General features: G+C 36.2%; 1 pseudogene; it reads right to left on the bottom strand.

Moving 5' to 3' along the window:
• Nucleotides 1-39,225: 39,225 nt before the first annotated feature.
• LOC136379013 (eukaryotic translation initiation factor 3 subunit J-like) lies at nucleotides 39,226-71,784 on the bottom strand (annotated as a pseudogene).
• Between the last annotated feature and the right edge of the window lie 305 nt (nucleotides 71,785-72,089).

Below are 72,089 nucleotides of genomic sequence, written 5' to 3'. Positions count from 1 at the left end.
CATTAACTGTGGTTCTTTTATTTTTAAAAAATTGCAAAAAAAAAATGCTTTGCCTATTAACTATTTGCATCGTCTAAAATATAGTTCACAAAAAGATGTTTGAGTCTTTTTCTTATCAATATTTCAAAATATGAATTAGGGTCATAGGAAGTTCTAGAAATGTTCAAGTTTTTAAACATCAATATTAACTTATAATTTTTTTAAGTATCTGATATGCTATGATTAATTCACTCATGATTCTTCCTGATGTTCAAATGTCTTATACTTGGACAGTCAGAGTCTCTTCATTCTGACATGACCCTGCTAATATTTGAAAGCTTTCTTACATTCAATAAAACAGTATCCTAGGCTTAAGTTGCCCTGAAACATTAGTCAGTGTTTCCTGCCCTAGATCTGTAATCAGCCTTTTTCCCAAATAACTCTGATTTGTTTTAGCAGAAAATAGTATTTAGAAATCACAATCTAAAAGTTAGTGTTTCTTTGCATTTTTTATATTAGCCTTTAGTTTGTATTTTAGCGATAAGTAGGGTGGGTTTGCAAAAATAATAAAATAAGTAAATATATATATTGTGTGTATCAACTGTACTATCAAATTTACTCTAAATCTTATGAAAATAAACTTTAAATATTTAACTTGGGAAAGAGCATTGTATTTATTTTAGTTGGTTGATAACACAGAAGCCCAAGGCTCCCATTTTTTCTGTGACATAGTTGCTCCAGCCGTTGCTTACATTACACAGTTGTCCTTAGGATTTTCCATTCTCTATAACACAACATGAAGCCACACATTTCCAACAGTCCCATTGTTCATGGCTCCCAAGTGAATGTAAAAACCTCCTGCAAATAGCGTGACCTAGCACATTGCAAACACATGGATGAAACAACTAAGGAACTAATATATCCTGACTCACTCTCTTTTAATAATTTATTGTCATTGTCAAATGTGGATCAGCACATGCATAAAAAATAATTGAATTTAAAGGAAAATATATTATTGAAATAAAGAGAAGAGAGTGAATATTTCTGAATATAATAAAATGTGATATGTGATCTAGATTTAAATAGTTGAAGAAAATTAATTAGTAACCTTTCAGAAGTTGCATACTAATATCTTCATTATTTATTCTTAATTGTGAGTGAACAAGTGAGCATCCAAATTGACAATATTACCTGACTGTTTCTGCTATTACTAATATCCCAATAGTTTCTAAATTTTCACATATTTTTTTTACTTAATGGCAGTTTTTACAATATTATATAGCAGAGATGTCTCAGATCTAACACAGTATATGCAATTTTGAAAAATCTTGCATTGCATAATATTAAACCCCATATATAAATGAGCTTATGAGAAAGTAGACTTGTGCAAAACTCAGAACCTATTAAAATTTGTATTCATAACACAAACAAAAATGAGCTTTCCTATTTAAAATACTAGCACAGTTTTAAAGATTTTTAAATTACTAATTGTAAATATCAAGTTTTGCCTTTTAAAAAAGATAATTGTGGATAGATAAAAGATGGTATTAGAAAGGCTTAAGTGGCCCTGGCTGGTTGGCTCAGTGGTAGGGCATCAGCCTGGCATGCAGGAGTCCCAGGGCACACAGGAGAAGTGCCCATGTGCTTCTCCACCCCTCCCCCTCTCCTTCCTCTCTGTCTCTTTCTTCCCCTCCCACAGCCAAGGCTTCATTGGAGCAAAGTTGGCCCTGGGCGCTGAGGATGGCTCTGTGGCATCTGCCTCAGGTGCTAGAATGGCTCTGGTTGCAACAGGGCAATGCCCCAGATGGGCAGAGCATTGCTCCCTGGTGGGCGTGCCGGGTGGACCCCAGTCAGGTGCATGCGGGAGTCTGTCTGACTGCCTTCCCGTTTCCAACTTCAGAAAAATACAAAAAAAAAAAGAAAAAAGAAAAAAAGAAGAAAGGCTTAAGCTTACTGAGGTGTGAAGTTAAGGACAGAAAATATAAATAATCAGAAAGAACTGCATGGTAAGCTGTTCAGAGCCTGAGCACATGGTCAAACTGAGACAAAAGAATGAGGAATGAATGCTCTTCTTGAACAGCATTGTTTTTCTGTGGTCTGGTGCATTTAACTGCTATAGTGTACTTGCATTCCACTGTGATGTTGTGTTGGCATACAAATTAATGTGCTATAAAGAATCTCATAAAGACTTACATGAATTTGTATTATACTGACATCACCCTCCTTTACCATTTGCACATGTTCCCATTCATCTCACAAAAGCATGTGCTGCGAAAGAACACACCGAGTTTAATTATCCATATGTATTAACCATATGGGCTTGTTACTGCTTGAGCTCACCTTTTCCTTTAGCAAATTTTATACTCATATGATGGAAATAAATAGGTATGCATACAAGTTTTCATCTATGAGGAAATAATTTCCAAGTTAATATGTTCCTATTATGAGGTGTGAGTGTGATGTTATCCTTTGGGTAGTAATTGTAGGATGACATTTTATATGAAAGACAGCTAGAATGTCTCTCTAGTTAACCCAGTAATGAAAGTCCTTCAGCATTCCCCTGCCATATAATGAATTGCTTACTTTGTATTAAATACACTTTTGTTGAATGGATAAATTAAAAAATAAAACTCATTAGTTATAAAATCTATTATGAGCTTCTAGTATATTACTCTATTTAGTCCATCTTAAATTATGTTCAAGGTGACATTTCAAGATGGTTTTTATAAAATACAGTGATCAGCCTGACCAGAAGGTGGCACAGTGGATAGAGCATTGGACTGGGATGCAGAGGACCCAGGTTCAAGACCCTGAGGTCGTCAGCTTGTGTGAGGGCTCATCTGGTTTGAGGAATAGCCCACCAGCTTGAACCCAAGGTCGCTGGCTCCAGCAAGGGGTTACTCGGTCTGCTGAAAGCCCGCGGTCAAGGCACATATGAGAAAGCAATCAATGAACAACTAAGATGTTGCAACGCGCAATGAAAAACTGATTGATGCTTCTCATCTCTCTCCATTCCGGTCTGTCTGTCCCTGTCTATCCCTCTCTCTGACTCACTCTCTGTCTCTGTAAAAAATAAATAAATAAATAAAAATTAAACAAACAAACAAACTATAAAATACAGAGATCAAAGTTCATAGTCATTTCTTATTAAATAAAAGTCTTGTAAAAATTTATTAAAACAATATAATTATGTTTATTTTGTTTTTTTTTAAAGGGACAGAGTGAGAGTCAGAGAGAGGGATAGATAGGGACAGACAGACAGGAATGGAGAGAGATGAGAAGCATCAATCATCAGTTTTTCATTGCAACACCTTAGTTGTTCATTGATTGCTTTCTCATATGTGCCTTGACCGCGGACCTTCAGCAGACCGAGTAACCCCTTGCTCGAGCCAGCGACCTTGAGTCCAACCAAGCTGGTGAGCTTTTTGCTCAAGCCAGATGAGCCTGTGCTCAAGCTGGCGACCTCGGGGTCTTGAACCTGGTTCCTCCGCATCTCAGTCCGATGCTCTATCCACTGCGCCACCGCCTGGTAAGTCAATTATGTTCATTTTTATAGTGATGGAGTATTAACTGCTAGTACAATTTGGTAAATTTGAGACCACAATAACTTCCTGGTAAAAGACACTTCTTCAGAATCTTCAGGAGCATTCTACTTTAGTAAAACATAGTAGATGGGCCAGACAAGAACTACATAGGCAGAGAAAGATTAGAAAGACAAAATGAAGTAATTTTGAGTTCCTCAATAAGTTGTTGATGATGCTGTAAAGAAAATTGGAAGGAAATGATGTGGAAGCTAGTGGATACTCTATGACTTTCAAGATCCTATTGACACTAAGTTTCTGCCTGTCTTTTGAAACCAGTTGATTGAAAATACCAATAAACTTTTATAATTTAGCACAAATGATCAGTGTTAAAGCTAAAGAAATTGTGGTAAGGAAGTGCAAAAATTTTGTCTTATGACAGCTAGATTAAAATGCTGTGCTAGATTTTTTTTGTCATTTTATACAATTATTTTTTCCAGTTTTTAATTTAGATAATTAAATTTAACAGGGTAACATTGATCAATAAGAGTACACAGACTTCAGGTAAACATTTCTATAGCATTTGAATTATTGACTATGTTGTATACCCATCAAAGTCAAATCATTTTCTGTCACCATATATTTGTCTCTCTTTACTTCCTTTTCCCCTTCCCTGTCTCACATCTCCTTACCCCTGGTAACCACTTCACTTTTATCTATGTCCATGTGTTTCAGTTTTATATCCCACCTATGTGTGAAATCATATAGTTCTGAGCTTTTTCTGATTTACTGATTTCATTTACTCAATATAATGCTCTCAAGGTCCCTCCATGTTGGCATAAATGGCAATATGTCATCATCTCTTATGGTTGAGTAGTATTCCATTGTAGGTATGTATATGTGTGTGTATATATATACATCTTCTTTATCCATTCCTCTATCAAAGGACACTTTGGTTGTTTCCATGTCTTGACCACTGTGAACAATGCTGTGATGAATATAGGGAGCATGTGTCTTTCGGTACCAATGTTTTTGAGTTGTTGAGGTAGATTCCCAATAGAAGTATTACTGGGTCATATGGTAGTTCTATTTATATTTTCTTTTTTGAGGAACCACCATACCTTTTCCATAATGGTTGTACTAGTTTGTATTGCCAGCAGCAGTGAATGAGGGTTCCTTTTTCTCCATACCTCTCCAACACTTGTTAGTACCTGTCTTATTGACAATATCCAATCTCACAGATGTGAGGTGGTATCTCATAGTTTTGATTTGCATTTCTCAAGTAGCTAGTGAAGATGAGCATCTTTTCATATATTTGTTGGATATTTGTATGTCTTCTTGGGAGAAGTGTCTGATCAGGTCCTTTCCCCATTTTTTGACTATATTGTTTGCTTGCATGTTGCTAAGCTTTGTGAATTCTTTATATATTTTGAATATTAACCACTTTTCAGAGCTGTTGTTTGCAAATATTATCTCCCATTTAGTTGGCTGCCTACTTGTTTGTTGTCAGTTTCTTTTGCTGTGCAGAAGCTTTTTAGTTTTACATAGTCCTAGTCATTTATTTTCATCTTTACTTCCCTTGCCTTTGTGGTCAAGTTCATAAATTATTCTTTATGGCCAAGGTTCATGAGTTCAGTACCTATGTTTTCTTCTATGTAATTTATTGTTTCAGATCTTTGACTTAGGTCTTTGATCCATTTTGAATTAATTTTTTTCAGGAAGACAAACTGCAGTCAAGTTTCATTCTTTTGCATGTGGCTTTCTAATTTTACCAACACCATTTATTGAAGAGGTTTCTTTTCTCCATTGTGTGTTTCTGGCTCCTTTGTTGAAGATGATTTGTCCATGTATATGTGCTTTTATTTCTGGGCTTTAGATTCTGTTCCATTGATCTGCATGGTTTTTTGTTTGTTTGTTTGTTTTGCCAATATCGTGCTGTTTTGATTATTATGGCTCTATAATATTACTTGAAGTCATATAGTGTGATACCTCTGGCTTCACTCTTTTTCCTCAGGGTTACTTGGGGTATTCAGAGTTTTTTATGATTTCATATAAACCTGTTGATTTTTTGTTCGATTTCTTTTAAAAAATGACATTGGGATTTTGATGAGGATTGCATTAAATTTGTATATTGCTTTTGGTAATATGGCCATTTAAACTATGTTGATTCTTCCAATCAATGAGCATGGCAAATTTTTCCATTTTATTGTGTCTTTTTAATCTTTCAATAATGCTTTGTAGTTTTCAGAATACAAGCCCTTCACATCCTTTGTTAAGTTTATTCCTAGGTATTTGTTGGTGTTATTGCTATTGTAAAAGGCATTTTTTTTTAGTTCATTTTCTGAAGTTTCATCATTGACATATAGGAAAGCAATAGACTTTTATATATTGATTTTGTATCCTGCTACCTTACTGTATTGGCTTGTTTTTAATAGTTGTTTTTTTTTTTGTTGTTTTGTTTTGTTTTTTGGTGGAGTTTTTAGGCTTTTCTATATACATGATCATGTCATCTGCAAAAAGTGGTACCTCCTTTACTTCTCCTTTCCTGATATGGATGCCTCTTATTCATTTCTTTGCCTGATTGCTCTGGTTAAAACTTCCAGAACTATGTTAAATAGGAGTGGAGAGAGTGGGTAACTGTGTCTTGTTCCTGATTTTAGAGAAAAAGCCTTTATTTTTTCACCATTTAGTATGATATTAGTTGATGGTGTATCATATATGGCCTTTATTATATTCAGGTAGTTTCCTTCTACACCCATTTTATTGAGCGTTTTAAACATAAAGGGATGTTGTATCTTTGTGGACAAGGCCCACCAGGGGTGAGGTGATAGAGACACAGAGACCTGACTTGGGACCAGGTTCAGTGATGCAGATCCAATTTATTCAGGAAGTAAGCTAGCTTATATACACAGGTTCAGCCTATAGGGCAGGGGTCCCCAAACTACGGCCCACGGGCCGCATGCAGCCCCCTGAGGCCATTTATCCTGCCCCCACCACACTTCTGGAAGGGGCACCTCTTTCATTGGTAGTCAGTAAGTATGGCATCACTCACATACAGTACTACTTCCGGTCACGCAGGACGCACGTGTCACGGCTCCAGAAGCACATCATATCACCTGTGACGGCTAGCAGTGACAAATATGGAACTGGACATTGACCATCTCATTAGCCAAAAGCAGGCCCATAGTTCCCATTGAAATACTGGTCAGGCCCTGGCCGGTTGGCTCAGCGGTAGAGCGTCGGCCTAGCGTGCGGAGGACCCGGGTTCGATTCCCGGCCAGGGCACACAGGAGAAGCGCCCATTTGCTTCTCCACCCCTCCGCCACGCTTTCCTCTCTGTCTCTCTCTTCCCCTCCCGCAGCCAAGGCTCCATTGGAGCAAAGATGGCCCGGGCGCTGGGGATGGCTCTGTGGCCTCTGCCCCAGGCGCTAGAGTGGCTCTGGTCGCAATATGGCGACGCCCAGGATGGGCAGAGCATCGCCCCCTGGTGGGCAGAGCGTCGCCTCATGGTGGGCGTGCCGGGTGGATCCCGGTCGGGCGCATGCGGGAGTCTGTCTGACTGTCTCTCCCTGTTTCCAGCTTCAGAAAAATGAAAAAAAAAAAAAAAAAAGAAATACTGGTCAGTTTGTTGATTTAAATTTACTTGTTCTTTATTTTAAATATTGTATTTGTTCCCATTTTGTTTTTTTATTTTAAAATAAGATATGTGCAGTGTGCACAGGGATTTGTTCATAGTTTTTTTTTTTTATAGTCCGGCCCTCCAATGGTCTGAGGGACAGTGAACTGGCCCCCTGTGTAAAAAGTTTGGGGAACCCTGCTATAGGGTGTTACAGTGTGTTCTTCAAAGCCAATGGCTGAAAAGGTCAGGGAGCTGCCTGATTAGCACTGAGTGACTTCCTTACAGTGGGCGAGCTCCCTTCCTGGGTGTGCCCAGGAAGGTTTCAGGTGCTGGAGTGTTCTCACAGCATTGCATCAGCCACAGCTGCTATGTAAATGCTTTGTGCTCTACCTGTATCTCCCCTTTCTCTTTTAATTAAGGCCAGTTGAACCTACTTGATGACTGATTGTTGCTGCTGTAGCTTCTGAATGCTATGTATTATACAACAGAAGCCTAGTAGAACTAAAACAACTATAAAACCTACTATACTATATGCTAATAGATTAGCTGGATTAAACAATGAGGCAAGCTTCTGTAATGTTTGACTAGTTAGGAAATAGAATGGAGGTCTTAAACAGAGGATTTCTCCTAGGGTTCAGGATGTCATTTCCCTCCCATTGTGTTACAGAGACCTCCCAGGTGCCGTTACATACAGTTCCATTTTGATTGTAAAAGATGGACATAGGTCCATGCATGCCCCCTTCCCACAAAGGTCTCAGCATCCAAACATGGAAGGGATGGCTTGTTGCAGGCTGCGTACTTCATACGGTTGCATTCCATCTCTTAGCTCCTGATGCCAAACTCCGAGGTTGATGGTCTGCACATCCAGACCAGAGGCAATGCAGCAGTCTCTCCAGGGAATTCCTTCTCTCGGGCGTGTTCTTAGATGTTCGTCATACAGGAATGGGCAAAGAGGTAACCCTGGGAAGGCAAGGTTAGCAGGGCAGGCCCAGATGTTGGTATCTAGGGGGAGGAGGGCTTGTAGGCCAAGTACTGAGCCTTGGTTGGTAGTATCGTTTTCAGCAAAGTCCCCCGAGTATGATTTCGAAGGAGGACCCACCCCTCTGAGGAGACGGTGTTATTATTTAGAGTAAACTTAAGTAGCATTGGGTCACTGAGGTTACCCCATATAATGCTGTTCCACTGTTGGGATTCCCGGCCACTATTGTCACAAGGGAAACTAAGGGAGCAGTTACTAAAATATACTGCTGGAAATTGTGGGCTATTAACTTCAACAGGCATAATTATGTCAGGGTGGGGAAAAGCAACTGCCCAGATGTGAGGATCTCCTCACACCTGGGAATTTGCTGTGATAATGTCACACATGAGGAGGAACAGAGTGCCTGGACCTGGGCCATTCTCTGGGCCCACCCCGCCAAAGCCTCCACATCCCCCCAGGTGATAGGGCATGCACACCAGCCAGAGGTCTTCTTCTGGAGTGCTGAGGACCTCCTCCCCTCAGGCATAGTCGGTGTGGAGGAGGCCAAGGCTGTGGCTTTGGACGGGTGAAGACTGAACCATTTAGTGGGTTCCCAAGAAACCCTGTCAAGCAGGTTGGGAGGTTCCTGAAATCCAAATTGGCTGAAAAACACAAGCATAACCTCTCCCTTGTGTTAGAAGAAGGTGTGATCCCAGCCACTATGCCATGGCTGGGTCCTTCCAGCATCATTTCAGAGAGAGGGGCAGGGAGAGAGAGAGTGAGAGATACAGAAAAATAGATAAGACAGACAGACAGAAAGAAAAAAGACACATGGGGGCATATAGGCTGGCCCATGGGTCTGCAGCAGGAACACGTGTTGGAGTTAAAGCTGGGGTAGAAAATGGTGTCTGAGAGGCTGGGGTGGGGCATTGAGCCCCGGCAGGGAATGCAGAAGTAGCAACTTCTGCTTTTTCTGGTGGCAGAGCTGATGGAGCAGTTTCTAATGTATCTAGTTTTGTTTCTGCATGCTAGGCTGCAAGTCCATCAAACTCGGTGGCCCAACCCTTTTCTTCCTCTACAGGGGGAGGCAAATATGTAAGTAGGGGCTCATCTGAAAGAGGAGTAGCCTGTAGGACCTTAGGGACCGGTGGAGGGTCCCCAGCAGGAGCACCAGTCAAGCAAGTGTGTATTGCCAATAAGGCAGGAGTGAGGCCGAGAGGGAAGGTTTGCCCCTCATGCACCTCAGCTGAATGAACACGTTGAAGAGGTTGGGCCCAAGTATCTGGGTCCCAGAGGGGTATGTCCTTAATCCAAGGATTGAGACCAGAGAGAATCTCCCAGTAAGTACAGAGATCCTCTTCACAAACTTCAACTCACCTACTCTGCAATAGGGCATGAAGGGCTTGAGAGTGGGGGAGAAGGTTTCCTATTGCAGAGGGTCACTCACCCATCCCTTGGGTGCCGGCTGGGTCCCTGTTTGGCCACAATGTGAACAAGGCCCACCAGGGGTCAGGATGACAGAGACGCAGAGACCCTACTCTGGGGACCAGGTTCTGTGATGCAGATCCGATTTATTCAGGAAGTAAGCTAGCTTATATACACAGGTTCAGCCTATAGGGTGTTACAGCATGTTTTTCAAAGCCAATGGCTGAAAAGGTCAGGGAGCTGCCTAGTTAGCACTGAATGACTGACTTCCTTACAGCAGGTGAGCTCCCTTCCTGGGTGTGCCCAGGAGGGTTCCAGGTGCTGGAGTGTTCTCACAGCATTGCATCAGCTACAGCTGATAGGTAAATACTCTGCACTCTACCTACATATCTTATCAAATGCTTTTTCTGCATCTATTGATAGGATCTTATAACTTTTGTTGTTGGTTTTGTTGATGCCCTGTATTACATTCATCAATTTACATAGGTTGAACCATCCTTGTGCTCTTGTAATGAATCCCACTTGATTGTGATATAGTATTTTTTAATGTGTTGTTGTAGTAGATTTTCCAGTATTCTGTTAGGATGTTTGCATCTATATTCATTAAAGATATTAGTCTTTCTTTTTTTGTGTAATGTTGCCAGGTTTTGGTATGAGGGTTATGTTGGCCTCAAAAAACGCGTTAGGGAGTCTTGCTTCATCTTTTATTTTTTGGAAGACTATGAGAAGTAAAGAAACCAAATCTTTGAATGTTTGGTAGAATTCACTAGTGTAGCCATCTTGTCCTGGACTTTTATTTTGGAGGAGGTTTCTGATAGTTGTTTCTATTTCCTCCCTGCTTATGGGTTTATTTAGGTTTTCTACTTCTTTGTAATTTAGTCTAGGAAGATTGTATAGTTCTAGGAATTTGTCCATTTCTTCTAGGTTGAGTTTAGTGGCATATAATTTATCATAGTATTCTGCAATAATCCTTTGTGTGTGTGTATATATATATATATATATATATATATATTGTATCTGTATTAATTTCTCCTCTTTCATTTCAGATTTTGTTTATATGAGTTGTTTCTCTTTTTTCCTTAGTGAGTCTAGCCAGGAGTTTGTCAATTTTCAAAGAACCAGCTCTTTGTTGTATTAATTTTTTCTATAGTTTATTTTATTGTTCTCTATTTCATTTAGTTCTGCTCTAATTTTTACTCTTTCCTTTGTTCTGCTGACTTTGGGTTGTCATTGTTCTTTTTCAGTTCTTTTAGATATGGTCTATGTTGTCTACTTAAGATCTTTGTTGTTTCTTGATATAAGCTTGTAGTGATATAAATTTTCCTCTTATTACTGTTTTTGCTGCATCCCAGACATTTTGATATGTCATATTGTCATTTTTGTTTGTCTGTATGTATCTTTTGATCTCTGCTCTTATTTCTTCTTTGACCCATTCATTTTTTAGATGTATCTTATTTAATTTCCCCATTTTTTGCCTGATCAGGTGGTGGCACAGTGAATAAAGCGTCAGACTGGGATGCAGAGGACCCAGGTTCAAGACCCCAAGGTTGCCAGCTTGAGCGCAGGCTCATCTGGCTTCAGCATAAAGCTCACCAGCTTGGACCCAAGGACCCTGGCTCGAGCAAGGGGTTACTCAGTCTACTGAAGGCCCACAGTCAAGGCACATATGAGAAAGCAGTCAATGTACAACCAAGGTGTCGCAATGAAAAACTGATGATTGATGCTTCTCATCTCTCTTCGTTCCTGTCTGTTTGTCCCTATCTATCCCTCTCTCTGACTCTCTCTCGTCTCTGTAAAAATAAAAAAAATTAAAAAATTAATTTCCCCACTTTTGTGGGTTTCTTTACTTCTTTTTTGTGGTTGAATTTCAATTTCAAAGCCTCATGGTCAGAGAATATGCTTGGCATAGTTTCAATTTTCCTGAATTTGTCGATGTTAGCTTTGTGGCATAAAATATAGTCTATTTTTGAGACTGTTCCATGAACAGTGGAAAAAAACGTGTAATCTGCTGTTCTGGAATGAAATGTCCTGTAAATGTCTATTATGTCCATTTGATCTAGTGTGTCATTTAAGGCCAATATTTTATTATTTTCTGTTTGGGTGCTCTATCTAAAGTATGATTATGATTTTGCCTGTTTCTATTTTTATATCAGATAGTAGATGTCTTATATATTTTAGTGCTCCCTGATTCAGTGCATATATATATTAAAATTTTTATACAATTAAAACTTATGCATTACTCATATCCTAAAAGCAAAGATACATGACCATTGTAGAGAATTCTGGAAAGAATAAAATATATTAATGTTTTCTCTAAATTTTCAGATATTCCTTCTCTTATTTATTAGTGTCCCTTTTCATTTTTCCTTTACATTAACATTAAGGAAAAGTTATGCAAAGACTTAATATCTTTGAATTATGTTAAATAGATAATATTTTAAAGAAAATGAAAAACACCAAATTACTTTTTAATTATTTTTACAAAACCAAGATAACAATTCTTATGATCATTGAACTAGCACCATATCTAATCTATATCTATCATTACACAATCATGTTGCAATAATTATTTAAGAGCTTTTAAAAATAAAAAATGTAATGTATCTAAAATAAATATATATATAGTCATACATTTATTTTCAAAATCATTTTATAAAATCCAATCTAACTATTCTTAAAAATAAGAGTAATTTTTAAGATAATTAATTAGTTCCAACCCCTAAATGAATATGGCATATATGTCCAATATGGTCCAAAAATATTTTGCTGGGAATCAGAACATCAGTTGTGAGGTTATCCAGCTGACAGAACACAGGGATAGAAGGTAAGTTTCTAAAAATAGCATAATCATCTGTGAACACTGTAGCAACTTCACCTTTAGGCAATATTATATATGATATAAAATAAATGGGGTGTTTTATAGAATGGTAGTGTGTGATTTATGAAACTTATGATGGATCTATGATCTCTGCTATAAAATCTATAATCATTCATTAGGCACTGAACAGAATTTTAGAGATTTTCTTCCTTACTGAGGTATTGAAATTGAAAATATCAAAGTTCATGTTGCCTGTCATCAATTCAGCCAAATAAGTAAAGACAGGACTTGAATCTTTTATGGGCACTTTATTCAGATGGCTGGCGATCTGAGGAGATAAGGGTATATTCCCAAATTGTCCCAACCCCCATCCCTAACCAACCTTTTTGTAAGAGGATCAAAAGGGTAGATAAGGCTTTTGAAATTTCAAGGGAGAGTTAATGTGATCATAGTCAAAGTTAATTGAATCATAGCCAGTGGGGATTCAGTCCTCTGTGCACAAAGGCTTTGTTTGCAGTCCACAGGGGCACAACAGTGGATTGCTGGCAGATATCCTGGGGCACAAAAGTGTATTACTTGCAGATATCTTTGTTGGGCAAACAAGTTTGCTGCTTATATTTTGCCTAATTGTTACATTGGCATGGGGCAGTACTGTATGTGTAGTCTGTGAAAGGCTTGGTGCTTGCCCTGAGGGAAGCAGATTGCTTGCCTCCGTTGGGAGAGGGAATTGTTTACTATTGTTTGTTGGAGAATGGTTTTATTTCCCCCAGCCTGTTTTGCCGGAGAGTCTGGAGAAGGAGTTGGGGCTTTGAGGGCCCTAAGTGAAAGGGAAGTGGTCTTCCCTGCTTTTTTGCTCATCTACCATTATGAGACTCTAATAAATGAAATGGCCCACCATTTTCTGGCTTCACAGTTCCTTTACTCTCTGCCCAAATCCAACGAGACCTACCTGGCCATGGCAGTGGACTCTCCGTCTTACATCTGGCACAGCCAGCAAGATACATATCAGATTGTTAAGAGCCATAGCCACCCTTGAGTGATGGGGTAAAGGAGTGATTATTGTTATTGTTCCCCATGGCACTCCTTTTGGGGACCATGGGCTGACTGTTTTTTTTGTTGTTGTTGTTTGTTTGTATGTTTAGAGTGAAAGCTCCAGAATGGTCTGCAAAGCATGCAGTAGCAATGGCATGAGCTGGAATGGTCATGGGAGAAAGATCTGCAGATCTAAGAACTGCAGGTATGGTGCCTGGAACTGGAAAGGTCTCTGGAGAAAGAGGCTGAATAGGTTTTTGAGTTGCAGTTTGCCCTGAAAGTTGAAAGTTGGCATTGGCAGTTGTTGGAGGAAGAACTGTGGGTTCAGCTTCAGGTCAAGAGTGGGCAGCTGCAGGAGCCAAAGATGGAGCAATGCAGCACTGGGTCAGTGGAAGCAAGTGTTTCTAGCTTCTCTTCTGAGGATGCAGAGGCTTGGGCTGAGGCTGTCATCTGCACACTCAGAGCTTGGCCAGTGGTCATCCAGAAGGTAAAAACCCAGCAGCAGAAAGTACCTACTAAGCACCTGGTATGGTTGCTGTGATTGTGGGATATAAGGCTAAATGGCATCATGCTCTGTGGAGCAGAGAGGGAAAGGTTGGCCACCATTGCCACATGGTCCTCTTTAAGGCAGTGTCTTCAGAGATGAGTGGGGAAGCCTGAGGCCCTATGTGAACCTAGTTGCCTGTAATGGACCTTTACTTAAGTGATTTGTACAGACAGCTGGGCTGTACAAGACAGCTTACTCTTCAAGTGCAGCCAGAAGGGCACCAACTCCCTTGTTGGATGGACATGCTGCTTTTGGACAATATGAGAGACCCTGATTGGGAAGGAGGGCTGCTTTGGTGGAGGCCGTTGGGCACCAGAAAGCTGCTCTCATCCAGGTGGAGAGAGAGAGAGTGCTGAGGGTCTTGGGAGCCCTGCCTGTTTGCTTGTACGCTGTTATGAGACTTTAATAACGGAATGGCTCACTGTAAAGCCAGTAGCCACAGCCACCATCACAGCTGCCTGGCCCATGCTGGTTCAAATTTGATTCAGACAAATGGTAATGAAACAACGGAGCCAAGAACTGGTGGGCCATTATATTAATCCTAGCTCACACTCGGCAGGCAAAAAATACACACAGTGAGAAAACACTTCTCTTTCCATTCAGGGCTCCCAAAGCCACTGACTTATCCGAGTTTCCTAGAATCAAAGGTTTCTACCTCACCATCCTTATTCACCTCTGTTCCCCATCTCCTTTTCTCTGCATAAACTGGCTTCTCCTTCAGCACTCTGCTATCTTGGCTGCTTCTCCTCTCCTCCACGTGGCCATTCTCTGCTCTCCTTTATAGAGTAGAAATCAAAAATTTTAATCCAATATACAAATAAGGAAGTCTCTTATACAAAGTCACTTATCTGAGGCATAAATGGGATCCCTCATAAGAGTGCACCACCCCCTATCATGCAACACTCAAGAGTGTGGGGAATAGCTTAGTGTTGAGAAGATTTTAGGATTAAAAGGGTGGGAAAGGCTTAGTCTTAAAACTAAGCCTTAGGCCAGAGGTCCCCAAACTTTTTACACAGGGGGCCAGTTCACTGTCCCTCAGACCATTGGAGGGCCGCCACATACAGTGCTCCTCTCACTGACCATCAATGAAAGAGGTGCCCCTTCTGGGAGTGCGGCGGAGGGCCGGATAAATGGCCTCAGGGGGCCACATGCGGCCTGCGGGCCATAGTTTGGGGACGCCTGCCTTAGGCTATAAGGACCCTGCCTGCTTAGAGCCTATCCCCCACACCCAATGCAAACTATAAGCGAGCAAACATATACATCATATTTGCAAACTTATTTGACCCACACTCACCATTTTCTGACTCCACAGATCCTTTACCGTCTGCCTAAATCCAATGAGAGTCTGTGTGGCCATGATGGTTGTTGGCTTTACAACTGTTAAGTCATGTAGGTCTTTTAAGGTATTTTTCCCCACCGAGAAGGAAGGAAGAGGCTAGAGCCACAAAGCGTGGAATAGCAGACGGATTTATTGGGTACAGAGTGCACATCCCGCCCGGCAAGGTTCCCTGGCCCTGAAGAAAGAAAGATGGAGGAGAGATGGAGGTCAGGGAAGTTGCACAGATTAACCGCGTGGGAGATATTTAAAGGGTCCCTCTAGGGAAGTGCAGCTACTATGACGTGGTGAAATTTCACTGGCTGGCAGACGATCGCTTCTTTCCAAATGGTTCCTGGGAAGCTTTCTTTGGCAGGCTTGATTGTGGGCGGTCCTAGCCAAAGTGGGCAGGTCTGAGTTCTCCACATGACTATCCCTCTATCCACCGACCTTACAGGCCTGTTCAGGTATTCCAGTTCCTGGAACAAAGTTTTTACTTGCATTAATCATTAAGCCTACTGACTATAACCATAGTCACCATTACTCAAGCTAAAAATTTAACTCTTGAGTACCCTTACCAGTATCCAGGAAGAAAAATGTATGCCCTGAGTATATGCAGGAGAACTCTCAATAGCTCAAGACAATAGAACAAAAATGCATTCCTTTATTTTTTCAAATGTCTTTCAGTATCTACTCTGAGCCAAGTAAATGAATGGTCTTAGAGATTAAAGACAAAACTTCTATCATTAAAGTATTTATTGATCAAATCCAGGTACAGATTGTTAAAAAAAAGACATGCATAAAAGAGGAACTTGACAAATAATTTTGAAGCTACAGGCTATGAAGAAATATGCACCAAGAAGGCAGGGAGAGGTTTGGGACATCTGATGTGCTTCCCCATGCTCTTCCTTTTAATAGCAAACATGAGCGAGCTCTCTGGTCCAGAGTGATGGCTCCAAGTGAGGTGTGGCAGGGTTCTCATATGCTGAGGAGCATTTAAGTTATTTAAGCTCTGAAACATCTTTTTTTCTTTTATTCCCACAGAGTTGTATAGCTTATGTGACATTCTTTAGGGATCTGTGCTTTATAGAGTGTAGGTCTGTTTACTATGAGTAATCCTTTAAATACAGAGGCATTTCGATAAGGGTATTCAAAGATAAGGTTTCTAGTAAATAGTATTAGTTTATTTACTCATAGGTCCAATTTATAAGGCAATAAGACTGTGTAACTTGTCTTCTTTTTACCCCCCAAAAGCATTCCACTCCCTGCAAAGGGGAAGAATAAATTCCAGGTCAGTGGTTTGAACTGCTTAGGCCCAATGATGTATTGTAGTCAGGGAGACAAACAAGGCCAGTCAATGTTGTAACACTCTGTGCTTTGCCAGGGATCATGACAATCATTGCTAATGTTTATTAAGTGCTTACCTTGGGAAAGGCACTGAATCATTAGTTTATTTAGTTGTCACAGCAATCCCATATAGTAGGTACAGATAAAACTAAGGGAAAAAGTGTTTAGAAAACTTGTCAAAAGTACAAAGCAAATGAGTGGTAGAGCTTGAAACTGAAGTTTGGCAAAATACTTGTTTTTGCCAAACTTGTTTATCTAAATGTGCACTGGCTCAGAATGTCATAAAAATTTTCAGTAGAGCTCATAACCCAAACTAATCTATGGAGGAGTATGAGAAAAGGCTTCCATAGCAGATGCTGCAGGAGCCAAGTTTAGAATAATGACAGTTGGGAAAAAGGCAAAGGGAGCAACTATTACTGAAGGGCTATTCACCTTGTATAATTGTTTCTAATTATAGGCCTATTTGCAAAAACAAAGATTTTACATTTTCCTGAGAAATTTTAAAGCACATATTCTTTTTTAATATCCCAAACCAAATACAATTATGGGACTTTTTCTTACTAGTCATAATAGTAAGAATAATAGACATGTTGTAATCTATCCCATATTAAACACTTTGCATTTCATTGAACTCTCCAGCCAACAATCTAATTTAACTTTCTAAAGAACATAGAGAGAAGACAATGAATGACAATGTCTTTATACTCACTGCTGGAAACGTTATCCATGAACAATTCTGTGAAAATGTGCTGTATTTGACATTGTTCTGCGTCAGCTAACTCATTCTTTGCAAACTGCAGTGCAGATATTTCTGAGTTCATTTATCAGATGCATGAGAAGGTTCTATTACATATAGTTTACATATACTCCTATTCCTATTTTTCTTTCAAAAAAGTTATGCAATTATTGTGGAGTATTTTATTTTATTGTTTATACTTCTAAATTGTTACCAGAGTTTCACTTTGATAATATTCATAAACTGTTGCTTCCTTTTTGATAAAAGAGAGTGAGGTTTTCAGAGGGCATAGCTACTTTAAAGGAGAATATTACATTTCAACAGATATTAAAGTAATTTTTAATTAGCCCCAAACAACTTGATTTTCCTGTAAGCTGTTTTCTTAGAAAAGTTTGCATCCTGTCTTTGTAGCAGTAAGCTATACAGCTTTCTAAAATAAACAAGAAAACTTTTCTCCTCATCTTTCATTCTTCATCCTTGTTGTTATGAAATGCATTCTCCATCTGCCCAGCTGTGCTGGCTGTGTGTCAGTAGTGTGAGTCACTGCCCCATGTTCTTTACACATGGAGGAACCAACACACACACACACACACACACACACACACACACACAAGAGAAATTGCTCTTGGAATTTGTTTATAGTGAAACATTAGGGAAGGAAGGCAATCGTGTGATATCCACTGAGGTGTGATTAACTGTAATTTTTTTCCTATATGTCAATGACATATTTTTGGTTACTTGTAGAAGATCAAAGAAATGGAATTGGGACAAGAAATGTTCTTCAGAGATATCTCTTAATTATATTTTGGTTTAGAAATCCCTTGACAGTGTTAACAAATATTTTTATTAAAATGTCTCAAAAGCAAAACATCACTGATTGTAATGCTGGTGGCCGAGGCCAAGCAGGTCCACATTGGATTTGGGCAGACGGTAGAGAAACTGCAGAGCCGAAAAGCATTGGGCCATTCCTGTTTAATTAACTCTTGCAATGGCAGATGAGCAAACCAGCAGGGGAAACTGATTTTCAAGCAAACGAACAGCAAAATGGTCCCTCACAGTTTCAGGCAGGCAATTCACCATCTGCCATCCACGCTGAGTGCAAGCACCCACAGCCTTACATAGACTATACACACATGGCACTAACATGTGTTCACACACTAATCAAGCAAAGTACTTGCAGCCAGTAAACCAGCGTTCAAGCCTAACAGCTGTTTTCCCAACACTGATAAAGTGTTAACTGAATATAGGTTCCTCAAATCCACAAAAATCTTGCAATTACCAATCCATTGGTAATACATGGATATATCTCTTTCTGTCAATCTCTTTCCTATGTGTTGATTAAAATTTGAAGATCTGAGACTAGGAGGGAATTTTATAAATTATATGGTGAAATATTTGGAAAATATTACTCCTAATTATTACAGATAAGAAAACCAAACTTCAGTGATCCTAAGGGATTTACTCAGCCCCATACAGATAACTTTTGTCAGGAACATGACTAGCCTTCAATCTCACGACCAAACCAAGCTACTGTGATTTTCAGTATACTCCCTCTACTACTGCCCGTCATCCCCTCCTCTAATAATAAAACAACTCAGTGAATCATTGGCTGGTGTGTAGTTAATCCTACATTGTCTGGTAATTAAATAAAATTATCAGCTGATCCATGCCACCAACTTTCACTTGAATTAAGATGGGTTAAATACCTGGGTTAAACAGTATGATGGGACTCAGAAGGTTCTAATTAATGAGCAATTGTACTTCTTTCTCACTGCCAATCAGCAAAGAAGCAGATTCACAAACATGTTCTCATGCCTCCTAGATGAGAAAGCTTTCATAAAGCCAGTTGGCTGCAACAGTACTTTTCTTTTCCTTCTTTCGCTCTCTGTCCCTAAGGAGGAGAAGGGTGAGAAAGAGTCCAAGGGCAAAAGTGAATCTGAGAATGATTTGCCACGTAGCTCTTAAGAAAAAATGAAGTCTCAGTCCATATGTTTTAGAAAAGTAAAAAGAATATAAATCCTACATTCTAAAAGTTCAAGAAACTGGGTTATCTCTGCAATGATCTCTAAACAATGTCAGATTTATACACTTTTATTACTTTGCTAATTTCTTTCTTTTAAAAAAAATTAGCTGTAATTCTTTTATAATGTGGACAATGCTACCCAGAGGAAAAGCTAATTCCATGTAAATAATAGAGACACGGGTTCACTAGGAGGACTTAGATATTTACATAATGCATACTTGTGTGTCAATAAGTTTAATTCAATATTCAAAACAGTCTGCCACAAGCTCAATTTTCCTGACAGTATTATGAATAGTTAAATGTCCTTTATCTTGTGGTTACTAACAAGTATTGTATAAATATTGTTGACCAAGTGACTATTGCTATTTTTGTCTCTGACTCTTTTTAGGGCTCAAAAGCTAACTCTCTTTATACTAAAGCCGCCTTGGTTAAGGGTTCTGGAAAGTTTCAAGAGCATACAGTAAAAAACAGTGATGAACCATCATAAGAATGCAATTTTACAAAGTTGCCATGAAAAACAACTAATCTATTAGAGTGGGAAAGGGGGGAAGTTACAAAGTATGGTAAAAATTTCCGTCTTAAAGGAGAAAGGAACAGAAGGGACACTGCAGTCTTCCTTCTCGTTCTCCTCTACCACTTTGCTTCCTTCCCTCTAATTTAAGAGCATGGATTAAGACACTAAAAAAGAGGGGACACCTTCAATGAAAGAAAGGGAAAGAGACAAGAACAAAAGCTAAGAGGATACAGAGAATCAGGAGGTATGGGAGAATTCTGAAGCTTAGAGTAGCTTTTAGCATTTGCAGCTCTTTGACCTGGGGTAGGAGGTATTTATTGCCTTTTGAGCTGAAAATAACTTTGACTTGGAAATGTTTGAAGGTGAGGTTGTCACACAGAGATCAAAACTATTCTTCCACTTTCATGCTTTGGTTTTTTAAAAAAGTCATACTAGAAAAATTATTTGAAGATGATAGCATGTGGAGAAAGCTTACAATATCATGAGATTAACTTTTAAAATACCAATGTTATCTTAGAATTTATCTGTAAAATTATACTTTCAGTTTGCAGAAAAGATATAAAATGTTAAATATTATAGGTTAGTAATAAATATGTAAACTTCACAATCTATAGCATCCTTAGTCCTAATGCTATTTATAACTTTTATGTATCAAACTACAGTCTCTGAATTTCCATGCAACCAGATATCTAGGAGTTTGGCTTAATAAAGAATCAGATAAATTCTTTGATATCACAGAATGATTTGTTAACAGGCAAGAGCCAGAGATGGAAACCAATGGCGGACATTTGGCCAATATTGATGAATTGCATTTAATTTTAAATTCCATATATAAAAGATATGTTTTCTTTTAGGAATAACTAAATTATAAATTTTACTATTACAGTTTGGAATTAAAAGTTTTTCCACATTAGTATGAAGTATTTTTCATCTCGAAGTAAGGCACATTCGTTCCTCAATATAAAAATTACCCACTGTTCTTTTAAAACTTAGAAAAAAATTTCTACATTCTTAATTCTGCCATTCAAGATTTCCCCATGATCTGTCCACAACCTACATTCTGAATCATAGTTCTCTAAAACATTAGTCAACATGAGTATTCTCTGATACTTATGTATATCCCATAGCTTTTCATCTCTTTGCTTGGTGATGATCTCTGATTTCACCCTGAATTCCAAGAGCATTATTACATTTACCCAAGAATACATAGTTTTCAAATGCACTTAGAACAATTTTCAAGACACACCATATGATAGGTCATAATATAAGCCAATACTTAAGAATTTAAATCTGCCAAATTATTTTTTTGTTTTCTGCTTGTTCTCTGATTTTTACTGCTTTGTAATCTTTTTTCTGCCTTTTTATACCCTACTTGAATAATATTTAGAATTCCATTTTGATTTATATTTTCAGTTTCTCTTCATATAGCTTTCTAATGGTTACCCTAGGTATTACATTACGTATATATAATATTTCAGTCTACTGTTGTCATTTTAATAGTTAGATTGAAGTGTAGGTAACTTACACCTTTATGTACTTTAGCCTCTGCCATTTATTATACAATTATTTTAGACATTTTCACTAAATATCTTTAGACCTACATTAGATAGTGTTATAAATTTGGCTTCTAATGTCAAATATAATTTAGGAAACTCAAAGAAGCCAGGAAGTCTTTTATACTGTTATTTTATTTCTTAAAGGACAAGTAGTTCTTTGCTAGAGAAGGTATAGTTTTGCTCCAGAGTTCCAGGGGTTTGTGCTGCAACACTACTTTTTGTCTTTATAGAGAATCCATTCATTGTTTTTATCTACTTCAAGTATATCTAGCACCATGCATGTTGTCCTACCACTCAGGGTATATGATTGTGACAGGCAGACAAGCCAGCTCTATTCTAATCATGTATTTGGTCAGGCTGAAATGTTCTTTTTAAATTAAATTTATTAGAGTGACATCAGTTAATAAAATTATACAGGTTGTAAGTGTACAATTCCATAATAACATCATCTGTGTATTGCATTGTGTGCCTATGAACTGGACCCAAATGCAAGAAAAGTAAAAGTAAATGGATGAGACTATATCAAACTAATAAGCTCTGCACAGCAAAAGACTCTGTGAGCAAAACAAAGGCAATCCACCAAATGTAAAATGTTCTGAAAGGCAGGACTTGCAGAGCTGTGAAGGAATATATGCTCAAGGGGATGGGTTTTGTTTCTTTTTAAATTAAAGGTCAGCTATGTATTTGTGTCTAATTAGGTCTTTTAATTTAGAAAACACTTTCTAAGTAAGAAAATCTACATTTTGTGGTTTAAAATTTTTAAATACTGTTAACAACATTAAATATGCTTGTGTAGAAGATATTTTTCATATATATGATAAAATTTTTCTACAATTATTTTAGATTTTAAATTTCAAAAATTACTCTTGTGAACATTCATAACTTTGGCATTTGGTATTTTCTTATTTTTTTTCATATATATAGACATTACCTGGAGGAGAAACAGAGCCAGCTATCATTCCAAGTTTTGATTCTCCAAGAATGCATAGGTCATACAAGGCTGCCATGAAATTCTATGTACTGAGTGTTTACTTTCAAATTTTTAAAAAAGATGTCAGATGATCAAAGTTAAATACTAATCTATTGTGTGATTCTTCTATTCACTAACAAGAGTGCAGAGGTGGGATTTAATGTAAAATTCATTACGCCAATGGAAACTTCAATATACTGACATAAAATAGCACTTAAAGGATAATTCATTTTCTGCAGACTTTAATGCATGCTAGCAAAAACCTAGTGGACACATCTGTAAACTATCTATTCAGAAGTCTTTCCTCTCTCTTCCTCAGTTCACAGTTCAAAGTCTTCCTCTGCCAAATTTTGTGAAGTAATAGAGAACAGGTTTCTCTTAATGATGTGATTTGATAAAGAACACTTGTTAGAAGCTATTTTTGCCTATCAATAATTAATTTGAAAATAATTATTGCTTCTATATTTATTTTTAAAAACCACATTAAGTATTATTCTGGGTACATTTGTATCAGAAAGACTTCTAAAAGTTGGTGGAAATATTAAGAAAAAGACATGAAAACTAGAAATGTTCTTTTAAAAATATGGTATTGATTTATTCAAGCAGATGACAAAAACTGAATCTTTCCAGCTAGGCCAACTGATGAGTAAGAGGGAAGAGGGCTAAAAGAATTTGAAGGGTGTGAACAAAAAACAATGGACAACAAATGTTTAGCATTATGCAAATGTTCACTGGGTAAAACAGCAACATGCAGGATAAATTCTGGTTCTAATAACACGGTATTTCGACAAAAGCAGTTGTCACTGGATGGAAAATTTATTGCTTCAATTATTTAAACTTCACAAATAAGAAATTTCAAATGCTTTAGCACCTAGGAGAAACTTTCAAAAGGTCACGCATGGAGACTTAATGGTTATGCAAATAAAACGAAATTTTTTTCAGACACTATCTTTTACCATATCATTAAATTCTGACTCAAAGATGCTGAAAATTTTATTATTGCATGAGTCATTTGGGTCAAATGCTTACAAGAAGAACAATATGTGTTCCTGTTGGAACACTGACATCAAATGCTATAGGCTAGAATTTCTCAAACTGTTTATGCAATAACCCAGGATGCACAAGATTATCTCCAGGAGTGTCATGGAAATCCCAAACCCCCACTACTTCCTAAAAGCATTTCAGAAGTAAATTTGAATCATTTTAATCATTTTTTTTAATTGCAAGTATTTGTAAGGCAAGACATTTAGGAAGCATGAAGCGTCGACCTGGAAATGCTGAGGTCGCTGGTTCGAAACCCTGGGCTTGCCTGGTCAAGGCACATATGGGAGTTGATGCTTCCAGCTCCTCCCCCTTCTCTCTCTCTGCCTCTCTCTCCTCTCTAAAAATGAATAAATAAAAAATAAAATTAAAAATTAAAAAATATTAAAAAAAAAAAAAAAAAGAAGTCTGGTTTATAGGAAGCATGGATACCATGGAATAAAAGAAAATGCCAAAAAGTTTAAGAATCACTGTTTTAGGCAATAAATATAACCATTGAGTGACAAACTGCTTATTTGTAAAAATTCTCCCAGTGATTTGGTTCATGATTAGCTAACACTCCAGAAGGCAAGTTTCATATTCCTGAAATAATGCTGAAAAGTGGTTTTGTTTTTTTGTTTTGTTTTATTCTTTTTTGATAACATTAATTAGAGAGATTATCTATTTCTTCTAATGGAACTAGATTTTAGCATTTCATAGTCTCAGAACATAATAGGAATGAATGCAAAATGGAATAATTTTGATTTCAGTTTAAAAACATAAGAATACAAATCATATCACCTTCAGAATATTTAATATTCAATTCTGGTCATGGCAATTTGGAAACTATAAAAATGAAAAGTAAGGCACACTCATATTTTAGTTCAATGATTTCAGTTTAGTACTTAAATAGTCCATACTGAGCAAAAAGATGATGAAAAAAATAATCCTTGCTAAAGAGTAGTTTATCAAATATAGGTAGACAAAACATATTCACAAAACTATATATAATAGAGTGATAAAATCAATATGAATGACACAATATGGGCTCTAGGTTAAATAAGGTAATTAATCACTGAGCTGAATATTTCAGCAAATAGAAATTCATATGGAAGGAGAAGCATTCTAGATGGAGATAGTGAACTCAAATATGCACAGGTCTTCAGTTATTTATAGAGTCGTTCATGGTTCAGTATGGCTGGAACACAGCCAGTCATCACTTCAAGCTAGATTATGGCCCCATTGTGGAGAACTTTGAAGACTCAGGATGAGAACAGTGGCCTTTATTCCACAAGAAAACCAATAGAGCTTAATAGATAAATGAAATAAGTGCTTTAGAACAATCATTTTTTTTTTCAGAAATACACAAGAATAGTTGAAGTAGGTAAAAGATGTAGGCATGAATGTCACTTAATAATATTAAACCACTGCATAATCTTAAAATAATAAGAAACTAAGATTTGGGGCTAGCAGCAAGAATGGAAAAAAGGGGGTAAAATAAAGGAAATAAAGTTTTTTGAGTTATACTATAATATAGTTTCAAAATTTAAGATTGGCAGCAAATTTTTTTTTTTTTGTATTTTTTCGAAGCTAAAAAAGGGGAGAGACAGTCAGACAGACTCCCTCATGCGCCTGACCGGGATCCACCCGGCAAGCCCACCAGGGGGCGATGCTCTGCCCACCAGGGGGCGATGCTTTGCCCCTCCGGGGCATCGCTCTGCCGCGACCAGAGCCACTCTAGTGTCTGGAGCAGAGGCCAAGGAGCCATCCCCAGCGCCCCGGCCATCTTGGCTCCAATGGAACCTCGGCTGCAGGAGGGGAAGAGAGAGACAGAGAGGAAGGAGAGGGGGAGGGGTGGAGAAGCAGATGGGCGCTTCTCTTGTGTGCCCTGGCCGGGAGGCAGCAAATTTTAATACCAATTTATTTAAGTTGGAGGAATAAGAGTAAATTTCATTAATTAAAAGTGATAATATTTTGAGGTAAAATATATTTCTGCATAATGTTACAATGACATGGATCTAGCTGTTTAACAGTCCAAGATGTTAGCAATTTGTTTTATGTTTAATAATATATTTTTATAATTTCAATTTTTAATCAATATTTAAATTAATTAGAATATGAATGGATGAATTAAAGGTTTAGGAAAGTAGAAATAAATATAATTTTATCAATATGAATCAATGAAGATAAAATCAGCAAGTGATTATTGAACTTACCAACTACAAACTATAAACTATTACAGTACTTTTCCAGGAATTTAAATAATATATACTTGTAAAGAAATAATCTAGTTTTTAAAAATAGTTCTAATAAATCAAAGCTTTGATAAACAGAATAATAATAAATACAACAATATATGTTATGTCACTGAAAAAGAAGATTAAAATCACAACTATACAGCAACCCTGAAAAATGTGATGGGTAAGTTAAAATTCTGTGTAGCTTTGAGTTTCCCCCTATTTTCAAAATTTTAACCTTTCTTGGTGAATTTATTTCCCAAATAAATAGTGTTTTACTATTTCCTTAAATCACTACACTGTGCTGCATATATATAGCTAGAGATTCAATTGTTAGTAGTGTGAGCCATTGGACTAAATAACTTGTTATTGTATGGTGGGATGGCACTGCTGTTTTTTCTCTATTCTCTATATTTCTCTTTCTCATTGCTTTCCCAGACATTTGCGCTTATGCTATTTCCTAAATTACTATCATTAAATAGATAGAGCCCCCCCCCCCAAAATTTTGCATTGGATAGAATTAGGAGTTTTATTCTTTATTTTGTTCATTGTTGCTGAGTAATGAGGAATTGCTTCTTTGGACACAAGATACTTTCTTCTTGGCATGTTTCTTTCCATTAAACTTGGGAATTATATCATGCAAAATAAGTAAATCCATGTTGGGCTCCACTGGAGGTATTCATGAGAACTAAAAGATAAAATTCTCTGGAAACACTCAAGATACCATTAAACTGCCTTTCAACAAAAGTTAGACTTATGTTCTTTGTATTTATTTATTCTTTAATAATTTCAAGGGAATAAACTTTTATTTTTCTTATTACTATTGGTAGTATTTATTTTATTTTTTCAGCTAAAGAGCTGTAATAAGTCATTCATTCTTGGAAATTAGATAATGACAAATTTGGACCTGGAAGCCAAGTCACTAAACATCCAATCTGGGTTTTTTTTGTTTGTTTTTTTACCTTAACTGGAAGTCACTTTTCTGAGTTTCTGCTTCTTCAGTGAAGAAAACAGGAGAAGATCATCTATAAATTCCCCTCTGAGTTCTTGATTTCTAAGAATTATAATCAAGTTCTGGCACTCAACTGTCAATGCAAACCTCAAAAATATGTTTAGCTGAGTTAATGGTGAGCCTGAGAACATGAGTTCTGCTGGTGCCTTTAGGGGGAACAAGTTTCATAACGACTAATCACTAAAATATCAAGGCTTAACATAATTTTACTGTAATTTTAAATGAATTCTTTTTTCTCATACCAATAGTGAATAGAGCAAGGAGAGAAATAAGTAAGCAAAATAAAATGTAGTTTTGAAAGCATGACTTACTTGGAAATTATCTGAACAATATTAAATTTTTATTACCTTCTTCAATTGAATCATTACTCAAATATATTTTCTGACTAAAATTTAAATCTTGAAAAATAAATTATGTAAATTGTATGTTGTTTCTTTATAAAATATATTTTTTAAATTTTAATTCTTATAAAATTTGGGGATCAAAATTTCCCCTCTTTTTAAATTTTTAATTCAAATATACACATCTAGTCATAGTTGTATAGTTTGTGCTAAGTAAATATTCATGCTGTTTCCTTCCCTCCCCCAGCAACTAGGGTTATCTTTTAATGAACTTATCAGTGTACTTGGAATAAAATTAACCTAGTCCCTGCCTACTTTCTTCATCTCTCCAGTTAGTGTCATGCCACTCCCTACCAGACTTCGAGAGTCCGGAGGCATAAGGGAATATGACTTTGAGGTGTCTGGAAATTGAATTGCTTAGAGCAACTTCTGTGTGACAGTACGTCTCTCAACAGTGTCAGGAATCCGGAAGGCATCATAAGAGATAATATTCCTGAGACAAGAATAGTATAAGCTGATACTTGCTAGGCATCAGAAATGGTCAGAATTAATGGTCAATAAAAATCATAATCAACATAATCAAAATAAATGATACAGAATTCCTTGGTTATAATAATAATAATGATTCACAATTACTTGCATTAATCAACTTTAATCCTCACAGGAGTTTTTGATGTAGATGCTCTTACCTTTTACAGATAAGAAAATTGAGAATCTGAGAGGTTAGTCACCTGCCCAGTATCACACAGTTCACACATGGTAGAAATGGGTTTTAACCCAGGTCTGCGTGATCCAGACCAGTGGTCCCCAACCCCCAGGCTGCAGACCAGTACCGGTCCGTGGGCCATTTGGTACCAGTCAGCAGAGAAAGAATAAATAGCTTACATTATTTCTGTTTTATTTATATTTAAGTCTGAATGATGTTTTATTTTTAAAAAATGACCAGATTCCCTCTGTTACATCCATCTAAGAGTCACTCTTGTCCTGGCCGGTTGGCTCAGTGGTAGAGCATCGGCCTGGTGTGCAGAAGTCCCGGGTTTGATTCCTGGCCAGGGCACACAGGAGAAGCGCCCATCTGCTTCTCCACCCCTCCCCCTCTCCTTCCTCTCTGTCTCTCTCTTCCCCTCCCGCAGCCGAGGCTCCATTGGAGCAAAGATGGCCCGGGCGCTGGGGATGGCTCCTTGGCCTCTGCCCCAGGCACTAGAGTGGCTCTGGTCGCAACTGAGCAACACCCCGGAGGGGCAGAGCATCGCCCCCTGGTGGGCAGAGCGTCACCCCCTGGTGGGTGTTCCGGGTGGATCCCGGTCGGGCGCATGTGGGAGTCTGTCTGACTGTCTCTCCCCGTTTCCAGCTTCAGAAAAAAAAAAAAAAAAAAAGAGTCACTCTTGACACTTGTCTCGGTTACGTGATACATTTATCCATCTCACTCTAAAGGCCAGTCTGTGAAAATATTTTCTGACTTTAAACTGGTCCGTGGCCCAAAAAAGGTTGAGGACCACTGATTCAGACTACGTGTTCTTATCCACTGTGTGATGCAGCCTTGCTCCACTGTCCCCAAACATGGAAGAAATACTTGCCAAAGTTGTCAGAAACTGTAGTTTTAAAAATATATATTATTGTCCTGGCTGGGTGGCTCAGTTGATTAAACTATCCTGCATCAACATTGTGGGTTCAATCCCTGGTCAGGGCACATACAGAAATCAATTAATGAATGCATAAATAAGTGGAACAACAAAGTGATTTTTCTCACTCTCCCTTTCTGTCTCTTTAAAATCAATCAATAAATAAAAGAATTAAAATATATATTATTAAAATTTATCTTTAGCAACCACTAAATCGCTCACATCAACACTGTTTTTAGAAAATTTCTCTCCACTATAATTTTATTTCAAATGTGAATTTAAGAAGAAAAGCAATTTTATGTTTGTGTCTTTTTCTCCAGTGCTTTTTAACATTATACAGTATGATATTAAATTTCAATGCAATAGAATTGTTTTCCTCAAATGTACTCATTGATTTTTATATTTCTATTCTGTACTTCAAATGCACTTCCAGTTATCTTTAAATTCCATAATTTTCACTCATAACATCTGGATAAATACATATATATTATATGCCAAAGAGCTATAATGCATGGAAAAAAATTTTTGGCATTCACCAGACTTTTCCATTTTTTTCAAAATTAAGTTTTACTTCTCTAGTAAGCAGAGATGAAAACATCTAATTAGCTATTTTTTTCTATTTAGTGTTCTATTTGCTATATTATTTTCTATGTCAATTTTCTCCTAACATGTTAGTTGCCTCTTTTTTTATTTATTTATTTTTTTTTTTACTTTATTCGTTTGAGAGAGAGAGAGAAGGGGGGAGGAGCAGGAAGCATCAACTCCCATAAGTGCCTTCACCAGGCAAGCCTTGGTTTTCAAACCAGTGACTTTAGCATTCCAGGTCAATGCACTTTATCCACTGTGCCACCACAGGTCAGGCTAGTTGCCTCTTTTTGATGATGAAATTTTTCATCCTAATAATACTTCAGTACTGATTATTTTTCTTTATTGTGTATAAAGAGACATAGGTTGTATTTTTTAAATTTTCCAATTTATTCTGTGTTTGTCCTCTGATGATCTCAGGCCTATTAAAGCATGTATTAATGTCCAGAAGAGAATGCTGAGTTTGATTATTCGCACAGATTTTCAAAACAAACTCCTGCTAAAATAGCACATTCATTTGTATTTCACTTAGTAATTTGGTGTTCCTAAAGTTTCACAATTTGGTCCAACATCTAAAACTTAAAATGGCATCTGGAAATTTCAAACTCAGTAAGCTAAATAATATATATGACATTGATATTGGAAGAGCAGAGACATTTAATTAAATTCCCATGCTTTCATTTTACTTTGCTTGCCAATGAATGTAAAGAGAGTCACTGTGTATTAAGAACTTATGGAGAGCTTAGTTTTTATGTAAGAATTTTAATAGTATATAATATTTAACCATCTAATTAATTTTAACTATGCAAAACTAACCACCCAGAAATTGAAAGCTCTGAGACCAATCATTGCTGCCAATTGTGCTTTAAATCCGATTATTTTTCCTAAGAAGCGTGCGCCACTTTCTTTGTAGACCAGCACTTTTTTTTTTTTTTTGTATTTTTCTGAAGCTGGAAACGGGGAGGCAGTCAGACAGACTCCCACATGCGCCCGACCGGGATCCACCCGGCACGCCCACCAGGGGGCAATGCTCTGCCCATCCGGGGCGTCGCTCAGTTGCGACCAGAGCCACTCTAGCGCCTGGGGCAGAGGCCAAGGAGCCATCCCCAGTGCCTGGGCCATCTTTTGCTCCAATGGAGCCTTGGCTGTGGGAGGGGAAGAGAGAGACAGAGAGGAAGGAGAGGGGGAAGGGTGGAGAAGCAGATGGGCGCTTCTCCTGTGTGCCCTGGCTAGGAATCGAACCCGGGACTTCCGCATGCCAGGCCGACGCTCTACCACTGAGCCAACTGGCCAGGGCCTAGACCAGCACTTTTAATATCATATTCTTGGTTTTATACAGCTTATACCAAGTGCAGTTTTCCTCCTTGCTTTACATATACTCTCTTTTCTCAAGGGATTTCATATAATTACTTGGATAGGCCATGTCTGAAAGTCCCATGTTTTTGCAAAGTATACTATTTTGATTGATATGTTTTATATTTTGTTTCTTTGTTGAAAACTCCCTGGCCACAATGGTCAAGAAGAATATATAAAAATTACTTCACACAGATGTACTTGCCAGTATAACTTGCCTGACAAATAAAACAACTAAGTGTTTGACAAGTTAGACATTTTCATCACTAAGAATGTTCTTTCTGAAGGTTACAATAACCTTGGATGTCAGAACTATGCACTGACATCTAAATGATGCAGAGTTGTGAGCTCTTGAGTAAAACTGGAAGGGGAAGAATTATACTGTCGTTAAATTTCCATGAACATTTTACTGACATAGATTTATTGGCTTTCAACTTATTTCCCCCTAACTCTTTATTAGTAGAATTCTGATGAGAGAAATGAACAGAAATTTTCACCAGGTTTATTAAACTCTTTTATGGTGATAAACCTGTACCTGAATTGCAGTGACATATACTATTAAAAAAGCACTATCTATTTCTGCATTATGAACTATGAGTATTAAGTCCTTTAGTTGATAATGTTGACTTCCATGTTATCAAAAAAAATTTTTTAATCCATAGTCAACCTTTTTTTGGATCATCATTGTAATTTAATTAAATCGATCTGTGTTTGAAGAAGGGTAAATTTTGTGCTTTAAGGAGTCAGGCACTACTACTTTCTTATGTCTTCATTCCACCCACCCCAACTCCCAACATCTTCCTTATAGTTCTTTACATGAAAAGTAATAGCATTATTTTGATAATTATAAATCCAATATTGAAGATGACTGATGGGAGATAATTCTCGTTCAGTTCACCTGTTGATTGATTCATTCAGACATTAGTCTATATTAAATCAGTAACAAAGATTTGATTTTCAACATTCTGCTTTGGGTAACAATTAATCACAGAGAATATCTGCATTTCAGGTTTGAGACAGAGTTCAACCATGAACTGACTGGTGCAGCTTCAATTAATTAGTAAACAGAGCGATTAAAATAAGAAAGAAAATTAATTTTTACATATATGCTAATTTATACTGTTTTCAGTACTACTCATTCCCTTGTGTAGATTTAAGTTTTTTATCATATACATTTAACCTAAAGAATTCTTTTAACATTTTTGTTGTAGGGGATTGTTATTATCATATAAACTACCCTTTCTTTTTTTTGTCTGAAAATATTGTTCTTTTATTTTTGAAAGCTATACTGCTCATGAAAATTAAGGGATGAAAAACTAGGGGATGAAGCAATAAAATATCCCCTAATTTTTGTGAGCAATATATTTATGCTAAGTATAATATTCTAGATTGACTTATTTTTTTCTTGTGGAATTTTAAACCTATTATTTTATGATCTTCTAGTTTCTGAAGATTGTGATGTGAAATCTTGGGAACACTATTTTAAAACTCCCTTAAAGAGTCTTAAGGCCCTGGCTGGTTGGCTCAGCGGTAGAGCGTCGGCCTGGCGTGCGGGGGACCTGGGTTCGATTCCTGGCCAGGGCACATAGGAGAGGCGCCCATTTGCTTCTCCGCCCCCCCTCCTTCCTCTCTGTCTCTCTCTTCCCCTCCCGCAGCCAAGGCTCCATTGGAGCAAAGATGGCCCGGGCGCTGGGGATGGCTCCTTGGCCTCTGCCCCAGGTGATAGAGTGGCTCTGGTCGCGGCAGAGCGACGCCCCGGAGGGGCAGAGCATCGCCCCTGGTGGGCGTGCCGGGTGGATCCCGGTCGGGCGCATGAGGGAGTCTGTCTGACTGTCTCTTCCCATTTCCAGCTTCAGAAAAATACAAAAAAAAAAAAAAAAGAGTCTTAAAGAGAAGATTCTCTTTAACAGTTTCTCTCTATCTTTAGTTTTCAGCACTTTAAATATGTTTTGTTCACCCTGGCCAGTTGGTTCAATGGAGAAGCAACCATCTGCTTCTCCACCCCCCCTTTTCTCTCTCTCTCTCTCTCTCTGTCTCCCCCCCTGGCTTGAATGGTTCAAGCAAGTTGGCCCTGGGTGCTGAGAATGGCTCCATGGCCTCGCCTCAGGCACTAAAATAGCTCAGTTGCCAAGCAATGGAGCAGCAACCCCAAATGGGCAGAGTATCTCCAAAATAGGGGGCTTGCCAGGTGGATCCTGGTTAGGGAGCATGCAGAAGTCTGTCTCTCTGCCCCCCTGCCTCTCATTCTCTCACTTAATAATAATAAAAAATTTTAAAATATATATGTTTTGTCTAGGTGATTTATTTATTATTTATTAAATACTTCTGCTTGATTTCTTATAAAATTATTTGGTCTGTGGTTCCATGTTTTTCAATATTTTTGGAAAATTCTCAGTCATTAACTGACAATATTTCCCTTCCATGTGTTCTCTCCATCTTCTCTTATCATTCCTATTGCACCTATATTAAACTGACTGATAATGTCTAAAGGTCTTATATGTATTGGTCATTCTTTTTTTATTATTAATTTATCCTTTGCAATTTAGCCTTGTTAATTTTATTAGCCAATTTTTGTGTTTACTGGGTCTACTTTCTTTGGCTCTTTTATCAATAAACCTATGAACGTCATTTTTATTATCTGGATCATTGCATTTCTTATGTCTAAGATTAGCATTTGAATTTTTCTTATAGCTTTCATCATCCTGATAGAATTTAAGATCTGTTCTTATAATTTTCATCTCTCTGCTATAATACATAAATGTCCACCTTGTAAACAATAGTTTTTAATACATTAATTATTGTTATTTTGTGCTCAACATCACTAATAATTAGAGAAATGCAAACTAAAACCACAATGAGATATCACCTAATCCTAGTCAGAATGGTGCTCATAACAAAACAACACATAATAAGTGCTGGCGAGGATGTGGAGAAAAGGGAACCCTCCTGCACTGCTGGTGGGAATGCAGAGTGGTGCAGCCACTTTGGAAAACAGGATGGAGATTCCTCAAAAAATTAAAAATGGAACTTCCTTTTGACCCAGCCATTCCACTTTTAGGAACATATCCCCAAAACACCACATCAATGATTCAAAAGAAGAAATGCACCCCCATATTTATGGCAGCATTGTTTACAATAGCCAAGATCTGGAAACAGCCCAAGTGTCCGTCAGCAGATGAGTGGATTAAAAAGCTGTGGTATATATACACAATGGAATACTATGGGGCTATGAAAAAGAAGGAAATCTTACCTTTTGTAACAACATGGATGGACCTGGAGACTATTATGCTAAGTAAAATCAGGCAGGTAGAGAAAGAAAAATATCATATAACCTCACTTATTTGAGGAATCCAATGAACAATGTGAACTGAAGAATGGAATAGAGACAGAGACGGAATCAAAGGGACCAGAAGGAAAGTGAACAGAAGGAAAGGAGATGATAGGAAGGGATCAGAAAAAGGAAAGAGATTGGTGAAATTATATACACATAACACAATGTTATAGGGAGCAGAAAAGCAAATCCTGGAGGGAAAGGGGGAGGGTGTTGTGGGGAGGGTGGAAAGGGGGATGTTGTGGGGAACACAGGGGAGGGGGGGATTCATTCAGGAGGACACTAGAATCTATGTAAACACAATAAGTTTTTAAAAAATCATTGTTATTTTAAATTTCCTGCTTGATAGTTAGAACATCTGTGTCCTATATGGGCCAGATTTTAATTGATTCCATTATAGCTTTTTGTTTTTGTTGTTAAATGTTGAACACTGTGTCTAAAACAATACAGATTGAGATAAATATATTTTATCTCTGAAAATGGACATATTTATTTTTATGTGAGTTCCTAAGTGTGACAAACTCAGTTAATCTAGTCAGGAGGTGAACTGGATTTGGGTCTTCATGTTACAATGATATTTAGAGCATCACTAGCTCTAAATTCTTCTAGTTTTGTCTTGTACTTATAATGGGGGCTGGGTTGCAGAATTTTTTTACTTAATGCTAACATTCCACATTTATATTTAGACTTCTCTTTAGATTTACTCATTAAAGAAGGTTTCTCTCCATGTTTTTGTCCCTCTTTTAGAAGTAGACTGATTCTGCTTATCACTCATTACTTCGTTAGCTTGTGATGAGGAGTGGAGAGGGTTCTCTCTTGTTCTGCTTTTGCATCAGTTTTCTATAAACCCATTGTTCCTTGATAGCGGGAAATTCTTGGTGACCCTGTGACTCCACCAGTGATAGAGTACCTCTAAAGTTCTGACTTTGCCTTGGTAGTGAAGGGTTTCTTTCTTTTTATTTTTCCTAAACTGTGATGGATTCTCACGTGTTCCCTGAGTGCTAGAGGGTCTTCTTCCCCACCCTGCATGGTGTAAGTATTTTGTTCAACAGTGAAGATAGGCAAGAATAACTTAAGTGGGCTTTGTTTCCTTTCTCACTATGGTTGCTACTTTCTTCACCAAGGCTTGATCAAGCAGGAGAAAATCTCTGATCTCCCAACCTGACCCACATATTTTTTCTGAGAACCTGGAGAGGGGTGAGGAGCTAAGCAAGAAATTAAGTATAATCTCTCTGTGAGTCTGTAACTCCAAGGGTTCTATACTGTCAGACTAGCCAGCTCTCACATTTAGAAACTTTTTCAAACATTTAACTGACTTTTTCTTACCAGTTTGACACTCCATGTCCCTTTCTATCATGCTCTCCTGCAGGTGAACCAGGTCTCACAGTTTTTCTCTTTTTGGACGCATCTGTATTTCCTCTACACTTGAGACACTTTGCTTGCCCTGTGGACTCAGCACTTTGATGGGCTAGAGAAAATTTACAATTTGGTAAATTACCAACTTGTTATTGTTGGGATGGAAGCAGTGTTCTTTTAAGCTTTCTGAACCCTAAGATACAAAATCCCCTCTTAAATGGTTTAGAAGATATGAATTCTAGGATTGAATACAGTATTTGAGTTACATTGACAATTTATTTTAAATGTAACTCATAAATTTATAGTTTAAAATTGTTTTAGCCTGACCGGTGGCTGCACAGTGGATAAAGTGCCAACCTAGATAACTGAGGCCCCAGATTCAAAACCCAAAGGTTGCCCTGACCGGTTAGCTCAGTAGTAGAGTGTTGGCCCGGTGTGTGAAAGTCTTGGGTCTGATTCCCAGCTAGGGCACACAGAAGTGCCCATCTGCTTCTCCACCCTTCCCCTTGTCCTTTCTCTTTATCTCTTTCTTCCCCTCCTGCAGCCAAGGCTCCATTGGAGCAAAGTTGGCCCAGGCGCTGAGGATGGCCTCCGCCTCAAGTGCTGGAATGACTCTGGTTGCAACGGAGCAATGCCCCAGATGGGCAGAGCATCGCCCCCTAGTGGGCTTTCCTGGTGGATCCTCATCAGGCGCATACATAAGTCTGTCTCTCTGCCTCCCTGCTTCTCACTTCAGAAAAACAAAAACAAAAACCCAAGGGTTGCCAGCTTGAGTGCAGGCTTGCCGACTTGAGTGCAGGTTTGCAGGCTTGAGGACAGGATCATTGACATGATTCTAAGGTTACTTGCTTGAGCCCGAAGGTCCCTGGCTTAAAGCACAAGGTTTCTGGCTTGAGCAAGAGGTCACTGGTTCTGCTTGAGCCCCTGGTTAAGGCACATATGAGAAGCAATTGATAATAGGTATACAAGATAATCAACAGTTCAAATGCTATAGAAATATTTACCTGAAACCTATGTACTCTTATGGATCAATGTCAACCTGTTAAATTTAATTTTCTAAATAAAATTATAAATGAATTAAAAAAAATAAATAAATAAAAGAAGCAATCAATAAACAATTAAAGTCAAACAACTATTAGTTGATGCTTTTCACTCTCCCTCTTCCTTTCTCTCTCTCTCTCTCAAAAATAAAAAAAGAATATTTAAAATTGTTTTGAAACATTATTAAGCGACATAAACTTTTCTCATCTTTAACTCCCTGAAGTTTTTCAAACAATAAAGGAAAGAGAATAATAATGCAGAAAAGATTGGATTATTGTGCAAATAATTGGACCCGTTTCATGTGTGGGATTCACTATTGGTTCCATTACTTCAGTACAGTGTGTCTGTAAAGTCATGGTGCACTTTTGACTGGTCACAGGAAAGCAACAAAAGATGATAGAAATGTGAAATCTGCACCAAATAAAAGGAAAACCCTCCCAGTTTCTGTAGGATGATGTGGCAGCATGTGCGCATGTGCAGATGATGATGTAACACCATGTATACAGCAGAGCAGCCCACGGCCATGCCAGTCGAGATGTGGATGGTACAGAGGAAAGTTCAGTGTGTTCTGTGGCTTGCCAAATTTGAATCCGTGACCAAAGTGCAACATGGATATCGGCACATTTATAACAAAGCACCACCACATAGGAATAACATTATTGGGTAGAATAAGCAGTTGAAGGAAACCGGCAGTTTGGTTGAGAAACCCCGTTCTGGTAGGCCATCAGTCAGTGATGAGTCTGTAGAGGCTATATGGGATAGCTAGGTAAGGAGCCCTAAAAAATCTGTGCATGAGCCCACATCGAACTGCACTGAATAGGTATGAAACTGGAAGGGTTTTCCTTTTATTTGGTGCAGATTTCACATTTCTATCATCTTTTGTTGCTTTCCTGGTTCCGGTCAAAATTGCACCATGACTTTACGGACATACTGTATATGGATGATGAAATATTGTTTGATTTTTTAAATGTGCTTTTAAGTGTATAAATTTATTTATATTTGTATTTGCATGAAACATTTTTTCCAGTTCCAAAGTAATTTAATATTATTTGCATAGTTAAAGAACAGATAATATGCTTGCATTAGGCAGACACTGTTCTCTATAATAGATTGTTTTTTCTTCTTTTTCTTTTTATTTATTTATTTATTTGTTTATTTATTTTTGAGGAGAGAGAAAGAGACAGGAACAGACAGACAGGAAGAGAGATGAGAAACATCAACTCATACTTGCAGCACCTTAGTTGTTCATTGATTACTTTCTCACATGTGTCTTTGGGGGTGGGGGGGCTCCAACTGAGCCAATGACCCCTTGCCCAAGCCAGTGACCTTGGGCTTCAAGCCAGCAACTATTGGGTCATGTCTATGATCTCACACTCAAGCCAGCAATGTCAGAGTTTCAAACGTGGGTCCTCAGCATCTCATGTCTGTCACCTGGTCAGGCTATAATAAAATAGTTTTTAAATTCAGTGCTATAATAAAATAGATTTTAAATTTATTAATTGCTAAGAAAATCTTAGTCCTTGTCTGCCTTAAGACAATCTTTATTTGCTGTAATTACTGCTGTGTCGTTTCTGCTTTCTGTTAATCCCTCAAATCATTTGGATGCTCCTGTCTTCCACTTAGTGGTCTACAGAGCTTTGATTGAGGCTCTCACTGCATATGTAAGAGAAATTAAAAGTATTTTGTGTTCTGTCCTTACTTTTGAGCTTGTGACAGTTTAAAAAAATAAAGACTTTAACCACAAATTTAATTAAATTGCTTAGAAGAAAATATATAATAAAGAACACTCAATCTATATTAAAAGCCATAACCTGAATTATGAGCTCAATTACACTAAATAAACAGTTCTTCTAGCTACTTAATTAGGCCTTAGTATCTAAATAACCAAATCATTTCCCCAAATAAATAAGATGAGGAAGGGAGCCCTATACCTTTGTTGTTCTAAGGTGCCACTATTAAGGGCCTGACAAATTATTTTTGTTTTTAAGCTATTAACTACTTGTCAAGCATTTATTAACTTTTGCAAGTGTATAGAGAACTCTAGTCCCAAGAGCTGTGCTCTAAGCTCTTCAAAAAAAAAAAAAAAATTCTCTTGGGAGCTAACAAAATTAAATCCTCACAATACTGATTTTATTAATTAGTTGCTTTATAAAACATTACAGATGTCATAATTGTTAACATAACAATTTGCTAAACTGTAGTTAACTGGTAAAGCTTGCTGAGCATATTTTATAAAGGAAAAGAAATGCCAAAACCCTGTTTAAGTTGTTCCATTGCAGCCTAGGAGATCAAAGGAGATTTATTTCTCAGACACTTAAACCAGGCAAATAAAGAAGGTAGGGGTTGCCTCCTCCATGTGAAGCCCTCCATCAGTAGAATAGTCTGATAAACTAGACAGTCTGAACTCAAGAGATTCCACAACTTGTAAGCAATAATGGAAAGGTTTACCTTCTTCAGCTTCAAAGTTAGAAGGTTTTGGTCATTTAATTTTTAAGTATCAAATAGTGCTTCTCAGCTGCCATATCTTCACTCTGAGATAAACAGTCTTCTTCACAACTTATATTTGATATCTTCGCACTCAATTTACTAGGTGCACACCACATGCCGTCGCTGTAAACGGCTTTTTCTTGACGAGTTTTGAAGCAGTTCAATGAGGTATAATTTAGGCTGTATTACCAAATGGTGCTGAGTAATACTACACAATTTCTATCATATTGCATCCTTTGTCTCCAATTTAGTGACTGCTGGCACAGAATCAGATAGCAACAATGACAATCTTACTAGATTTCTTTTTTAAACCTTGGATTTAATGGCAACTGAGGTTTCCAATTTTAACCCCTCAGCACCAAAATCCACGTTCCCTTGTTTGCATTACCAGCTACGTGTCAAGCGGTTCAATAACCAACGCAAAAGACACTGCACTTCTTATTGTAGTGTTTGTCAGAACTGCAAGGAAAGGAATTTGTGCTACATGTTGAAGGGATTGTGTGCAACAGAAAGAAGACGCAAGAAAAGATAAAAATCTTCATAGTCTTGTATATATCCTCAATCATAACCACCACAATTTGCCAGATGGTCGTCCATGGCGGCCTTTAATCCCCCTCCAGGAACCACACCTTGCTTCTCCTTTTTGGCTTTACTTTGAAGATAAAAGAGAGTTCATTTATAATACTCTACGCACCGTGTGTATCTTATCTGGTATTGCAACCTTCAAAGAGACACCAATGCCTCTGGTCCCAGAAAAACTTTAGTTCTCTAAGGAAGATCCCACACTTAATCCAGGACAATCTCTATCATTAGATAGAGAAACCAAGACTTGGTTCAGAAACCAAGACTGAACGTACCTATTTAGGAAAACAAAAAACAAAAAGACAGTAAACGTTGCTCACACTCTTGTTCTATTCCATTTTAAGTGGTATTGGTGAATTGCTTGAACTTTAAGTTTTTTAGGCTTGTATTACGCCTGCATTGCTACCCTAATGTAATATACTCTGCTCACACACAGCTTGCTCTGACCTTTTCTTGTTTTCATCTCTCACTACAAAGCACCATCAATAAATTGGTCATTTTTACAAGTCATCAATTTCCAATAAAATACACATATCTCATACTAAGGCTTCCAAAAACTGGCATAATACTGTGACTTTTTATACTGTACAATTTTATCTTTTAGTATCTTTCTAAACTGTGAAGTCATCTCTTGAAGATGGGTTCATAACATCTATTCTGTAAACCGTATTAGCAACCCCAAATGTTTCTTTTGCTAATTCAAGATCTGGTTCTTCTTGTAATTTCTTTAGCAGCTGTTTATCTCATGGTGTAAGAACTTGAGATTTTTCAGGTTCTTCTAACCTCTTTTTAATTTCCTCTTGCCTTTTCTTTTGTTGCCGTTTTCTTTTATCTTGTTATTTCTTTTCTGAAATTTTTACTTCTGGTGTTATTTGTTCCTTTCTCCCTTTTATTTTCTATCATCGTAATCCCAGTTTTTCCTGACATTCTCTTCTTCGTCCTGCTCTCCCTCTGGGTCCCTGTCAGTGGTCCCTGCCAGTAGAGCTGCCGCCCACATCATCTGCACCAAGTCCTCCACCGAGAATGTAGCCGCGTCCCAGGCATCCCTGCTGGGTACAGGTCGAGGTTGGTACTACATGGAACATTTCTGAAGGATGCACAAGAAAATACTTTTCTCTACAAGGAAGCTGGACACTTGTGGAAATAAGACTTGAGAAAAAGCCTTATTTTACCTTGTATAATCTTTCTTCAACCTGGAAATGCTGAGGTCGCCGGTTCGAAACCCTGGGCTTGCCTGGTCAAGGCACATATGGGAGTTGATGCTTCCAGCTCCTCCCCCCTTCTCTCTCTCTGTCTCTCCTCTCTCTCTCTGTCTCTGTCTCTCTCTCTGTCTCTGTCTCTCCCTCTCCTCTCTAAAGTGAATTAAAAAAAATTTTTTAAAAGTAATCTTTCTTATCAAATGCATTTTATACATAAAATTATAATGGAAGTATTTTATTAACGTAGTGCCTTAGTGTTGGTGGTAACTCAAGATGAAATTAAGACATAAATTATTCCATGTCTGCTTGGTTTAGTGATCAATTCTATCAAATTCACTATCTTTTATTACCAGTTTCTAAAGTATCTTTGAGTCTATGTGGAAGCAGCATGATCAGGAGGTTTTGAAGGTCAGGTGACTTAGTGGATCTCAGTCTGGGCTGTGAGTAAGAATGGGGCTTCCCAAAGTAGACTCCTGGACATAGTTGGAATTTATATTTATTTTCTTAAAGATATTTTGTTCATGAAGCAATTACTTTTTAAAACATTTCTCCTAATAAAAGCATTAGAAATTATATTTTAAATTTTAACGTATTATAACCAGTAAAATATTGTTTGCTTAAATGTAAAATTGTTATAACAATCAAATAAATATTTTCTACTTTAGCATCTATTGTAAATTACCACCTATATTCATGCTGTCATGCATCTCACACACAAAGTGACAGAAGCACATGATAAATGTTTCTGATCCTTACTGCTTGGCCGTGTCTGAATTCACGTCTTCCAACTTGGCTAAGATCTATTTTTTTTTTTAATTCCGACATTAACTATTTTTAATTCATTAGTTTGGCACAGTATAATAAGAAGTAATATGGAACATATTCTATACCTTAAGGACTAGCCATAAAATTACAGACATAGAGTACATTTCTAAAACAGTCCCTCCAATGGACCAAAGCCAGTGTGACTCAACTGGACAAGAATTATTCACAGAAAAGTGTGCTTTTGTTTTCTTACCTCTCACCCCTTCTCAGTGTCTCATTTCATCAGTCAATAAGATGTAAATAAAAGTGTATGCAATTTTTCCTAATCAACTAACATTTTTTTTCTGAGAAAGTGTTTTACTAATCAAGTTTTTAATTAACACATTCATACAGAAAAGTTTGCTCTTTAAGGAAACCGGAAATCTTTTAGAATTGTAAATTATGTCTGATTTTTTTTCTAAATTTTTAAGATGTTATATAAAAAGATGGATTCTTTTTAATTTGATATAACAAAATTACAACATGCAAAGTATTTATTTCATTCATGTTGACTAATATTGCAAATATGTAACATATTATAGAGGTTACAGTGAGCAAAGATTTGGTAGAATTTCTTAAATATAAATTAAAGAAAACATAGAGCAATTCTTTATCTCAAAATTTTATAAATTTAAGAAACTTTCTGCTTAGGAATCTAGCCAATTCCAGAACATAATCTAGCAGTTACCTTTGGGGCCAGAAATATCACCATTCTCAGTAACAAGAAAGGTCAGAAAGTCAGTATCTTTACCTGGAAGCTTTTCACATCAAACAAAGTCTTGAGAAATGTATATTAAATAGGCAGGCAATTTGAAGAATATGTCACAAATTTCTATTAATAAGAGATAATTAAATTTCCTAGGTCACTTTTCACCAGAGATAAAGATTCAAGAGATTTTTAAAAGTTAGTGTTATAATTATACAGGAATAAGAATTTATGATAAAAGATACTTTTGACATGAAACAAATAAGCAATGAATGCTTCTTTTTTAACCATAATTATTAGTCTACTGTTATCCATCTTCACAAAAATATTTTTAATTAGCAGAAATCATATAGGAGCAAAAAGCTGGCATTTATTTGTTTTCTTACAATTTTCTTTATAAATTGTCCTCTCAAGTTGCTGGGAATAAACAGTCCCCTAATTCCATAGAGGATATTCTAACTACTAGGATGGAGCTTAGGGATATTTCACATTGGGGTTTATATTTGTACTGGTTCTTAAAAATATATATATATTTCTAATCAGAGAGGAGCAAGAGCAATGAACACCAGAATAACAGTTGATACAAACACCCCAGGGGTATTTTATAAAAGTAGTAGTACAGAAAATAGAAAAAGAAAATCTGTAAAGAGTAAGCAGAGTACACAGGAAGGGCATGAGGTGGGATACAGTGGCTGGTGTAGGCTGAGGTGCTAATTAAATGGATCTGACTCTATAGACCATGTGAAGTTGTAGGATAGTTCAAGAAGAGTTCAAAGAGGCCATGTGCATTTTACTTTTTTTTTTTTTTTTTTTTGAAGCTGGAAACGGGGAGAAACAGTCAGACAGACTCCCGCATGCGCCCGACCGGGATCCACCTGGCACACCCACCAGGGGCAAGGCTCTGCCCACCAGGGGGCGATGCTCTGCCCCTCCGGGGCGTCGCTCTGCTGCGACCAGAGCCACTCTAGCGCCTGGGGCAGAGGCCAAGGAGCCATCCCCAGCGCCTGGGCCATCTTTGCTCCAATGGAGCCTTGGCTGCGGGAGGGGAAGAGAGAGACAGAGAGGAAGGAGGGGGGGAGGTGGAGAAGCAAATGGGCGCTTCTCCTATGTGCCCTGGCCGGGAATCGAACCCAGGTCCCCCGCACGCCAGGCCGACGCTCTACCGCTGAGCCAACCGGCCAGGGCCCCATGTGCATTTTATAAATCACAAATAATTTCAAAAATGCAGCAATAAACACTGCATGGTTTGCAGTCTTAAAATCTTAAAAATGGACTCTTCCTTAGAAATTTCCAAGGAATTTTAGTCTCTCTTTGGCCTGAAGATTGCAATTACTTCACCTCCAACAGATTCAGTATATTAGAGAGCACACTCAACACGAAGACAGGGTGGTTATAAAAAATATTTCAAAATGTCTTTTTAAAAAAGGAATGTATACATAAAATTTTTTTCTTTGAAATGCATAAACTCTTATGAGTACAGACTATATTAAAAAGATTAAGTATTTTAAATCATATTTATACTAACATATTTTTCAGTGTTTATTCTTATTACTAAGATTTTATTTAGTCTTTTTATAGAATGTTGCATTCAACTAGCGATTCTACCTGTTATTCACAATTTTATTAAGAATAATTATACCTAAAATAACACTTATTTTATTTATATATATAATAATTTTTTATATATTTTAAGAACATTTTATAATATTTTATTTACCCAAGAGTATAGTAGTAACTTTGTTTGTTCATTGTTCTGTTTTATTTGGAAGGGTTTGATGGAAGCCCTTTGAGGTTTTCTTGAATTAGACACCTAAAATATTTCTAGAAAAATTCAAGTATAATTTTAATATAAAAACCTTGTATAGCTCTGGTCAGATAGCTTCACTGGTTAAAGGATCATACTAAAGAGTGGAAGTTGCCAGTTTGATCCCAGATCAAGGCATGTCTAGTAACAGATTGACTTTTTTTTTTTCTCTCTCTCTCTCTTATTCTTTTGCTAAAATCAATCAATAAAATAATAATAATAAAGAAAGGGGCTTAAAAAAACTTGTATAAAATATTTTTAAAATAAAGCTTACGTTTTGTTTTTGACACATTAGGAATTCTAGAAATAGCACAATGTAGAACAAAATTTGATTTCTACTTTAGTTATCTAGAAAAAATATAGTAATTCTATATGAATAGTCATTAACATATTTAGACTGAAATCAGAATTCCTAGTTTTAATTGTGTACTGCCATTTACTACTGCAATGACTCTTACTGGCCTAGATTTACCTTTTACAAAGAGGGGAAGAGAGATTTTCCATCTCTTTTCCTGGTCGGTGCAGTGTACATGGTGACACCTGGAACTAATGTAGCCATTTTGCAAGCATGATGGATAATGTGTACAGCCAAAGGTGACACTAGAAGACAGTGATGAGAGGGAAAATCACTGAGAAATGGAGTTGAAACTCTGATTAAACTATTTTTGAGGACTTCCTACTTCTAAAATTTTAAGTTTCGCATGAGCTGGTACAAAACTTTCATTGTTTAAAAGAAATTTTAAAAGAGTTTTCTGTGGCAGGTGAAAAACCACATAATTGACATTGACTGCAATATTCTGAAATTAGAAATGATATTTCATCTAATTCTATTGTTCATTGTATTATTTAATTTTCACTTAGTTCAGTGTGTAGAGTATCCTGGGCATTGAATAAGGAATGAAGATAAGGGGTTTCAGAAGAATCACTTCAAAGACTTAGAGTGACTAGGGAGAAATCTAGCACATAAATAGAGAATCTTTGCTAAAATATTTTCTGTGTTGTGTGCATGTGCATGTAGAGATGTAGGTATCAACACTATATTTAGAATATTCATGGAAGAGAGTCAAACACCGCTTCTGAGGGTGTCTGAAAGAATCACTCATTACTAAGGTGAAAAAAGCAGAATGACTAAATGTATGAACAAAGTCATAATGCAAAAACTGACAAATGTCTTGAAGGGGTTATTTAGCTAAAACAGCATGTGAGGTGAGGATTAAAGAGTGATGAAGTTGCAAGAATACATCATAAATAGATGATATGTATTGTTCTGAAAATTTCAGGCTTTTAATATTCTAAGTTGGAAAGTAACAGTTATTTTGAGCAAAACTATTAAAACAGTGAATCTACTGGTATTTACTGACGCAGTAAAATTCATGGGGTGTCTGAAAGAGACTGACAGCAGATAAAAGAAATCATGTATATATATGAGGAGAATGTTATTTAAAATAAAAGGTCATAAGAACTAATAGACTGCTTATTCTGACAATCACATAATGATAAACATTTAAAAGAATATCATGTCTCCAATTTAAAACAAGATGGAGCAAAACAGTAGTTGCATGTGTTTGACATTTTGTTTAAACTTAGAGGAAACTGTGTTGTTTGACAGAATTAAGAAAGATGCTAGTTTATGCTGCAGCAATGGACAATAGCAAATCATAAACTGTAAGAAAAGTTTGTCTTCTTTAGTCAAAAATGTGTGTGTCCAGAGATTCACAGTTTTTGCCCCTTTATACATGCATTATGTCATGATTGAGCACAAAAGTGCCCCAACTATTGACTTGGATATTACAAATAAAGTAGTGCTTGTTATATTTACCAGTATGGAATCCACAAATAATGATAAACTATTAATACATTCTAAATTTTAAAATAAAAAATAAAAATATAGGACTTTTTTGCCCATCTCTATTTTTGCCACCTCCACTCCATCTTTCCTTTTGGAAACTACTTTCAGTTTCCTGTGAACTTACATATATGTGTACTTACAGAAATAAACATTTTTTTTTTACATAAATAGATCTCAAGGAAATAAAAAAGTCTGTCTTGAGAGGTTTTCCAGTTCCACATATAAGGGCTTGAAAGTTGACACTCCTTCCTAACAGGTGGAAAACTAAAGAGATTGAAAACCAACAACTCTTTTTGGATCCATAAGAGAGGGGAGAACACAGGGCAGATTATGCCCCCAAGACTGGAGAGACAGAGAAAACTAGGAATCATGGTTTCCTGAGCAGAGACTAACCGGCTGAAAGGGCCCCAAGAACCAGTGTGGGCGTAGGAAAACATGAACTATAATTGATGAATTTCTGGAAGCTCATTGTGGACAAGTGTGAGAGTTATAAACTCCTGGGGGACCTAATCATCGGGGTGTCCTCCACAGTATTGTGAGATTTACCTACAAAAAAACGTCAACCGGGTTCCTATAGTAAATATCAGAGAAAAATCCCTTTATATCTCCAGCATGGGAAGAGGAATTTTTTTTTTAAATGCACCGTCTTCTTAATAAGGCCTACTATTAGGGAAAACTAGCTAATCAGAGTCAATCCTGCTGGGGTATTATTAGAGCCTAATTGGCCTTAAGACAGAAAACACCCAACTCTAGCCCCCTCTAGCAATTCTGTTCCATATAAGCTGAAAAAGTTTGAGAAACTCTTGTGAAGTTTATATTCCAGAGGCACACTGGAATATAAGACAGGAATCTAGTTTTAGGGCTATGGAAGTCTTCCCCTTCCCCCACCCATCTTTACTGAGGCCTATTTACAGCAATTCTTTTACCTAGTATAGTACATCATGTCCAATTGTCAAGAAAAAATTACAAAGCATAACAGAAGACAAAAAGCACAATTGGAAGATACAGAGCAAGCATCAGCACCAGACATGGAGGGGATGTTGGAATTATCAGACTGGGGATTTAAAACAACTTTAATATGCTAAGGGCTTTAAGAACAGATGTGTAATATAAACAAAGAGATGGAAATCCTAAGAAAGACCAAAAAGAAATGCTACAGATGAAAACATTGTGACAGAACTAAAGAATGCCTTTAATGAGTTTATTAGTAGACTGAACACAGCTGAGAAAAGTCTCTGGGTGAGAGGATATAGCAATAGAATCCTTGAAACCAAAAAGCAAAGAGAACAAAAACCAAAAGAAAAAAAAAAGAAAGAAAGAAAGGGCAGGTTATTCACAAATTGAAACAACTACAATAGGTATAACATATGCGTAATGAGAATAGCAGACAAGAAGAAAGAGAGAAAAAAGATGAAATTTTTGAAACAATGAGAATTTTGCCAAGTAATTGTCAATACCAAACCACTGATCCAGGAAGCACAGAGAACACCAAGCAGGATGAATGTTAAAACAAAACAAATGAACCAAAACACAATGTAAACTATACGTAGATATACTCTTTTCAAACTATAGAAAATAAAACATAAAGAAAAAGTCCTGAAAGAAACAATAGGATAAAAACACCTCACTAATACAGAAATTAAGATAAAATTTTCATTTGTCCTGACCGGGTGGTAGCGCAGTGGATAGAGCATCAGACTGGGATGTGGAGGACCCAGGTTGAGCTTGGGCTCATCTGATTTGAGCCAAGCTCACTAGCTTGGACCCAAGATCGCTGGCTTGAGCAAGGAGTTACTCGGGCTGCTGTAGCCCCACAGTCAAGGCACATATGAGAAAGCAATCAACAACTAAGGTGTTGCAACGAAAAACTAATGATTGATGCTTCTCATCTTTCTCTATTCCTGTCTGTCTATCCCTATCTATCCTTCTCTCTGTCTCTGAAAAAAAATTTCATTTGGCTTCTCACAAACTATGCAAGTGAGAAGAGAATGAGATTTAATCAGTTCTGAGAAAAACTGCCCACAATTTAGAATTCAGTACTCTATGCAACTATCCTTCTAAAGTGAAGGAGAAATAAAAAATTTCTAAGACAAATAAAAATTGAGGGACTATATTGCCAGTAGGCATAGCTTGCAAGAAATGTTAAAGAGTCCTCTAGAGAGAAGGGAAATAACATAGTCAAAAACAGGGGTCCCCAAACTTTTTACACAGGGGGCCAGTTTACTGTCCCTCAGACCGTTGGAGGGCTGGACTATAAAAAAACTATGAACAAATCCTTATGCACACTGCACATATCTTATTTTAAAGTAAAAAACCAAAATGGGAACAATACAATATTTAAAATAAAGAACAAGTAAATTTAAATCAACAAACTGACCAGTATTTCAATGGGAACTATGGGCCTGCTTTTGGCTAATGAGATGGTCGATGTCTGGTTCCATATTTGTCGCTGCTAGCTGTAACAAGTGATATGATGCGCTTCCGGAGCTGTGATGCACGCATCCTACGTCACCAGAAGTAGTACTGTACATGAGCGACGCTGCGCTTTGTGGCGCCACCACATACAGTACTCCTGTGCTCCTCTCATTGACCACCAATGAAAGAGGTGCCCCTTCCGGAAGTGTGGTGGGGGCCAGATAAATGGCCTCAGGGGGCTGCATGCAGCCCGCGGGCTGTAGTTTGAGGACCCCTGGTCAAAAACTTAGATCTACATAAAGTAAGAAAGATCATCAAAGAAGGAATACATAAATGTAAAATGAAAATCTACTATTTTTCTTATTTTGAATTCATTTAAAATATAACAATTTGTTCAAACTAATTCCAAAAATATATTCAGTTGTGCATGCTTATATATATCTTATGTACATATACATTTTTATATACAAAGATATATATATGTTTATGTATGCTTATATATAAGTAAAATTAATTATAACAATGTCACAGCTGATGGGCAGGGGGAATCAGGGTTATTTTGTTGTTATAAGATACTCACATTTCCAATGAAGTAATAATGTTATTTGGAAGTCAATATAGATTAGCTGTAAATGTATATTGTAAGCTCTAAGAAAAACACTAACAAAAGGTTAAAAACAGACGTATAATTGATATTCCAAGAAAGAAGACCAAATAAAATCATATATAATAATTAAAGCACAGAGGCAAAGCTCTGTCCTGAGACACCAAGGTTGCAGATTCAATTCCTGGTCAACGCACTTTCTAGGAAGCGACCAATGAATGTACAACTGAGTGGAACTACATACAAATAAATGCCTCCCCCCTTACTCTCCGTCTCTCTAAAATCAATCAAGAAAGTTTTCTAAAACACACACAAAAAAACAGAAAAAGAATGGGAGATAAAATAGGAATGAAAACAAGAGCGACAAATAGAAAACATTAATGAATATGATAGCTATTATTCAATCTATGTCAATAATCAGTTTGAATGCCAGTGGTCCAAATGCACCAATTAAAAGACATTGTTAGAGTGTATCAAAAACCAGGACCAACTAAATATGGTTTATAAGAAACCCAAATTAAATATAGAAACATATATGATTAAAAGTCTATGGTGGAAAACAATACAGCATGTTTAAACTAATCAAAAGAAAAATCAATCTTCATAGAAATAGAAAAGAATGGACATACAGTGGGAGATGATAATAGACTAGACTCAATTGGTAGGGTTAGTGTATGGTGAGGTAAAGTTGTAAAAAGATTTAATCATACCCTCCTAATCATCATGTTAGGATAATTAAATGATATATGTGTCAAGTATGTAGTAAAGTTCATTAACTGTTAACTATTGTTTTTATTTATTATTTTTAATTTTTTAATTGAATTTATTGGGGTGACATTGGTTAATAAAATTATATAGGTTTCACATATCATCTGTATATTGCATTGTGTATTCACTACCTCAAGTCTCCTTCAAATGTTGCTTTTACTGTTTGGAATATTTCATCTCAAAGCCTCCCCATGAGTGATGTTTTATAAAAAACACATAAGAGCTCTGCAAGGATCAAAACTGGTTTATCTAACATTGTCTTGAATCAATTTCAATATTCTTTATTTTGCCAGTCTCTAAATTTCATACTAGAAATTTAAAGGTTTCTTAGCTTGACACTAGAAATTTTTTAAAGAAACTTCTTTCTCTGGCTTAACTCTCCACATTCAGTCCTATGAATATATCAGTATTTGTCCTCTGACTCTAGGCTTCCACAGTCTTGCTGCGTAGGATTCATAATAGCCCACAGTGGGAGGACACCAATTATATGTATTATGCTTCTCAAATGTATATTGACATTTAGAAATAATATACTGTATTCTGTTTTCATTAGTTGAAAACCGCCTCTGAAATATGTCGATGTTGAGGTCATTACATCTCTTTCACTTTGCAAGTGAATAACTTCACCAACTTCAATAATTTTTTATATTCTTTTATAGACATGAACACAACCACAGAGAGCTTTGTAAACACCAGCCCCATTAAAAGTAAAGTTAGCAGGTGTATTTTAGCACACATTTAAATTTAAGTGAGGGCACTGGAAATAACTAGTTTTCTTCTCTAATGGTGACGCAACTCTCCGTTACTGCATGTACTCTGAGTAACACATATCAGCTATGGGAACAGTTCAGATTTTTAGTACATTTTTCTCAAAGGTGGAATCAAGGGCAAAAATCTTACTGACTCTCTTATGCCAGAACTTAAAACAACAGTAGTTACTTCTTTTTATGCTTTCGGGGAATAGATTTACACATTATAACAACAATGACTGGCATCAACTAACCATATTTCATATCCAGAACACGAGGTCTGAGTAATTGATTACTTTAAAACATGTGGCCAATTACATGACTTTTCTGTCATCCAGAATGGGAAAATTAATCTTCACTTCACCTTCTTAAAAGACAAAGAAATCTACAGCACTATAGTCCCAGGAAATAATTCTCTGATTTCTATTTTTAATTGATATAAATGATATGTAAATGCTTTTTTAAAAATCAGTTACCAGGGATAAGATGTGAGTTCACTGAGGACTCTACTATACCAGCAAGACAACCAGGTGACTCTCCAATGATCATTGCAATTGTCCAGTTGATAATGAACCCAATGAAGTAAACAAAATAACAATAGTACAATAATAAATAAGTACACACACACACACAAAATGCTACGCCAAATCCTCAGAAAACAGTTCTCATCAAATCATAATATTTTACGAATCAAATAGGTAATGTTTTATTTAGCCTCCTTTTATGTCTTTATCTTTTATATTGGCTGCTGATACCCTCTTTGACAGTAGATGATAGTAACTTATATTTGTAATACTTGTTTTTAATGACCAATTATAATTTCAGATTCAGTTCTTTCCTCTGTTTTGCCTCACACAGCATTTAGCTATTGATATTTTTTTACCATTTATATCTTGTTTTATACTTTCAATGATCACTTTCAGTTTGAGGTTACATCTCTTCAATTTTCTGCAAAAAATACCTCACCCACTTTGTTCAAAAATTTATTTTCTACCCCTTTCTCATCCACTATTTTCTCCTGCAGTTGCTTTTAGATGTATATTGACATATCTAAACTTAGCCTCCTTTTATGTCTTTATCTTTTATATTGCATCATGGTTACATTTGTTGAAAACTGTCCCTCCCATTATAATTTTTCAATTCTAAGAGGCTATAAATTATAAAATGTATGATAAATGCAGTAACAGTCTTTTTTTGGAAATAAATGTTATATTGATTGCACTTTTTCATTAACTTAGAAGCAACAGGAAACATTTGGCAAAAGAGTTTTAAGTTACTGTGATAGTTTGAATTCAGTTTCAAGTAGACTATATATAGGGATCAGATTTGTAAGAGATTTACTGAGAAAATACCTATGAGTTAAAATGGGACGGGGATTAGAAGAGTATAATTTTGTTTTTCTCTTTAATTGAATTGTATATTTCAAATGAATGGCTTCTCTTAAAGTCAGTTCAATATCTTTACAAATAAAGGCTTGATCTCTTCTTGACCTTAGAAAGACTGATCCATCACAGACTTAAGTAAAAAATGTTATATCTATTCTCAGAAATTTGGCTATATTTTAATTGCCTGTCTTGTGACAACAAACAGATTTTGTACACATTCTTTTATCTCACTGCTACAATATTTGGAAGCATTTAAATTATATATTTGGTATCTAAATTGAAAGAAAATGTAATCTTTTTGGTTTTATCAAAATACATAACTGTGTTCTGTCAGATAAGTATATATTTTATCAATAGCTATGTTTGCATTGTACTCATAGGAAAAAGTATATCACAACTTACCCATTTGCAGCAGGCAAGATGAATCCAAATTATAATAACAAAATAGTTCTAGTTCCTTTCTTCTCTCAATTTAGTCATGGCTGTAATTCATTTCATTTATATATAAGCATGCATATAAGCATATATATAATACATATATGATATATATTAATACATAAGCATTCATACTTGAATGCATGTTAGTATTATCATTTTGCACAAACTATTATTTGTTAGATAAATTTAAAATAAAAAAATAAAAGTTTTCTTTTTTTACCTTCTCTCATTCTGTCTCAGATGCTTTCTTTCTTTATGTAGACCCAAATTTCTGAACTATATTATTTTTTTCTCTCTAAATTAGTCTCAACAGTTCTTACAAGGGATGTCAACTGGAACAATTCTCTCAAGCTCCGTTTGAAAAATTGTTTACTTCTCCATCACTTTTGAAGAACAGTGTCATAGGTACAAAAAAATCTAAGTTGATGGAGTTTTTTTCTCAAAACTTTGACTTTATTCTTTTCTTGCTCGCATGGTTTCTGGGAAGCCCAACATAATTACTATTTTTCTTCCTCTGTAAGAGAGATTTTTTATCCTCTGGCTTCTTTAAGAGTTTTCATTTGTCTTTGATTTTGAAAATGATATGTCTAGGTGTAGTTTTATCCCCCTTATTCTCTGAGAATCCTGGATACAGTACATGGTTTGGTGTCTGACATTAATTTAAGGAAATCTCAGTCATTATTGTTTCAAATAATTCTTCTTTTTCTCTTTCTTCTCCTTTGGTGTTTTCATTAGGCATTTGCTACACCTTTTACAATTATCCCAAAGTCCTTCCTTGTATATTTTGTTTTGTTTTTTGTTCCAGTTTTTATTTTCTTGGCTTTTCATTTGTAGAGGTTTAAATTGCTATATCCTTTAGTGAGAGATTGTTTTCTCAGTTATGTCTTTCTACTAATAAACATATCAAAGGCAATTTTTTTGTAAGTATTCGTTATTTTATCTTCAGAATATTTTTTGTTAGGATTTTCATCTCTCTGCTTACATTGCCCATCTGTTGTTGGATGCTGTCTGCTTTATCCATTAGAATCTTTCACATTTTAGCCTAGTTGTTTTAAATTTCTGGTCCAATGATTCCTCCATCCCTGTCATATCTTATTTTGATACTTGCTTTATCTCTTCAAATTGTGTGTTTTACCTTTTAGCATGTCTTGTAAAGGTTTTTTTTTTCTTGACAGCTCTACATGATATAGTGGGTGAAAGGAATTGTTATAAATAGGACTTAGTAAAGAGGTGTTGAGATGTGGGAGGAGGGAAGACATTTTATAGTCCTAAAATTAGATCTCAGACTTTTACTGAGGTATGCCACCAGACAGTGAACGTTATAAGTGTCTCTTTTTTTTCCTCCCTTACATAGGTCAGGATTACTAGAGTGGGCAGGCATTGAGTATTTCTTTTCTTACAGGTCAACTGGGCTCTGATAATACCTCAGTGAACTAAGATTTGGTTAACTTTTATTTATTTACTTATTTATTTGTCTATCTATTTATGTAACAGAGACAGAGAGAGGGACAAATAGGGACAGACAGTCAGGAAGGGAAAGAGATGAGAAGTATCAATTCTTTGTTGTGACACCTTAGTTGTTCATTGATTGCTTTCTCATATGTGCCTTGACAGGGGGGCTACAGCAGACTGAGTGACCCCTTGCTCAAGTCAGTGACCTTGGGTTCAAGCTGGTGAGATGTGCTCAAACCAGGTGAACCCGTGCGCAAGCTGGCTACCTCGGGGTTTAGAACCTGGGTCCTCTGCATCCCAGTCTGACCTCTATCCACTGCATGCCCTCCTGGTCAGGCTTAACTAACTTTTCTTAAATGTTGACCTTTTTAAGAAAAAAAGGGCTGTGCCATATTTGAAAATGGTTCCTTTTGGGTGGGGGAAATGGTTTCTTTTTCCCTCCCCTTGCTGGAGAAAGAAGCACAAGGGTTTTGTTTTGTGGGTGTTTTTTTTTTTTAAGATATTTATTGTTAGAATCTAATCAAGCTCCTGGAGGTAAATCTCACAAAATAAAAATTAGTGGAGGGGGGCAGTTCTCTTATGACTGGGTTCCCTGGAGTTTTTAACACAGAGGATCCAGCTGTTTGTCAACTACAGTTCGGGTGTTTTTCTCTGATACTGGTTCCTGTGATAATTTTTGCTCCAAAGTCTTTGGCTCAGTAAGCTGTGAGTCCTTTCTCCAAACATGAGTTCAGCAGTTTGCACTGTGTCCACTATTCTCTTATGGATCCAAGAGTTGTTAATTTTTCAGCCTGTTCAGCACTTCACTTGTTGTTAGGATGGAGTGGTGAGTTCCAAGCTTCTTACATGTGGAATTGGAAACTGCTTTTCTAGGTATGAGTTTTTCATAAGACATTCTTCTTAGATTGCAGAAATGCCCTCTATTCCTACTTGCTCAGAGTTCTTTAAAAATTTTTTTATTAAATTCATTGGATGGCATTGGTTAATAAAATTATATAGGTTTCAGGTATGCAATTCTATAGCACATCATCTGTATAGTGTATTGTGGCTTTGGGGTTTTTCAAATGCTTTGTTTGCATGATTTTAGATGGTCATATTTTTCCCCCAATTTCTTGTTAATGTGTTTGATTTTATAGGTTGATATTTAGATTAACTTTGAATGCCAGGGATAAATCCTTTTGATCATAAAGTATTGTGTTTTTGAAATATTTCTGAATTCTATTTGCTAATATTTTACTGGAGATATTATTTCATTGTTCATAAAGGATATTATTCTATAATTACTTTTTCTTATAATTTCTTTATCAAGTTTGTCATTAAGATTAAGCTCATAAAATGAATTTGGAAGTAACGTTATTTTTCATTTTTTACATTGGATGTTTTCATTTTTTCTTCTTTTTTTTCTTTCTCATTCTAGGTAAGGGTTTATTAATTTTATTAGCATTTCAGACCTCTCACAAAAATTTTATTCACTCACAAAGATTAACTTAATGTGAATTAAAGACTTAAATTTAAGACATGAACTTAGAAAGAAACATAGGGAAAAAATGATCACTGACATGGGTCTTGGCATTTCACACATAAAGCACAAGCAACAAAATCAAAATAAACAAGTGGGGTTACATCAAATTAAAAAGCTCTGAATAATATGAAATCGATTAACAGAGTAAAAAGATAGGCTACAGAATGGGAAAAATATTTTAAAATCAAATAGATGATGAAGGGTTAATGTCAAAAATATATAAAGAACTCATAAAAATCAACAGCAAAATAATAATAATAATACAATTTAAAAAAATGGACAAAGGGCCTGAATAAATTGAAATGGCCAACAATTACGTGAAACCATGTTCAACATCAGTGGTCATTAGGGAAATGCAAATTAAAACCACAATGAGTTATCATCTCATGCCTGTTAGAATGGCCATCATTAAAAAGACAAGAGATAACAAATGCTGTGAAGGATATAGAGAAAAGGAAACTGTTGTGGATTGTTTGGTGAGATTGTAAATTGATACAGCTGCATAGCAGCTGTAAAACCATATGGAGTTGTAAAACCATATGGAATTTTCTCAAAAAATTAAAAATAGAACTATTGTATGAACCATGAATTCTCCTTGTGGGAATATATTTAAGGAAATGAAAATGCTAATTTGAAAGATATCTTCACTCCATGTTCATAACAGCATTATTTTCAATAGTCAAGATATGGAAACAACCTGTATCCATTGCTGGATAAATGAATGAAGAAGTTGTGGTATGTATATGCAATTTGATATTTGTCAGATATTTAAAAAAAGGAGATTCTACCATTTGCAGTAACATGAACAGAGCTTGAAGGCATTTTGCTAAGAAAAACATCACACAGAGAAAGACAAATACTATATATGATCACTATGTTTGAACTCCCAAACAAACAGACACACAAATAAAAACCCACCAGACTCATGGGGAAAATTATCAGATTTGTGGTTACCAAGGGTGAAGAATTGGGTGATGAGAAATTAGAAGAAAGTGGTCAAAAGGTATAAATTTCCAGTTATAAGATAAATAAGTATACTAGAAATGTAAGCACAATATGATGACTGTAGTTAACACTGCTGTATGATATATAGAAAACTTGTATATACTGTAGAATAGATCCTAAGATTTCTCATCAGAAGACTTTTTTTTATTGTACCTGTATGAAATCATGGATGTTAACTAAACCTCTTGTGATCATGACTTTGCAATATATGTAAATCAAATTATCATCTGGATGCCTTAAATTTATACAGTGATATATGTCAACTATTGTTCAATAAAACCAGAAAAAAAAATTTTATTCAGTTTTTTAATTCCATTATTTTTTTATTGTTTATCATTTTTTTTGTTTTTCGTCTTTATCACTTTCTTATACGTACTCACTTTATTAAATTTTCTGTTCTATTTCTAGCTTCTATGTGAATAATCTTTAATTTTAGACCTAATACTAATATTTTTATATTGTTAGATAATTCCACTAGTATGCAAACATTTTCTTCTTTTTCCTTTTTTTGCTTTATTGTAAGAGAGAGAGGGACAGACAGGAACAGAGAGAGATGAGAAGCATCAACTCATAGTTATGTCACTTTAGTTGTTCATTGACTGCTTCTCAACATTTTCTAATATCTGGAAAAAATATGTTTTGAGGAAATTGATTATATTATTTGAATTTGAATTTAAATTTCAACAATTCCTTCTGGAAAATTTTATTGAATACATAGTCATCTTTTTTTTGATACATTGGAGAATAAATATTACTATATCCATAAATTATAGAATGAATATTATTCACAGTTGGTCTATCCTTTAAACATAAGGAACCATATCCAAATTAATGTCTGTGCTTTTGTTTATTATCATTTCTAAGTTCTCAGTCTGCAAAATATATTCACAAAGTCCTGAAGAAATTCACAAAGTCCTTAAAGGAGACTTTGAAGGTCTACATATTGCTACTATGTATTTCTTTGAAATGTTATAAAATAAATAAGTGTTATAGTCAAAATAATTTTAAAAGGATAGGTTACTATTTAGTTGTTCATGTTTTCTTTTAATCCCCTGTCTTGCTGCAATCCATTCACCTACTACAGTCTTAAGAGTCCATTGTTTCTATGTCAAAGATCATATTGTTGACTAAGAAAAAAGTATGTTTTTTCCTCATAATGTAATTTAGAATATTATATCTTTTCATAAGTCCTCATATATTTCAAAAGACAGTGTGAAAATGAGTTTTCAGTATCAGACAATTCAATCATAGCTCATTAACAAGTAATAAGTAACTTAAAAAAATAATATTGAATAATTAAAATTGTTTTTCTCCCACAACATCAGCTTTCTATTGCTCTGTTGAAGTTATAGAAGAAATGATTTTGATGGAGAGAATATTATTTGCTTCGGATGGCACATTCTTTAGTTAATTCTTCAGCAAGATCACCATTTTCAGGCTTAGTTACAGAAGTTTTAAGATCTAATTTTGAACAGTCATTATTACACAATATGATATTTAGCAGTAGGATTTCTGATCCATTTTATGTTCTTCCTCAAAGAATGGGCTTCATGTTGTAAAACATAATGGCATTCTATTTTGTGTCACTGGCAAGAAGCCATATCTGACTTCAAACTTACACAAATAGACAGAGCTTCTCTTTATTATTTGCTGTAAGAGAATTTGGAAAATATTTTATAAAACTAACAGCGACATTAAAAAAAACAATAACTGCATTGACTGTATTCTTAGAAACAGAAGAATATTTTATAATTAGGAATATTAAGAAGGTAAGTTCAAAAGGTCACCATTATTTTTAATCGTGTGCTATCCAGCTACTTATGATTTCCATAAATGTATGTCAATTGTAAAAGTGAAGTATGTACAAGAATATATTATGTTTTGTAGAAGACATTTTGAAGATTCTTATTCCAATAAAACTAACTGGTCTTATTTAAGATACAAAAATAAACACTTTTATTGATGCATACATCTATGTCAATATTTCATATTAATAAAGAGTGCCTGCCATATGTTAGATTCTCCATGTGCACAAATTTTGTTCCTGAAAATATTCCAAATAAATGGAAATTTTGTAATATCTTTGAATAGTTTATAATTTAATGGAACTCTTTAGTGATTTCTTGAGGTGAATTCTCAGGTGTTTCTTTACTAGAAATCCATATTCCCAAATATTGGAGAGTAAAATAAGATAGGCAAATGCACTCACATGTTAATCAATTTGACATTAAATAGTACTACAAAAGGTACTGATGAGAAATTTTAAAAGTCACTTTTAAAATTTAAGAAAATTTTTAAATTTTACTATGACATTTAGTGTTTTGTATATGCATTATATTCATCATTTAATTAGAAATTAAGTTTACATAATGAATAAATTATTATTTTTCCATGTTTCTTTTTATGTTACTTAGTTTTGTTGGCAACTTTCCTTGTTACATGGATAAATCTCCTTTATGCATGTCTCTGGAACATAGGAAAGAAAATATTCCATTGAACTCTACCAGCTATCTATGCCTTTGCCCCTCTCTCACTGTTCAAAATATCCCAGGCTCCCTTATGTTCCTTTGCTTTGTCAGCTGGTACTGCTCACTTACTACTCCTCAAAATAAATATATACCATCCCTACTCTTGTCAGAGACCTCATAACACCTTGGTCACTTGAAGAAACTTTGAGTTTTGTTCTCTGCTTTCTATTTTGAGCCAGAATAAAATATTGGTGATGGCCAAGAGTCTACAAGTTGTCTGCTTGAGGGTTGGGGAGGCAGAGAGCTGGTGATGAGAGGAGAAGCAGGATGGTAGAGTGGCAGGAAGAGGCAGAAAGGAAGGAACGGAACAAAGGACAGGGACAATGGCTAAATAGTTTTCTGACATCTCTGAGAGAAAAGGAAACAGAGGAATGGAAGCTCTCTGTCTGTAGGACACTTCCACTGCCTCTCTGCCCAGGGAACCATTATTCATTCTTTACATCTCAACTCAACTGGTACCTCCTCTGTGAAGTCTTCCCAAATTGTCTCAGAAGTGACAAAATACTATTTTTTTATTTAATTTTATACAAATTTCTTTAAAGCAAGTATCCTTAAATTGTCATTGAAAAATAAAAGTGAAAAAATGCAAAAAAAATAGAGACAAACAAAAAATAAGTATCTTACTGTTCTGTGTTATTAAAATAAAGAAATATAATTAATTTGGTGAGAAAAGTTAACCCCTGTCCCTAAAATAGACAGTACTTATTTGAAGTTGCTAGAGTTACAGCCTGAAATGCTCCTAAGTTGGAGAAATTGTTTCTGAAGGAAGATAGCAGACATTCAACTTTTGTTGAATGGGGTATGCAAGTTGAGGACCATAAAAAGTTACCTGAGATCATACAGGATATTAGAGATGATAAAAGGAGAAAGAAAGGGATAATGAGCCAAGAAAACAAAACAGAACTCTCAGATTTTTAAAGAAATAATTCCAGATATACAAAAACAAAAGGCATTATACACTAAAGTACTTCCAAAGTTGCAATTGTTTTGGTGATGGCAGTAAAAAGGTTGGTGAGTCCAGATGCAAAGTATATAGTTGGAGTTGAAATATTCTCTTTCTACATGGGCTCTACAAATGTACTTATTTATATGCAAACTATCCTCCCCTGAATGTAAACCAATTAAGTTTAAGTATAAGCACTTTTTCATCTTGATATCTCTAGTAACTCACATAGTATACATTTTATTCATTCAATAGGTAGTGGTTGGATGACTAAGAAGATAATGGCCCAAATTGTGCCTAGGCTAGAGTGAGACTGAAAGAATTGGGCTTACCTGTCAGAGTTGGTACTCATTCAGCCACTAGAAAAGCCAGTGGCTCTAGTGTATCTGTCCTCTTCTCTTAGTTTGGGGGTAGTCAACCTTTTTATACCTACCGCCCACTTTTGTATCTCTGTTAGTAGTAAAATTTTCTAACTGCCCACCAGTTCCACAGTAATGGTGACTTATAGAGTAGGGAAGTAACTTTACTTTATAAAATTTATAAAGCAGAGTTACAGCAAGTTAAAGCATATAATAATAATTACTTACCAAGTACTTTATGTTGGATTTTCGCTAAGTTTGGCAGAATAAATCTTTATAAAAGAATTTACTATAGTTAAATCTATCTTTTTATTTATACTTTGGTTGCTCTGCTACCGCCTACCATGAATGCTGGAACACCCACTGGTGGGCGGTAGGGACCAGGTTGACTACCACTGTCCTAGTTCAAGGAGCTAAGTATTCATTTCCTTTGCTCAGTAGCCCTTTAAAAAAGCCAGAGCAGGGATATTTTTATTGTCTGTGGCTATAGAACAGCCCACTGTTTTCTCTACTTTCCCTAAACATTTGTCACCGAATGCCAGACACAAACTCCCAAGTATTTTCTATTATCAGTCACTATGGTGTGTCTATTTGGAGAAACCTAAGGCATAAATTCTTATCATGTTTGAACATAAGGAAAGTCCATAAACTCTAAAATAAAGAAATAAAAAATCTGTGCTCTGTGCGTGTTATGCAACTGATCTGTGGTGTCAGTATTCTAAAACCTAGAGCTAATCTTCAGAAGGCTTTTGTTGTTCTTGTCAGTAAGGAATTCAGAATAACAGTTACATATTACAATAAGATTTTAAAGGTTAAGTTCAAATTCTAAATATAGTATGCTTTGGAAATTTTTATCCTAAAACCACATTGGCACATTAAAAAATAAATATATATTTCAAAGCATCGCTGTGTTTGGAGAAAATTAAGGGAAAATTTTGTTTAAAATATACCAACACATAGATAGGGACAGACAGGAACAGAGAGAGATGAGAAGCATCAATCATTAGTTTTTCATTGCGCGTTGCAACACCTTAGTTGTTCATTGATTGCTTTCTCATATGTGCCTTGACCGCAGGCCTTCAGCAGACCGAGTAGCCCTTGCTGGAGCCAGCGACCTTGGGTTCAAGCTGGTGGGCTTTTGCTCAAACCAGATGAGCCCGCACTCAAGCTGGCAACCTCGGAGTCTTGAACCTGGGTCCTCTGCTTCCCAGTTCGACGCTCTATCCACTGCACCATCGCCTGGTCAGGCAACTTGCTTACTTTTAATAGAAGAGAAAAACAATCAATATTTTAAGGGTATACAATAGAAAATAAGAATTAATTTTAAATGTGTTTCAGATAGACCAATTGCACTTATCTGTGATTTTTTACCCTATTCAGCAGGCCACCATGCTACATATTTAAAGTGCCCCAGGAATGCATATATAACTACAGAATGCAGATCAAAGAAAAATATTGTTTATATGGTGAGAAGTGAGATTGTTTCTGTAGGTGGAAATCCTCAAGATATCTTTCAACTAGTGCAGTGTTAACAGATTTCTTAAATTTTAATATTCTTGGCCTATTCATATGTGCTTTGGTTTCAAATTACTCAAATTCAACCAGAGCAGTCCTGATAATTATTCAAGATAATGTTTCTTCTAGACTTATTAACTTCTATTAGCATTTATATTCCCCTAGGAAATTAAGATATTTATTAGGTGTTCGGTTTTTAACAAATAATACAGTAAGATTCTACTAGGCAGTTCAACAATGATTCCTACAGAAATGGAATTTTTAAATGACTGCTTTTCTTCTCCTACCCTCATACCAGTCTACAACTGTCATTCTTACTCATAGGCAAAGTAACAATATTTCTTAAATACTATAAATTCACGTCTTCAGTATGTGACTTTCTTCCAACTTGCCTGGTAGCATGCACATAAATTTAGAGTGCCATGGAGATGAGAAATCACTGTTTCTGTGTGCCTTATGAATATCGCCATGTTCTCACAGTGAGAAGAGATGATTAGTGTTTTCTAATAATATTCAGAGGGCCAGTGGAAGTACAAGCCCCAATCGGTCATTTAAATCTCATTGCCAGAGCTACTACCCCACATTATTAAGTCTTCAAATGAGAAGAGTCTTTCTAGTTCCCACTGCTGGGAAATCGCCAAGATATATAATATAGAATGTATAAATAGTGGGGTTTTTTCCCAGGTTAACCATTGACATGATTTTTGGCTGCTAATGATACTCAATCTTTAGTTTAGCTCACTCTGAGCTACTTATTCCAGAACAAAGAACTATTCACCTCTAACTTAAGATATTAATTTTGGCAACAGGTTTTCCATAATGACATGTGTGCTGCCAAAAATGAAAACTAGCATACTTGTGTATTTCTTACTTTGTTACAGATTGAAATTTATTTTGTATTTTGGGTTTTTGATTAAATTTTTTTTAATTTTTTTTATCCTCTGCTTTAAACATTGTTCCTGGCACATAGTAGGAACTGAACTCATGATAAATGAGTTGAACACACTTGGTATTATTTTTTCTGTGAAATCCTTGGAGAAAGATATGCTTCCTTGAAGCATTAGTGCTGGTACCTTGAAAGGTTACAGCTGAAATAATGTTTATAAAGAAAACATCCAGGCATTTTGTATGAGCCAAAATGCTCTTGTCAGTCAGGTGGGCCTCTCACTGACATTCCTTGTCCACTATGTGCCTACACCAAAACCCAGGCTCAACAAAAAAATAAATAAAATAAAACCTCTTACTCGTAGTATAAGTCATTACATTTACTTTCCATGAAGAACTACTTGTCCATATAAGTAAGCATTAAAAACATTATCTTGATAGAAATGTTGCAGTCGAACATAATTTATAACTGCTGAACTTGTAGTTTCTCTGCCAGAGTAGCTGTTACACCAAACATGCCAAGCAGAAGTGAGGAGTTAAGTAGTCATGTTCAATTAGCCTCCTGTAACCAAACAAATCATCCAAAGAATTGCTCGCTCTCCCTCCCCACCGTACTAAAGGAGGTAAAATATTATTGTATTTAGTAAACACATGTGAATGTACTTAGAGACACATTTCACGTATCTAGCCTTCTCCAGTCCTTTAAGATTTCATGTGGTATGAAAACAATTTAGAGCAAACTGGAGATGAAATGAGAAAATGGACTAATCAATGCTTTCTCTCTCTCTCCCTCTGCCTTTCTCTCCTCATGCTTGCTTTAACTGATGCTTTTATTTTTATCACAGATGTTACTAATGATGCATAGATTGCTGGAACCAAAGTGGAAAATATTTCACAAAAGAAACACTATCCTTTTAGTTTTATTGCCAGGTATAATTGATTCCATACATCTGGCCATAATTCTTGTTGATTTTATTTCTTCCAGCACAGAAATATATTCTCTTTTGCTTTGACATTTGATGCTTTAGTTCTTCTCACTATTTAAAATGACATCAACTTTTTGTGAGAGGCAGAGAGGGAGAGTAAAAACGTTGGGTTTACCTAACTAACTGTTCAGAAACTTAAAAATAGGGAACGATAATTTAAATGTCATACTTATTTTTTTATTTCTTCATTTGCTTATATTTTAACTAATATTTTATTTGTCAAGCATGATTTGTCATTTAAAGTACAGTTTAGAAATTATATCTTGATAATTAACAGAGTATTAAATATTTAGATGTTCTTTTTAAAATGTGTATTTGTAGGACATTTGCTACAACATCTCCTTAAAATTATCATTTTACCTGAAAGTCTTTCCCCAAATATATAACCTTTAGATTACAAAGTGTTTTAAAACTGACTTTATAGTTGAACAAATCTTTAGCAATTATGTCTTCTCTGAATGTTTTCATGCAATAGGTTCTTTACTCATGAGTCATACATATGGGAAGCCTACTGAAAAATGAATCACTCAAACTTTTGAAATGGTTAACCGAACATTTTTGCAGTGATGTGTGCTTTGATTAAGTTGAAACTACAAAAGAAATAGTAAAAGGTAATCTATATGGTATACATTCTGTTTATTTATTCACTGTGAATAAGATGTACAAGGAAAGGTCACTATGTCTCTTACAAATTCTTGAAAGGCAGGCATCAGTGAACTTACAGACGTTTTCTTCTTTGTATTATTTTATCCATAAGTGCTGTGAGTCATACATGAAAAAAGAATAAGAATTTAAATATGATGTCCAAAGCATCCCTCCCACTCCCCAAAGCACTGTTATTTTCCCTCACATTTTTCCAGAATGTTTATTTAAAAAGAATTTCAAAACACATGGAAACATTTGCAGACATGTCACATAGCCAATACTAATAGGATACTTTTTTTTTTAAATAGACATCTTTTTAGACTAGTGTATTGAGATCTGTTCATCTGTCCTATTATTGAGAAGTCAATGCAAAGGAAAATTAAATACAAATTATATTTCTCCCTCCAGGTAGAATAATTTTCTTATCTCTTCCTAGTTTCTATCCAGCTTTGGAAGACTTGAAGACTGTAGGTAGAAGACCTTACCATCAGTCTAGCCCTGAACCTTTTTATAAATTTAAAAGCACAAAGAAAGTAAGTGATACAGAAAATAATAACAATACATTTTATGTTTTACAATTACATCTAATAAATAGTTTGTGTTCAGAAAAACCCAGTGTTCTTATTATTAGTGAAATTGAGACAGATACATAGCATATATTAAGATTACATGGGGTTTGGGGGTCTGGTTGAAAAGGGTGAAGAGATTAAGAAAAGAAAACAAACTTATAAACAGACAACAGAGTGGCAATTGCAGGAAGGAAAGGGTGTCAGGGAGGTGGAAGAGGATAGAGGGGGTAAATGGTGACAGAAGGAGAGCTGACTTGGGGTGGTGAACACACAATGCAATATACAGATGATGCATTGTAAAATTGTGCACCTGAAACCTGTATACTTTTATTGACCAATGTTACCTTATTAAATTAAATAAAAATTTTAAATTAAAAATTTTAGCCCTGGCGGGTGGTTTAGTAGTAGAGTGTCAGCCCAGCATGTGGAAGTCCTGGATTCAATTCCTAGTCAGAGCACACAGGAGAAATGTCCATCTGCTTCTTCACCCCCCCCCCCTTTTCTATCTCTCTCTCTCTCTCTCCTTCTCTGACAGCCACAGTTCATTCAAACAAGTTGGCCCCAGGCTCTGAGGATGGCACCATGGCCTCCCCTCAGGCACTAAAATAGTTTGGTTGCCAAGCAACAGAACAATGCACTCAGATGGGCAGACCATCTTCCCCTAGTGAGTTTGCCTGGTAGATCCCAGTTGGGGCACATACAGAAGTCTGTCTCTCTGCCTCCCTGCCTCTCACTTAATAATTAAAAAAGAAAGTTAAAGAGATAATTTTGATTATACCTTCACTTTGAATCAATTTAAACTATAACTTTAAATGCATACTAGTAATAAATGCCAGTAACTGAAAATTAGAAGAATATACTAGTGATCTTCTCAATCAGTTATAAGACATAATACAGGTAAGTCTCTGGTGTTTACCATAGGAAAGTTCAAAGTAAAGGCAGTTAGAGCACCATGTATGTGCTCATGTGATATAAAGACAATCTGTAAGATCTTAAGAAAGCCTTATAAGTACAGATAATTTTATTAGTTATTTTATTTATGAGGATTTTTCTTCCAGGTTGAAGCTTGTTCTCAAAGAGAAGAATAATACTTTATTTCTTATTTTGTTTAAACACCAGAACAAAGAGTAAAGGGACGCATGTGTCTGCGGAGGCTGGTGACACGGGCACCTCTGTTTCCCTTGGGTTCCAGACTGCTTCCTCAGGAGCAAGTACCAGAGACACAGCTAGAGGCAGTCATGAGTCCAATCCTGAGGACTGAGGGCTTCTGCTGTCAGCAGCCAGGAGTGTCCTCCACAGTTTACCTACAGGCTATCATCAGCACAGTTTACCTTTAAACTGAAAACTGGGGAAAACAGAATTATTTAAACTTATTTTTATGTCAGAATTCACAGTGGACAAATATAATGAGTTCAAGGAAATGTATTATTAAAAAAGGATCTTTTCTACCACTCATATAATTGACTTTTCACATTGAGTGAAAGGGTAGAAATGAACCCTCAGATTAGTTTTGCTGTGCAAAAAAAGAAGAGAAACTTTTTTTTTTCTATTTGTATTGCAAATAGATCTTTTTCTTTTAACTCTCCTTTTATGATTACATCCAAGTTCTCTCTTTTTTTTTTTTTGTATTTTTTTTTTTTTTTGTATTTTTCTGAAGCTGGAAACGGGGAGAGACAGTCAGACAGACTCCGGCATGCGCCCGACCAGGATCCACCCGGCACGCCCACCAGGGGCGACGCTCTGCCCACCAGGGAGCGATGCTCTACCCCTCCGGGCGTCGCTCTGCCGCAACCAGAGCCACTCTAGCGCCTGGGGCAGAGGCCAAGGAGCCATCCCCAGCGCCCGGGCCATCTTTGCTCCAATGGAGCCTTGGCTGCGGGAGGGGAAGAGAGAGACAGAGAGGAAGGAGGGGTGCGGGTGGAGAAGCAAATGGGCGCTTCTCCTATGTGCCCTGGCCGGGAATCGAACCCGGGTCCCCCGCACGCCAGGCCGACGCTCTACCGCTGAGCCAACCGGCCAGGGCTCAAGTTCTCTTTTTATCCCCACCGTCTCCCTCAGACAATTGAAAGACTCCTATGGATTTAATTATAACTCCCCTTTTGTCGATTGTCAAGTCTTATGTAGGCCCAGACGTAGGCTGAACAGAAAAGCTCCTGAATAATAGAGAAATAATTCCCACTGTACATCTCAGAAGATCTTAGGGACAACTCAGACTCATTACATCCAGAATTGAACTCTAATCTGTACTCCTAAAAATAAAAACAGAAATAAAAACTATTTCCCCTTTTCTCAGTTTCACAGCCTAATCACCTACTCCTCTTCAGGATCCTTCTCTTCTGTCCTATGCCACGCCCTCTACCCCACATCCAATTAGTAAACAATGTGGGCTATTCTTGTCCCCTATATTTGTCTTTTCTGAACAGAACTATCACCACTACCATGATTTTATTCTATACCTGAGCCATTATTAGAGTCTCAACCTCTTTATCTCCATTTATGTTTAATCTGTATATGCTATCTGATAATATTATGTATAAGGGAGACAATTTTTGTCTCTCCCTCTAAAAATGCTATTCTCTGCTACCCACTCCACCAAATTTAAAACTCTTAGCATAGTATTCAAGACCCCTCATGGCCAGCTTGCTTTTTTAATTCCCATCTCTCCCCAGGTACTCAAGTCTCTCTGTCCTGCACAAATGCCAGATATAACAACATTACAAATATAACAAAACCTTGCTCTTTTGTGACTCCAGGCATTTGCAAATGCCAGTTCATCTACTTGGAATGCATTTTCCACATTCCACTTTTGTTGGGCTGGTGAAGGCCTATTTACCGTATTTTTTGCTCCATAAGATGCACTTGTTTTCCCCAAAAGTGGAGGGGGAAAATGCCTGTGCATCTTATGGAGCAAATATTCATTTTTTTTTTTTTAGCAGCTACAGGTTCCCGGACAACTAGAAGAGTATTTGAACAGTAAAGTCTCTTCTCGTTTGTTAATAACAGTGCTAATTGTTGTTAATACTGCTGTTGAGTTTACATTGTTGAAATTTATTGTGGTATATTTTATTAATATTTTAACACACTGTTTGGTTCAGAATATTCTTTTTCTTATTTTCCTCCTTAAAACCCCAGGTGCATCTTATGGAGCAAAAAATACAATACTTTTTCACAAGAAGATTAACTGTCACTTCCTTTATATAATTACCTCTGATCCTTGAAAGACAGTTGTTAAGCCAATGGCCAAGGCCACCATCACAGCAGCCTGGCCCATGCAGGTTCGCATTGGATTCAGACAGACAATAATGAAACAATGGAGCCCAGAACTGGTGGGCCATTAGCTTTAATCCTAGCTTGCACCCAGTGGGCAAGTAAAAACACATACTGGGCTCCAAAAGCCATTTATTCAGTGTTCACAAAGCTACTGACTTATCCGAGAATCAAAGGTTTCTAGCTCACCAGCCTTATTCACTTCTGTTCCCCATCTCCTTCTCTCTGCACAAACTCTGCACAAACTGTCTTCTCCTTCAACACTCTGCCATCTTGGCTGCTTCTTCTGGCCTCTTCCACATAGCCTCTCTCTGCTCTCTCCTCTAATGCTAATCTCAGGAATGGAGAGAGCAAGCTCCCGGTCTGCACCACTTTATAGTGCAGAAATCAAAACCTTTAATCCAATATACAAAATAGAGAAGTCTATAATACAAAGTCACTTATCTGAGGCATGATGGGATTCCTCATGAGAGTGCACCACCCTACATCAAAAAGGGTGGGAAAGGCTTAGTCCTAAAACCAAGCCCCAGGCTACAAGGATCCTGCCTGCCCACAGCCCACCCCCAACACACATTAATACAATCATGCCCATCCCAAGCAATCACCTGGGCGACAAGCTTCCATGTGGGCAGTGCCATCTTTAACAAAGTGAGCATAATATATTTTATCTGCTCAACAACAGTTAATTATCAACTTATCCCTAGGCCATCATGGTAGCTTATATGTACTTACCTCTCTTTGCTATGACTATTTGTTTACATTGTAGAATTCCTCACTAGATTTGGATAAATGTGAGCACAGAAATCTCATGTTTGACTTAGACACTGTTGGTCAAATAAGTTTGTAAATATGATATATATGTTTGTTCGTTTATAGTTTGCATCGGGTGTTGGGGACAGGCTGTAAGCAGGCAGGGTGGTTATAGGCTAAGGCTTAATTTTAAGACTAAGCTTTTCCCCACACCCTTGACTGATTGCATGATGTGGGTGGTGTGCTCTCATGAGGAATCCCATTATGTCTCAGAGAAGTGACTTTGTATCAGAGACTTCCTTGTTTGTATATTGGATTAAAGGTTTTGATTTCTACACTATAAAGTGGAACAGACCAGGAGCTTGCTCTCTCAATTCCTGCTACCACCATTGCAGGGGCCTCCCTGATCCCTTGCCCTTTATGGGAAAAGCTGGTTTTCTGCTTTTTCCTTGTCTTCTCTTGTGGTTTGCCTGTCTTGGTGAGACACCAATAAATAGAATGGCCCACCATCCTCCAACTCCGCCATTTCTTTACCGTCTGCCCAAATCCAATGGGAATCTGCATGTGAATGGCCACGATGGTGGCTCCTGGCCTTACAGTCACACTAATTGGACATTTTTGTAAAAGTGATGACACAAGGATGAATCCATTATGCCTTAAAACACTGGAGAAACAGAATGACAATGTTCTCCTTACAAATGAATAATGATTTTCTTTGAGTTGAAGGTTTGTATGAATCTTGCCCATTTGTATAAACTTGTCTATTCTCTAACATCTTAAGGACAATAATATTGACAAAAGATTGGATGAAAGTGAGATTTCAAAACACCAAGTTAATGTTTAATGATAATTTAATTAACTTAATATGCCCATGCAATAGAGCATTTTATAAAACCTCATCACATACATGTTTTCTTCTTAGCCTCAAGCTATTAGCTGGACATGTTGATACTGACACATTTGTTTTACTGATAAGTCACTAATCATGAAAGAAATTAGGTCATTTCAGCAATCATAAAGTTAGAAAATGTAGGAAACAAGATGTAAACCCATACCCTATGGCTTTGAGTCCAGAGTTCTTTCCCTTCATATCATCATCTATGCTAATAAGGTCCAGAAGTGCCTTTTTTTGTTAGATATATAGAGTTATAATCAACTCTGGTCAGATGATGAAATGGAGTTAGAAGTGTAAGAGATTTATTGAGAGGTAACCTCTGGCATCAGAGAAAATAGGATTGTCCAGGGAGAGTATCAGACTAGAATGCATTTATGACAAATACTTTGCCAATCCAAAGGGGAGCTCTGGAGAAAAGATTACAAGTCAGATAAATTTCTCACTGTGTAGAAAGTCCCAGACCCTGCTATCCTTATTGTACAATATTTAGTCATTGGCTGGGGCTGCTCAGAAAGTACTTAGCCTTGGTTCAAAAATTGAGACAAATCCTCAAGGTGCTATCAGCTGAAGGCTGTCAGCCAACCTTTCTCTTTGCAACTGGGTGGTAAAGTCTTTCTTGAAGATACTGCTACAGTAACTATTTTCACATGTAAATGAGGAGCTAAATAGGAGTTTAAAAGTTCCTGGAAATGGTGAAGCAAGAGACAAGTAGCCAATTTCCAGATTAACACAGATTGTCTCAAGAAACATCATTGGTTATCCTCGATTTCAAAAAAGAAGTTGGCTTTGAAGGGTATTACATTATATGTTATAAAGTCATGTTTCTAAAAAAGTGTTTTTACAACACTTTTTTACATTTTTTTACAACAAATGTTTACATGAGCTGTATCACTTTTGAATTTGTCTTCCTTCTCCAAGGAAATAGATTGTCCATGTTCCATAATTATATTCGAACAATCTTCATAATATGAGAAAATGTTTCCTTATGAGTCACAAAATTCTATTTTAGTTCCTTGTAAGCAAGTTTGTACATTAAACATTAAAATGGAAAACAGTTGAACTCAGAATTTTATAAATGAGAAATTTTTTTAGTAATTGAATAGTTTAAAGAATATAAAAGATGGCTTATAATTATTATTTTTTCAAAAGTGGTCAGATCTCTGAAATGCAAATCTAATTTCAACATCAAAAGAACTTAAAACATGCCTGACCTGTGGTGGCGCAGTGGGTTAAAGCGTCGACCTGGAACACTGAGGTCGCTGGTTCGAAACCCTGGGCTCGCCCAGTCAAGGCACATATGGGAGTTGATGCTTCCTGCTTCTCTCTCTCTCTCTCTCTCTCTCTCTCTCCCCCTCTCTCTTTCTCTCCTCTCTGAAAAAAGAATTGAATAAAGTCTTTAAAAAAAAAAACAACTTAAAACATAAAAATACTGCATACTGTTCCAAAGATTTCTAAATAAGAAAAATTGATAGAGTTTATAGTTAAGTATTGGATAAATCAAATAATTGGCTTGTTATTAGTGGGAAAATATTTTAAAATCTTTGGCATTAAACTAGACAAATTTTCAGTGCAATCTATAATTATTTCTCAATTTTCATTCTAAGGATATTATAAGGATTATTTCTATTTTATTATAATGAAACAAAATTAACAATGTTACTTGTCTCTGTGTGTCCAAACCATGTAGAGTAGTTTATTAACTAAAATAGTTTACAGTTAAAAAACATTGACATATTTTTACAGCTTCTGAAGAAAATCAAAGTATATAATTCTCAGCAATATTTATAAGATCCCTTTTCTATCTCCTGTACTCTCTTATTATAGTCATCACTCATCTCCATCACCAACAAGATAGTTTTTTTTTTCTCCTTCACTTTTCTTTCTCTCCAGTCTTTTATTACAAAAATTAACTTAGTCTTCAGTAAGCTAGAACCCTTACAATTTTAGGAGAAGAGAAAGGAGAATTATTAGGTTGACAATGGCAATACTTAATTTCAGTAGGCAACATCATGAATACAAACTAATTAATATAGTTTTTGTATTAGTCCTATTTTGCAAAACTGATTCTAATTTCACAATTTTGTATAATGTTCAGACTTGATAAGAAAAAATTTTAGGGAAATCAAATAATTTAGGAGTGTAATCTAAAAAGAGGCAAATAATAATTATATCACAGTAAATGTTTTCTTCTGAGTATCAAGAGCCTGTGAGTTTACGTCTTTCAATAACAAAATCACAATGGCTTGAGGTTCACATATACTTTTCTTTGCACAGAATCCCATTTCATAATAATTCTTGAGATTCTTACTTACTACCCAAAACCATCTTGGATGTTACTAAGTCCACAGTGAACACCTCGTCTTCAACAAACTTTGCCCTCAGGTCACTTTCTGCTGTCTTAAGATCAAGATTCATAGGGCTTCTGCTACTTACACTGTGAATACTTTTATATATGGACAAAGTAGCATCCTACAAATTATTTCCATAATTATGTTGACTAAGTAGTGATATTTTCAAAGACTTTAATGGATGTCTGAGGATAATACAAGAAAACAAACAAAAAACAAAGTCAAATTGAATTCTCAGGATTATATGGTACAAAATTTATAGGAATTCTATACTATGCAAATAGTTCCATCAACACATAATAAAAATTTTAAGATGTTGAAAATTTTGTTTTTATGCAAACAAATTAGTCTGTGATTATGAGGTAATCATAC

Source organism: Saccopteryx leptura, chromosome 7 (assembly GCF_036850995.1).
Source record: "Saccopteryx leptura isolate mSacLep1 chromosome 7, mSacLep1_pri_phased_curated, whole genome shotgun sequence".
Classification (NCBI taxonomy): Eukaryota; Metazoa; Chordata; class Mammalia; order Chiroptera; family Emballonuridae; genus Saccopteryx; species Saccopteryx leptura.
Note: the sequence above shows the minus strand (reverse complement) of the source record. Positions and strands in the feature narration are given on the sequence as shown.